Genomic DNA, 72089 nt, shown 5'->3' with positions numbered 1-72089 from the left:
GCAGGGCACAGTTGATGGCTGACTGAAGTGGGTAATGACTTAACCCTTGTATAACTGGATAATGAGCTACCCTCTTTATTTTTTGTTCACAATCTCAAAATTAATTACACACACACACACACACACACAGAGTAAAGCTGTAAAGTAATTAAATCCGTTCCTCAAATGAACAAGACAAAAAAGAATATGAATGATAACTAAGTATCAGTTACTTTCTTTTCTTATTTGATGGATACATTACTTTTATTAACGCTCCATTTTCCTCTCTATTCACAGTTTTGTAACAAAACTGAATTTTTACACAGCTTTGTCTACAATTACTTTGTGAAAATCCACAATATAGAGAACTACCTTGTTTTAAGAATAAAAGAACTTGCTCTTTTCAGAAGGATCTGCAGCAATTTTTCTCTCTAAACAAAACCTCTGCTTTATGGTTCATGTTCAGATATAGGCTTCATTCAAATCTGCTTCCTTTCTTCTGAGTTGCTAATGAAAGCATATGGTAACATTTCTGCCTGGGCTAAGTTAAATCATCTCCCTTAAAGTGAGGCTGAGTAAATACCTTAGCAAGTATTCTCTTTTATACAAAGAGAACTATTTTGACACAGTGCATAATTGTATATATACAATTGTATAAATACACTTTTAAAATAATGGATTTTCTTCTTATACACAATGAATTAAGTTCATTATAAGGTGAAAATGACTTGATATGTGATCCTTTTCTGACAGCAGCATTAGCCGTAAAAAGTGGGTACAGATAAACAGACCCCTGGGTTGTATGTTGGGAAAGGGAAAAGCACTATTGGGGCAGAATTTGCCTGCATCTTATTTTGACTATAGTTTTGCCTCAGGAGATGGGCCATATAGGGAAATGTGTATTCCACTCCTCTTGTAGAATATGAGTTGTTTTATCTATGAGTAGGGATAGATGTACAGCACATATTAACATAGAACCCCTTTGCAACATTTTAAATGTCAAAAAAGGCATGTCTATATCCAATTAGCTTTTTGTTAAGATTTAAATCTATTCGTACTGAAATAAATTAGGCTATTCAAGCAATTCAGGGACGTCCATCTAGTCTCATGCTTTTGAAATGTAGAGCATTCAGTCCTGTTGCTTATAAAATCATATAGTGCTTTCATTCCAATTTATGTTGATTTAGTTCAAATAATGGAAATTTTAAATCACCTCATGGCTATTTTGACAGGTGTACAGCCCTTGGTAAAATGGTTTTGGACATGTATTCAGAATTCTGTAAGCAGGGGGAAAAATAAGAAATATACAGGGTTCCTAATTCTCAATGTTTGCTATTTGATATAAATTCATTTGTAAGCAACTGTTTTGTAAGATTTTTTATAGTATAAACTAAAATAAACATAATATTATAAATATGTTGAGCCTTCTATTTAGTTTTATATCAGAACTGTCATAAAAAGATGCTGCATTTTATTTATATAGAAAATAAAAGGCAATGAAATTGTCAAGTTAGGAGACTGTGAGTTCTAATCCACAAAAATTCAGTTTTGAGTTCCTAGAGCTGTATATTCCAAAAGATTATAGATATTTGAATTGAAAGTAATTCCCTTGATCCAGACAAGCTTTGGGTGTCTTAACCACACTGAGAGTTTTCTACACAGTTCTCAAATTGATTGACAGGTTTGTAGATAAAAGTTGTTTTTCTTTTAACCTTACATTATTTCTTGTCCAAGGTTTTTTCAACCCCAGAGGCTCACTGACACTTGGGGAATGGAAGTTATAATTATTTAATTTTGAACAGTTTAGCTTTCTGACTGTTACCACTTGATAACAGCTCAAGGTAGGGTTGGCTTTATACTGCAGTATAATAGGCAGTTGGGATATGAAGATTAGAATCTCCTAATCTCTGTATGTACTCTGTACTTCTTTCATTGAGACTCGTTATTGTGCAATTCTCACCAGTAAGGATTTCCCCTTTACGAGCAGTCTCTTTCAAAACTTCTCTTAGAGGGGAGTTGAGGAAGATGGTGGAAGAGTAAGACACGGAGATCACCTTCCTCCCCACAGATGCCCTCAGGCGACCTACATGCAGGGGAGGGGCCAAATCAAAAGCTGAACCCTGGGAACTGTGTGAACAAAGAAGAGAAAGGGAACTTTCTTCCCCCAGCCTCGGGAGCAGCAGATTAAATCTCCACAAGCAACTTGATGTACCCTGCATCTGCAGAATACCTGAATAGACAATGAATCATCCCAAATTGAGGAGGTGGACCTTGGGAGCAAGATATATTATTTTTCCCCTTTTCCTCTTTTTGTGAGTGTGTATGTGTATGCTTCTGTGTGAGATTTTGTCTGTATAGCTTTGCTTCCACCATTTGACCTAGGGTTCTGTCCATCCGCTTTTTTTTTTTAACTTAAAAATTTTTTTTCTTAATAATTATTTTAATGACTTTGTTTTATTTTATCTTACTTTATTTTATGCTCTTTCTTTCTTTTTATTTATTTCTTTCTTTCCTTTCTTTCTTTTCTTTCTCTCTCTCTTTCTTTCTTTCTTTTCTTTCTTTCTTTCTCTCTCTCTCTCTCTTTCTCTCTTTCTTTCTGCTTTTTCTCCCTTTTATTCTGAGCCATGTGGATGAAAGGCTCTTGGTGCTCCAGCCAGGAATCAGTGCTGTGCCTCTGAGGTGGGAGAGCCAACTTCAGGACACTGGTTGACAACAGACCACCCAGCTCCAAGTAATATCAAATGGTGAAAATCTCCCAGAGATCTCCATCTCAACACCAACACCCAGCTTCACTCAATGACTAGCAAGCTACAGTGCTGGACACCCGATGACAAACAACTAGCAAGACAGGAACACAACCCCACCCATTAGCAGAGAGGCTGCCTAAAAACATAATAAGGTCACAGACACCCCAAAACACACCACCAGACGTGGAACTGCCCACCAGAAAGAAAAGATCCAGCCTCATCCACCAGAACACAGGCACTAGTCCCCTCCACGAGGAAGCCTATACAACCCACTGAACCAAATTTAGCCACTGGGGACAGACACCGAAAACAACAGGAACTACAAACCTGCAGCCTCCAAAAAGGAGACCCTAAACACAGTAAGATAAGCAAAATGAGAAGACAGAAAAACACACAGCAGATGAAGGAGCAAGGTAAAAACCCACCAGACCTAACAAATGAAGATGAAATAGGCAGTCTACATGAAAAAGAATTCAGAATAATGATAGTAAAGATGATTCAAAATCGTGGAAATAGAATAGAGAAAATGCAAGAAACATTTAACAAGGACCTAGAAGAACTAAAGAGGAAACAAGCAATGATGAACAACACAATAAATGAAATTAAAAATACTCCAGAAAGGATCAATAGCAGAATAACTGAGGCAGAAGATGGATAAGTGACCTGGAAGATAAAATAGTGGAAATAACTACTGCAGAGCAGAATTTTAAAAAAATGACACAAACTGAGGACAGTCTCAGAGACCTCTGGGACAACATCAAATGCACCAACAGTTGAATTATAGGGGTCCCAGAAGAAGAAGAGAAAAAGAAAGGGACAGAGAAAATGTTTGAAGAGATTATAGTTGAAAACTTCCCTAATATGGGAAAGGAAATAGTTAATCAAGTCCAGGAAGCACAGAGAGTCCCATACAGGATAAATCCAAGGATAAACACAACAAGATACATATTTATCAAACTATCAAAAATTAAATACAAAGAAAACATATTGAAAGCAGCAAGGGAAAAACAACAAATAACATACAAGGGAATCCCCATAAGGTTAACAGCTTCACTTTCAGCAGAAAATCTGTAAGCCAGAAGGGAGTGGCAGGACATATTTAAAGTGATGAAGGAGAAAAACCTACAACCAACATTACTTTACCCAGTAAGGATCTCATTCAGATTTGATGGAGAAATTAAAACCTTTACAGACAAGCAAAAGCTGAGAGAGGGGCTTCCCTGGTGGCACAGTGGTTTAGAGTCTGCCAGCCAATGCAGGGGACACGGGTTCATGCCCCAGTCCAGGAAGATCCCACATGCTGTGGAGCGGCTAGGCCCATGAGCCATGGCTGCTGAGCCTGTGCGTCCAGAGCCTGTGCTCCACAACAGGAGTGGTCACAGCAGTGAGAGGCCCGCGTACCGCAAAAAAAAAAAAAAAAAAAATGCTGAGAGAGTTCAGCACCACCAAACCAGCTTTACAACAAATGCTAAAGGAACTTCTCTAGGCAAGAAACACAAGAGAAGAAAAAGACCTACAATAACAAACCCAAAACAATTAAGAAAATGGGAATAGGAACATACATATCGATAATTACCTTAAATGTAAATGGATTAAATGCTCCCACCAAAAGACACAGACTGGCTGAATGGATACAAGAACAAGACCCATATATATGCTGTCTACAAGAGACCCACTTCAGACCTAGGGAGACACACAGATTGAAAGTGAGGGGATGGAAAAAGATATTCTATGCAAATGGAAGAAATCAAAAGAAAGCTGGAGTAGCAATTCTCATATCAGACAAAATACACTTTAAAATAAAGAGTATTACAAGAGACAAAGAAGGACACTACATAATGATCAAGAGATCGATCCAAGAAGAAGATATAACAATTGTAAATATTTATGCACCCAACATAGGAGAACCTCAATACATAAGGCAAATACTAACCACCATAAAAAGGGAAATCGACAGTAACACAATCATAGTAGGGGACTTGAACACCCCACTTTCACCAATGGAGAGATCATCCAAAATGAAAATAAATAAGAAAACACAAGCTTTAAATGATACATTAAATAAGATGGACTTAATTGATATTTATAGGAAACTGCATCCAAAACCAACAAAATACACATTCTTCTCAAATGCTCATGGAACATTCTCCAGGATAGATCATATCTTGGGTCACAAATCAAGCCTTGGTAAATTTAAGAAAATAGAAATTGTATCAAGTATCTTTTCCGAACACAATGCTATGAGACTAGATATCATTTATAGGAAAAGATCTGTAAAAAATACAAACACATGGAGGCTAAACAATACACTACTTAATAACCAAGTGATCACTGAAGAAATCAAAGAGGAAATCAAAACATACCTAGAAACAAATGACAAAGGAGACACGATGACCCAAAACCTATGGGATGTAGCAAAAGCAGTTCTACATGGGAAGTTTATAGCAATACAATCCTACCTTAAGAAACAGGAAACATCTCAAATAAAAAACCTAAACTTGCACCTAAAGCAATTAGAGAAATAAGAACAAAAAAAGCCCAAAGTTAGCAGATGGAAAGAAATCATAAATATCAGATCAGAAATAAATGAAAAAGAAATGAAGGAAATGATAACAAAGATCAACAAAACTAAAACCAGACTCATCAAGAAAAAAAGGGAGAAGACTCAAATCAATAGAATTAAAAATGAAAAAGGAAAAGTAACAACTGACACTGCAGAAATACAAAAGATCAGGAGAGATTGCTACAAGCAACTCTATGCCAATAAAATGGACAACCTGGAAGAAATGGACAAATTCTTAGAAATGCACAACCTGCCGAGACTGAACCAGGAAGAAAGAGAAAATATGAACAGACCAATCACATGCACTGAAATTGAAACTGTGATTAAAAATCTTCCAAGAAACAAAAGCCCAGGACCAGATGGCTTCACAGGTGAATTCTATCACACATTTAGAGAAGAGTTAACACCTATCCTTCTCAAACTCTTCCAAAGTATAGCAGAGGGAGGAACACTCCCAAACTCATCCTATGAGGCCACGATCACCCTGATACCAAAACCAGACAAAGAGGTCACAAAGAAAGAAAACTACAGGCCAATATCACTGATGAACATAGATGCAAAATTCCTCAACAAAACACTAGCAAACAGAATCCAACAGTACATTAAAAGGAACATACACCATGATCAGGTGGAGTTTATTCCAGGAATGCAAGGATTCTTCAATATATGCAAATCAATCAACATGACACACCATATTAAAAAATTGAAGGAGAAAAACCATATGATCATCTCAAAAGATGTAGAGAAAGCTTTCTACAAAATTCAACATCCATTTATGATAAAAAAACCCTGCAGAAAGTAGGCATAGAGGGAACTTTCCTCAACATAATAAAGGCCATATATGACAAACCCACAGCCAACATCGTTCTCAATGGTGAAAAACTGAAACCATTTCCACTAAGATCAGGAACAAGACAAGGTTGCCCACTCTCACCACTCTTATTCAACATAGTTTTGGAAGTTTTAGCCACAGCAATCAGAGAAGAAAAATAAATACAAGGAATCCAAATCGGAAAAGAAGAAGTAAAGCTGTCACTGTTTGCAGATGACATGATACTCTACATAGAGAATCCTAAAGATGCTACCAGAAAACTACTAGAGCTAATCAATGAATTTGTTATAGTAGCAGGATACAAAATTAATGCACAGAAATCTCTGGCATCCCTATACACTAATGATGAAAAATCTGTAAGTGAAATTAAGAAAACACTCCCATTGACCATTGCAACAATAAGAATAATATATCTAGGTATAAACCTACCTTAGGAGACAAAAGACCTGTATGCAGAAAATTATAAGACACTGATGAAAGAAATTAAAGATCATACAAATAGTTGGAGAGATATACCATGTTCTTGGATTGGAAGAATCAACACTGTGAAAATGACTCTACTACCCAAAGCAATCTACAGATTCAATGCAATCCTTATCAAACTATCACTGGCATTTTTCACAGAACTAAAACAAAAAAATTCACAATTTGTGTGGTACCTCAAAAGACCCTGAAGAGCCAAAGCAATCTTGAGAACAAAAAATGGAGCTGGAGAAATCAGGCTCCCTGAATTCAGACTATACTACAAAGCTACAGTAATGAAGACAGTATGGTACTGGCACAAAAACAGAAATATAGATCAATGGAACAGGATAGAAAGTCCAGAGATAAACTCATACACATACGGTCACCTTATCTTTTATAAAGGAGGCTAGAATACACAATGGAGAAAAGACAGCCTCTTCAATAAGTGATGCTGTGAAAACTGGACAGGTACATGTAAAAGTATGAGATTAGAACACTCCCTAACACCATACACAAAAATAAGCTCAAAATGGATTAAAGACCTAAATGTAAGGCCAGACACTATCACACTCTTAGAGGAACACATAGGCAGAACACTCTATGACATAAATCACAGCAAGATCCTTTTTGACCCACCTCCTAGAGAAATGGAAATAAAAAGAAAAATAAACAAATGGGACCCAATGAAACTTAAAAGCTTCTGCACAGCAAAGGAAACCATAAAGAAGACCAAAAGACAACCCTCAGAATGGGAGAAAATATTTGCAAATGAAGCAACTGACAAAGGATTAATCTCCAAAATTTATAAGCAGCTCATGCAACTCAATAACAAAAAAACAAACAACCCAATCCAAAAATGGGCAGAAGACCTAAATAGACATTTCTCCAAAGAAGATAGACAGATTGCCAACAAACACATGAAAGAATGCTCAACATCATTAATCATTTGAGAAATGCAAATCAAAACTACAATGAGATGTCATCTCACTCCAGTCAGAATGGCCATCATCAAAAAATCTACAAAGAATAAATGCTGGAGAGGGTGTGGAGAAAAGGGAATACTCTTGCACTGTTGGTGGGAATGTAAATTGATACAGCCACTATGGAGAACAGTATGGAGGTTCCTTTAAAAAGTACAAATAGAAGTACCCTACGATCCAGCAATCCCACTACTGGGCATATACCCTGAGCAAACGATAATTCAAAAAGAGTCATGTACCAATATGTTCATTGCAGCTCTATTTACAATAGCCAGGATATGGAAGCAACCTAAGTGCCCACTGACAGATGAATGGCTAAAGAAGATGTGGCACATATATACAATGGAATATTACTCAGCCATAAAAGGAAACGAAATTGAGTTATTTGTAATGAGGTGGATGGACCTAGAGCCTGTCATACAGAGTGAAGTAAGTCAGAAAGAGAAAAACAAATGCCGTATGCTAACATATATATGGAATCTAAGGGGAAAAAAAAAAGGTCATGAAGAACCTAGGGGTAAGACAGGAATAAAAACACAGACCTACTAGAGAATGGACTTGAGGATATGGGGAGGGGGAAGGGTAAGCTGTGACAATGAGAGAGTGGCATGGACATATATACACTACCAGACGTAAAATAGATAGCTAGTGGGAAGCAGCCGTATAGCACAGGGAGATCAGCTAGGTGGTTTGTGACCACCTAGAGGGGTGGGATTGGGAGGGTGGGAGGGAGGGAGACGCAAGAAGGAAGAGATATGGGAACATATGTATATGTATAACTGATTCACTTTGTTATAAAGCAGAAACTAACACACCATTGTAAAGCAATTATACTCCAATAAGATGTTAAAAAAATGACAATAACAAAGAAAAAATTTATCTTAGAGAGGTAATGGATTAGGTATCTGACACTCTATTGACAATTAATTTACAGGATCTCTTTCCTTTATGCCTGGGAAGATCCACGCCATCAGGAAGGCACTGGACACCTGGAGTTGAGGCATTCATTACAACAGGGGCCAAAGAGAACTCAAAAGGGTGTCAGAACAACTCTAAGGATCAACATTCCCTCTTCACAGTTTGGCTAAGGGCTGACCCCGGAACAAAAAAATAATGTAATGAGCAGCTGTGTCCTTAGGGTACACTTCTGAAAGACATTTGTTTTTGGCTGGAATATATGAAACTAAATAGCTTATTTTCCCCCTCTTGTTCCATTTACGTTATAAAATCTTAAATCCAAATTACAGGACAAAGGTCCTTAAGAGGAAATTCCTCTGACATTGAGTAGGGAAGATTAGAGGTAGCTATTATCCCTTTTTATAATCATGTAGCTACTTAAAACAAAATGAAAGAAGACCCCCTGCCTTGCTTACATTGTAAACACATGGAAAAGAATGGAATCACATGTCCAAGCAGACTTGCATGTGCCTGAAGGACATTTCAAGGTCCTGCCACCCCACTACTTAACTGGCTTGGCATTCATACCATTTAAGTCATTGTGGATCTGTTTTAACAAATGGCAGAAAAGAATTTGGGGAACCAGAAGTCCCCAGAGTCATCCCCTCCCCAGTTCAAAGGTAGTTCTGTGACATCATTAGATTCTTTACTACAAGGAATAACAAAAATATAACATTTATTGAATACTCATTGTATTCCAGGCACTTTATGTTTATTGGAGTTAACTGTGGCGACAATTCTGTTAGGTATGCTTATTATCTTTATTTTGCAGCTACAGAAATGGGCAAGGAAAGATTATTTAATTCCCTTAAGGTGACACAGCTAGCATGCAGCTGAAAAAGGATTTGGACCCTAGCAGTATACCCACATTGTCCACACTTTTTACCATTATACTAAGTTGTCACCAGAGGAACAGGACCCAGTGAAGTGGAGGTGGCTAATGATGTAACTGAGCAGTTTGCTCAGGAGTCAAGCTTCTAATTGGACATGACATTTGCATTACCAGTGCCAAAACATTGTAAAGGCACAAGAAATTGTCATCAATAGTTCAGCACTTTGCAAGCAGTTGTACATTTGGCATCATAGAGACAAAATATCCAGATGGAAGACTGAATATTTTATTTTGCACATAGGTGTCCTGGCATTATACGAAGAAAGAAAAGTGAATTCTATTCAGTTATTTACCATTTGTGGTGATATCAGCACTCTATAAACAGGAGAGAAAACAAATGCTAGTGTTCATACTATATCTGTGTTGTGCTGAAATGGCCTGAAACTTCAATCCCTACCTTTAAGGTATTTCAGTGGGATGTCACCAGGGGCAGCCTCAGAAAAACTGCGAAAGTTAGACTCATCTTGGGTGCCCTTTTGTATCTTCGGGGATGCACCCTCCCTTTGTCCTCACCAAATGAAGTATGACTTGATGGTTTATAAATCCCCCATTCACAGAATGCTCTTAAAAACAAGTCATTCATAGCAAGAGCAATTTGAAAAGGGTCAAAGTTTTAAGTAACTGTGGTGCAAACTGATGGTAGAATTTCAAGCACCTGTATGGGTGGCCAATTTGTGAAAATAGTGGACTTCTGAGGCCCTTACAAACCCTCTAAAAAGCCACTGAATTATATGATTCCCAGTCTTACAAGTCTTGAAACTCCTGTACAGGAGAAACAGTGATAAAGTCAATGACTGATTAGTTGCTAATTATGTAACTTAAAAGAATGGGGGACACAAAGACTACACATGCTACTGGTTTAGACTAGAAGCATTTCTTTGAAAATATTAGCAAGCAAAATACTTTCACTATGCTACTGCCTTCCAACAGCAGTCACTGAAGACCCGCTGTAAAGGCTACACAGGTGGCAGTTACTATAAAACATTATCTATTGATCTCTGTGCGTGTATGTCAATCTCTCTGTGTCAGCTCTTCTCTCTCTCTCTCTCTCTCTCTCTCTAAATTGTCTCAGAAATACAGCTACTCCACTTTGCTGTTCTAGCATGGAAGCATCTGCAGACAATATACTATCACATGAGTGGACTTCTTTTCCCTTAAAACTTTATTTACAAAAATAGGTCATAGATTGCTGACTCCTTTACGAGAGGTATAATTTTAGGTTTTACATTTAGGTTTATGATCTATTTTTGAGTTAATTTTTGTATACGATGCAAGATACTGATCAAATTCATTTTCTTGAATATAAATATCTAATTGGCTAATAACACTTGTTGAAAAGACTATCTTCTTTCCATTGGCTTTCCTTTGCACCTTGGTCAAAATCAGTTTTCCATGTACTTGTGGGTCTCTTTGTCAGCTCTTTACTCTGTTCCATTGATTTATTTGTCTATCTTGAAGACTAAAATCACACTGCTTTATATGTTTTATAACTATATAATGCATCTTGGAATCAGATAGTGTTAGCCCTTAAAGTTTGTTCATTATTCTCTGGGTGTTTTTAAGATTAACTCTTCACTGCTGCTTTTAAGCAATTTGATACTGACATGCCTTGTACTTTTTCTTGAGTTCTTGTGTTTGGGGTTCCTTGAACTTTTTGGATCACTGGGTTTACAGTTTGTATCAATTTTGGAAAAATTTTGGCCATTATTTCTTGAAATATCTTTTCTGTCCTCCCCTCTAAGGAGATGAATTATACATATATGTCTCCTTGAAGTTATCCCAAAGCTCAGAAATGGTCTGTTCCTGTTCCCTTTAGCTGGATTATTTTTTTTCCTTTCCTTGTTTCACTTTGGAAAGTCTCTATTGTGAAGTCTTTGAGTTCATTAATCTCTTTATCTCCAATGCCTAGTCTGCCGTTAATCCCAACCAGTGAATTTTTCATCACAAACATTATAGTTTTCATCCTAGATGTTTTATTTGAATCTGTTTAAATATCTTTCATGTCTCTGCTTACCTTTATGTACATATTATAACAACCAGTTTAATGTCCTTATCTGTTACCATCTAATATCTAGGTAAATTTCAATTGTTTAATTCTTCTCTACATAATGAGTTGTATTTTCCTAATTCTTTCCACACCTGGTAATTTTTTATTGGATGCCAGAATCTGAGTTTGCCCTTGTTGAGATCATATATATATGTGTGTGTGTGTATATATATATATATATATATTTTATTTATATATATATACTTATATATATATATTTATATATACATATATAGATTTTCTTGAGCTTTGTTCTGGTATATATAAAATTATTTGGAAATGGTTTCATCCTTTTGAGTCTTGCTTTTAAGAATTGTTAGGTAGGACCAGAGTTATGATTAGCTTAGCACTATTAACTCCCCACTAATGAGTCAAGACCCTTCTGAGTAATCTGCCCAATGCCCCATGAACAATGAGGTTTTGCAGTCTGACTTGTGGGAAAAGGCACTATTCTTGGTCCCGTGTGTATGCTAGGTACTGTTCTCTAATCTTCTCTGAGGACTTTCCCCCCCTGACTCAGGTAGTTTCCTCATACACAGAATCCAATAATCCACTCAGTAAAGTAGTGGCTTTCTGTGGTTTCAGTAACCTGCATTCAACCAAGGTCTGAAAATATTAAATGGAAAATAAACAATTCATAAGTTTTGAATTGTGCACTTTCTGTTCTGAGTAGCATGATGAAAACTCACACCATCCCACTCTATCCTGCCGGAGATCTCCAACCATCGACATCATCTGCTCCTAATATCCAACCATTGACATCATCATGGCTAGATGATCCAGGATCACCCAAAGCAGATGATCCTATTGACCTTCTGATGATTAGTCAGAAAGTCAATAGTAGCCTAGTGCTGCGTCACAATACCTACTCATCTACCTCACTTCATCTCATCATGCAGGGATTTTGTTATCTCATATCATCTCAACAAGAAGGGTGAGTACAGTATAATAAGGTATTTTGAGAGGGAAAGACCACATTCACATAACTTTTATTACAGTCTATTGTTAAAATTATTCTGTTCTAATTTATTTTTAATTATTATTAATCACTTACTTTGCCTAGTTCATAAATTAAACTTTATCATAGGCATGTATGTATAGGAAAAAGAGTATATATAGAGTTTGGTACTATGCGGGGTTTCAGGCACCCACTGGGGGTCTTGGAAAATATCCTGTGGATAAGGCGGGACTACTGTATTCTTTTCAATACTCTAAGTTCTCTTTTTATGTGAAGAAAATAAGCCAGGTCTGAGGGTTGGCTTATACAGGCTTGGCTTCTTTTGGTACTCATAAATATTTTTAGTACTCATGTGTTTCCTTGTCACTTCAAATGTCTCATGTTCCTGTCATTCATTAGAAGTTTATGAACACTCTCTCCTCTCCAATACACTGTCCTATGTATTCTAGTTAGCTTGGTTTCTCCAGACTCTAACCTCTTCAACATAGGGACTCCACAGGATTCTGCCTGGCTTCACCTACCTGCACCATAGCCTAGAAACTCTCTCAAGGCAGGAAACTGGGGAAATCATATGGCTCAGTTCATTTAACTACATTTCAGCATTCCTGTCCTTGATTGCCTAATGTCCAGTGTCTTGATACGAGAAATTCTTTCATATACTTTGTTAATTTTTGTTCATGTGTTTATTTTAGGAAGGAGATTGAATCTGGTCCCTATGACTCCTCTTTTTTTTGCTGGAAGTGGCATTCTTCCACTGGTTTAACCTTATATTTAACTGTAAGAAAATATCCTTCTTTTTGAGTTGTCTATCAGTGACTCAGAAATTCTAGCTCTATTTTGTGTGAAGTCATTTAGATGGTATCTAATACACTAATAGAATATTTTAGTCTTTACTTGGCATGCTATAGCTACTAAAATCCTCATTTTGCTCATTTCATAGCTTAAGTTACTGAAAGCCAGTACTTAATATTATCATCACTAATTTATATGAATATCCACCAGAGCATTGTTTATAATTGCATAAATAACAAAATACACTGCAAATACCTAATAATGGGAATGTTAAGATAAATACATAAGGTGGAATATTATACAGCCATTACATAAAATGCTTTTCTAAAAATATTTAATTACATTGGAAAATGTTACTATGTAATGTTAAATAAGATTGTACATATAGTTGAATGTCGATTTCATTAAAAATACATAAATATACATTTTAAAATTGGATGAAAATGCATTAGCTTCTTAATTATAATGGTGGTTATCTCAGTGTTAAATGCTGTAGTCATTAATTGTTGTTTGTTAAAATTTCAGCCTTCCCAACATGATACGATTGTATTTCCTGGCCTCCTTCTGGTTGGATAGAACCATATAACTACTTCTTGCCAGTGGGTTGTGAGCAGAAATTATAATATGTCACTTCTGGGATGCAGGATTTAGTTGGCATTGTTAGATTTTCCAAAATCCCTCTGCGGCTGACATGACTAACAGTAATTAATGTTCAGCACAGTTGCTGCTTCACCAACCTTGGTCCTTGATTAACCATTATAAATTGAGACTCTTCTTGCCAAATCACAATTGACAGAATGAGCAAGCAATTCATCTTTGTTTCTTTAGCAACTGATATTTGGGGGTTGTTATAACATGAAGTGGGCTATCCTGACTGATACCAGGGGATTATGGAAAATTTCATTTTTCTTTATTATACATGTCTGTATTTTCCAATATATATGCAATGAACTTGGGTTAATTTTGATATAAAAATTCTTTGCTATATACTTACTTCATTGAATGAAAGGTGACATCACTTGTAAGAAATACCATTATTTATTATGTACCCCTAAGAAAGAATAAATGTTGCAAGTTAAACTGTGACTTAATGCTTCAATGAGAGTTCTATATATTATTTGAATTGGTTACATCAGTGTCTTGTTGCTTTCCAATTTCTTTTATCAGCTCCAAAGTATTTGGCCATTTCTTCTGTCATCTGCCTTCAGTTGTGTCACTAGATGTGTGGTGTAATATATGTAGGCACCTTTATTTCTTAAGTTTCATAAAACGTTTGGTTTGTTCTTTGAAATAAAAATAGGAATGTGTCATTTCTCCAATGATCACTAATGTAACTAGCTTCCCATTGCAGCTGTAACAGATTACTACCAAATCAGTGGTTAAAAGCAACACAAAATTTTTATCTCACAATTATGGAAATCAGAAGTCTTAAATGGGTCTCAATGGGCTAAAATCAAGCTGTCAGCAGGGCTGCATTCCGTTTACATCCAGAAGGAATGTGTCTCTTGATAATCTGTTTCTTTGCTTTTTACAGCTTCTAGAAGCTGCCCACATTCCTTGGCTCATGGTTCCATTCAAAGCTGGCAATGTTGGGCTAATTCTCACACTGACATCTCTCTGAATCCCTCTTTTGTAGTCACATCTTCTGCTGACTGATTCATCTCTTGCTTCTCTCCCATTTTTAACTATCCTTGTGATTACACTGGGTTTACCTTGATAATCCAGGACAATCTTCCTATTTTAAGGTCTTTTTTTTTTTTTTTTTTGCGTTACGCAGGCCTCTCACTGTTGTGGCCTCTCCCGTTGCGGAGCACAGGCTCCGGACACGCAGGCTCAGCGGCCATGGCTCACGGGCCCAGCCGCTCCACGGTATGTGGGATCTTCCCGGACCGGGGCACGAACCCATGTCCCCTGCATTGGCAGGCGGACTCTCAACCACTGCGCCACCAGGGAAGCCCTAAGGTCTTCTTATCAGTAACTTTAATTATCCTTGGCTATATAACATATTCATAGGTTCCTGGGATTAGGATATGGACATCTTTGTGGAGGGAGGCATTTTTCTGCTTACCACAATCACTAATATGAAATGCAGGCTCCCTGCTCTTTTTCTATCCCTTCCTGCATACACAGTAACTTTTGCCTCAGTGAGAAATCACATTTTAGTTTTTTTGGAGACATTTTAAAAACAATGCATATAGTACCAAGAAAGTACACAACACATTGCAGTGATGACCATATGTTTATTATATTTTTTTAGTGTAGATATTCTCTACAAAATCACTGATGTTCAGAAAGCTATCTCTAATTTGGGCAACACAATGTATAGGGAAATCATGGTATCCTCCTACTTTTTTTTTTTTTTTTTTTGCCACACCACACAGCATGTGGAAGTTCCCCGACCAGGGATCGAACCCATGCCCCCTGCAGTGGAAGCATGGGGTCTTAACCACTGGACCACCAGGGAAGTCCTGATGACCATATGAACAACTATGATCGAATTTCACAATGACAACTAACTTACCCCTTGTTGACGGTAAGATGCCATAGATTTTTAGAATGCATCATTATATCAAAGATGTTGAATGTAGAAAAAGAGTGTGTGTCTTAGAATCAATGACATACAGAATATGCAGAGGAATAATCAACAGATCTGCCAGTTACTCATCTGACAGGTCTCTAAAGAATGGAAGAAATACAAGATAAGCTTTGACAGGAAAAGTAGAACCAGAACATGGGCTTAGTCCATGCTGAATAGTGAAAAAGAGGCATGAGGACACTACACTCATGTGTCATGAGACACTGAAATGAGGGCTGAGATGACTAGCATAGCCATTGATTGAAATGTAAATAATCCCACACTCATTCAAAAAAAAAAAACCTTCAGTAAATATTCAAGGAAGTTTTCCATTTTTATTAACATAAACTAGGCTTGCTTCCTCCATGTGTTTATTTTGACATTTTTAATTGCACAGGAATGAATGTGCTTTGAAGAGTGATTAATTTAAAAATTTGAATCACGCACCATGAATCAGATAATGGGTATAAAATGATTTCACAATGTAAAGTAAAAAGTCAAGTGTACTTTTCTCAAAATCGTTTTTCATAGATAATTTCCTTTCCCTTTATAACCATGGTAGGGACACTGATTTATTATCTATCTTGAGGTGGTAAAAATACAAGGACAGCAAATATAAACAAAACTTTACTACTGTTTATTAAATTCCTACTTTGAAAAATAGCAAAGCTTCAAGATGCAACTACAGACAAAACTTCAGTTATTAAGGATAATTCGGAAGAAGGCAATTCTGACTTAGTGAAAAGTCTAAATCACATTAAGTTTGAAAAGAAATATAGTTGAGTTACATTGAAGCAATGTAATAAGATAAATTTATTAAAGCTAACTAATTTTTGGCAATTGATGATACTTGTTTTAGTAAAAATATGATTGTGATTAGGCTGTGGATAGCATGGAAAAGAGTGGAAATACCCAACAGACTGGAGTCAAGACATATGTACCCAGCTCCCAGATCTGCCGTTAAGAACACTCTGTTTCCTTATCCATAAAATGAAGGGATTATAATAGATAATATCTGAGACTTTTGAAGCTCTACAATGCTTTAAGTATATATTTACTTACCAGTAAACAGAAGTTGCCAAAGTGGTTTTAGAACTAAGAACTTGAATCAGTGATTTAGGCATTCCTCCTATAATCCTCTTGAAAATATTAATTTGTTTAGCAATCCCCTTTTCTAGACATAGTTAAAAAGTAAGCCAGTCTCTGGCAAGGATTTTTGTTTTTAATTTGGTATTATTTTTATTACAGTATTCTGACAGTTTACCGTAGTTTATATTCACAGATAAACGTCAGTTGAAGCAATTTAAAAATTAACACTCTAATAGGGAACACAAAAGAAGACTTCAGCATTTCAACCTTTCTTTCTGGCAAAGCATTAAAATTGTTTTGTTTTGTTTTTTTTATAACTTTATTGGAGTATAATTGCTTTACAATGGTGTGTTAGTTTCTGCTTTATAACAAAGTGAATCAGTTATACATATACATATATCCCCATACCTCCTCCCTCTTGCGTCTCCCTCCCTCCCACCCTATCCCACCCCTCTAGGTGGTCACAAAGCATCTAGCTGATTTCCCTGTGCTCTGTGGCTGCTTCCCACTAGCTATCTACCTTATGTTTGGTAGTGTATATATGTCCCTGCCTCTCTCGCGCTTTGTCACAGCTTACCCTTCCCCCTCCCCATATCCTCAAGTCCATTCTCAAGTAGGTCTGTGTCTTTATTCCTGTTTTACCCCTAGGTTCTTCATGACATTTTTTTTCTTAAATTCCATATATATGTGTTAGCATATGGTATTTGTTCTTTATATAAAAATGATGCAATGCACTCATTTTGCTGTCAGTCAAAATCTGCTCTGTGCTTTAAACTGAATGACAACAAGGATTAGAGGGACTGATCAAGTCTGAAATATGTGTGTGGAAAGGACAGGGGATGGGGGAAGGAGGAGAGGTAAACTCATAAGAATGAGGCCCAAGGTTTTTGTGTTGTTGTTTATTTGTTGTTGTTTTTTGTTGTTGTTGTTTTTGTTTTTTTGGTATGTGTGTGTTACAGCCTACTCTTCCACATTTGTGCAGTTGCAAACTTTTCCAGACTTCCTTCCTTGTCTTCCCCTCCCAAGTTCTTTTCTTTATCCTTTCCTTTTATTTCCTTCTTTTCCCCAACTGTCCCTCTGAAACCCAGAAGTTGTCTTACCCCATAACTTCATTTCCTGCATCCATCACTCTTGAAAAAAAGACAAGTCAAGATGAGATTAAATAGTTCCTGTTTTGCCTAAAACTTGTTAAAATTCCAGTGAGAAGGTGAAAATGAGATTAATCTGCCAGTAGCTGTCTCCTTCTATTTTTCAGGACCACTTTTAATAAAAGAAGCACAGAAATTTTCTTTTATGGTTTTACATTTAGCTCTTTGCTTGTAATGGAGAATTCTACTGAAACTGAGGGAAAAACTAAGTCATTTGCATGCAAATACAGCAATAAGGAGAGACTGCACAAATAATGAATATGGCATATTAGCCAATCTTCCTGCAATCAGTGACCAGAAATATATTCATTCTGAATGATTCACTGATTCATTCTAGTTATTACCATAAAAAGTGTCCTAAGATGTGTGTATCACTTAAATTAAATGGCAGTGATTAACAGTATATTTTCCACACAATATCATGAATTATAAGGACTGTATCTGCACTGGATATGCTTAACAGTCATACCATTAAATTAAAAATTGCCTAAGTGGGCCTTGATCAGAAAGTATTTGGAAAGCTAACATTGCTGTTCATGAATGGTCTGGGTCTGCTTTTCTTCATAGAGTTGTCCTTCCTAAAACCTAAATAATACTTAACAGCTATGACAAAAAATATTGTATTTTTTTGACTTTGAGAACAATGAAATACATATGGATGCTTTTAGCTAAAGATGAATGAGCTACTAACAGCAAGATGGCAAGTTTGTTACCACCCACAATAGTCTCTTTTTTGGATCAGACTTTTATCAATAGAAAGTGCTTTCATATCTAGTGTTTCGTTTGATTCCCAGTACATCCTGGCAAGGGGATAAAACCTGTGTATTTATTCCTGTTTTAAAGCAGGTGACTGAGGTTCTCAGAGACTAGATTACTTGTCTAAGGACACCCAGCACATATTGTCATATTGTTTTCAAATGTTGTAAGAATAGACGAAAAGTGTGTTTTGGAGATAAGGCTGCCCTTTGTTGCATTAACTTTAATCTGTTTTCAATCTTTATATTTAGTTTACCTTGAAATTGTAAATAATGTTAAGGATCATTTAAAAGTTTTAAATTAATTTATTAATTTTATTAATTTAATTTAAAATTTAAATACTGCACCAGAGGGACATGGTTTGTAAAAGGTAGGGAAATAATATGCTACATATTCTAAGTTCTGATATTAAAAATGTTCAGGGGGAAATTACTGTTATATGAAATTGGCAAGGAAATCCTAGTTTTACTTTTTGTCCCATTCATTTGTAAACTCATGTGGACGAAGACTTTTTTTAAATGGGTTACTCTGTTTGGAATATAAACAGCTTCTCATTACTGACAACTATCAACTGGATGATATAATAAAAATGATAACAATAGCGATCATTTATTCAGTACTTTCCTTGTAACAAGCATTATTCTAAAGGCTTTACAAATGTAACTGATTTTAATGCACTAATTCTTCTTAACAAGCCTGTGAAGTAGGCACTATTATTATTCCATTTTAGAGGTATGAAACCTGAGGTACAGAGAATTAACGTACTTCTTCATGGTTACATAACTAGTAATTGAAACAATTGAAATTAAGGAATTCAAACCCAGGCAGTCTGGCTCCAGAGCCACAACTCAACCATTAATGGATGCTGCCTAAAAAAAAGAGAAGTTTCTAGAGTCTGACTATCTGGGCTCCAATCTTGGATCTACGCCATACTAGTCATAGAAGAGTTGTTTAATATCTTTAGGTCTCAGCTTTCACATCTGTAATATTATGATAGTAATATCAACCTCATAGGGTTAATACAAAGAGGAAATAAAGTAACAAATTTAATAAAACATAGCAAGATGACTGAAAACTAGTTGTTAATGTTAATTTTCCCTCTGAATGACAATGAAAGTACTGCCTTGTGATAATCCTATTTCTAAATTTGGAGGTTATCATAGGCTTGTATTTGTAACACTGTCTCATCTGTCGCCTATCTCCTGAAGAATTGCATTCATACCATCTCAAAGTATCTGGGTGACATGGCAAAAATAAAATCAGTCAACCAAATGATTAATTGATCTACTTGAATGAGCTATTAATTAACCAACTTCTTTTCATCTTGACTAATTTGATTTTAGACTAAAATTTCTTAAGAGGCTGCTAGATTTGGTCTTGTGTATAGGCTAAACTATCACTGTTAAAAGGCACTATATTATTAGTGTCCACCTCTGAGAAATGAATGTGTACATCAATTAAGGTTTGTTTAGGAGATTAAAAACAAATGCTTAGAATGGCTAAATAATTAAATTCTAAACCTCTATTAACATTGACCGCTTTGGCTGAACATGTTTTCTTGGCATTCTACTAGAGACCAACAAACATTACCTTTTCAAGAGTTAAAAATAAAGTTAAATGGAGATAAATATGCAGCTGCTATTAAAAGTGAGAAATTGCAGGAGTTCCCAAAAGATTTCAAGAGTTTTTACAACTGTTGAGTCAGTTTTCCGAAATTTGTCTGTGGTGCAATCTAGTAAGCCTAATTGGAAGAGTGACTGGGGAGGATGTTTCTTATTGATAACAGAAATCTTATCCAAGATCCAGTACTGAGTTACCCAAAATTCAGACAAAGTTCATGTTCAGAGCACCAGCAAAGTTCAGCTTTGATTAATCTATCTAGGTTTTGTAATAAAAATGTCTAGAAAGAAGAAAAATATCTAGAAAAAAAAATTAAAATATTTAATTTTAGTTTGTATTCAAGTTTTGTGTCACTTTGAAAAGCAAAAATTTATTTTTAATTACATATCAATGTCTGGGTCACCATAATCTTTCAAGTTTTAGGATCATAATTCAATTCCACCAAAAATTCTTTTATTGCTGACACCACTGTGACCTGTGTGGCTAACAACTGAATGGAGTGTGTTCTGGAAGAGGGTTTTGGAGCAAAGTTAGCATAAATGGGAACGGGCCATTTCTAAGTAATGTTACCAAAGCTGAACTTTGAGTTAGAATAAAAACTATCCAATTTCTAACTTCCAAATTTTTGCTCACGTTTTAACTATTAGAGCTTGACACAGAACAGCAGCTTGGGAAAGGCTAGTTGGTCGATTGCTGATTGATAGCTTCAGAGGGCTGTTTTGTGGGGCCTTTAGAAGTTGCCTGCCTCCTAACCCTGTGCTGTTACTGCAACACAAGCACCTGACAGATTTCCTTGCCAAGGCTGACTGGCCATCATTCAGGGAACGAAACCCCTTCAAGCATCCTTGAAAGGCCTTTTCTATTTGGAGAGAGCACCTTGTAAACCCTCACAATTTTGTTTCCTTGGATGCTAATTGGTTTTTAAGCCTGATGGGTTTACAAAAGTTAGCTAAAATTTCAAGTTGCCTTTGACATATTCAAGTACGCAAATGGAAAGACATCTCAAGCTGATTCTCTCTTTCGGGTGACTTAGCCTTTGTCTATATAATCCCAGTTTCATATTGTAGAGTTGAGATTGAATATAGCCATTTTTGAAATGGGCATTAATTACATGTTATCAGGTTTCAGTCACTGGGGAGGCAGGGTGGGAAGGCTGTTGTGTTTAACAGTTTCTCTTTAGCAGGCAGAAAATAGTACAAGCTTACAAAAGACAAAAACAGGGTTTTTACTCCATCATTACATTGATTAGTACTCCTGTGTACCCATATGGGCATAGGGATCTCTGGGATTATGTAAACAAGCAATTGCTCAAAAATAGTGTTCCTGCCTAAGATGATCCCAGGCTTAACTGGAATTAGAGCTCAGAAACTGGAAATATTTCCTAGAAATTTTCCACTACACAACAGAGTCATATGTATACAGAAGCTCACAACACCCTGCCCCCCCCCACAAACTGTGAAAACTTTATTACTTCAAAATATAGCCTTGATATTTACTTAAATTTTGGTTGACCCAACTTATTTTATTTTTTTGTTACTCTCTACTCCTGAATAGCTTCCCTTCAAGCTTGCTCATTCTTTCCCAAGATGCTGATGGCTCAGTGATTTAGGCTGGCATGCTTGGACACGGGCAGGGTTGGCTAGGTGTATGAATGTACAGGAAGAAAAGTTAACAGAATCATCTATATTCTCCTTCTTTTATCTCAATCTAGAAAAAATAAAGTTTTTTGGGGAGGTACGATTCCTAGAATTGTTCAGGAGTGTGGAGAAATGTTTAAAATTTCTTTAATTTTCTAAGCACTAGTTAAAGCACCATCCATGGGTTTTCACAGATGACAACATTATTAAAATGCTCAAGTCATTACATGCTCTTCCAAAAAATTAGATTCCAAAAACATTAACATTAATGTCTTTCCCCTTTTTAGCTCATTCTATAAAAATAATGAAAATTAAAAAGTAAAAATAAAAACCTAAATTTTAAAAAAGGAAATAAAAGAAAAATAAGCTTAAAACCAAAGAAAAGCTTCTCTTGAGGTAAGCAGTTTTCTAATAATGCGAATATCTACTTAAGTTCAGAGAAATATTTTCTATTAGTAGTGCTATATATGTGGTTTTATTTAATAGTTATGTTCATTCATTTGAGCAAATTCATTCATAACTAAAGTAAACATCACAGAAACCTTATAAACCTTTGAAGCCGTGAATCTTCTTTACTAAATCTTCTTTATGTATAGCATAAAACACATCAAAATGGTCACGTGAATTTATCAAATGGAAATGTTGTGAAGATTAACATAATAGCCCATCCTCTGTTCATGTTACACTTGATGGGAAAAGCTTTGAATGACAAGAACAATGGCAATATATTGATCCCTTGTCAGGAAATCACAATTCAAATCCTTACGAATATATTCACAATGTAGCTTAGAAAAAAAATCTAGCTTTAATATTGAAGAACTGTCACAGAGCTTTGGTCATATTGTTGAACTAGGGAATATTTTGATTTTGGCCCTTTATAATGGTTCAATTATGTATTTTTAAAAACACTGTGTATGCACAATAGGGACTTTGAGTGAATAGTGGGGTTGGAAGGAGGGTTCACTACATAATTAATATAATTAATGAATTAGCCTAGCTAATGACTAGAGAAGAACTGACAAAAAAGTAGGAAGATGGGAGTTATTCATTAGTTAATGAAATCAAGTTGTTAGAGCTTTAAGATTAGCCTTAATAGGATATCTACATTTGGAGCCTTATTGAGAAACTCTCTTAAAATCCATGTTTGCTAACATCAGTAATTTATGAAATATCTGTTTATTATAAACCACAAAAAATGTCTATTATAAAAATGTGATTTTCAAATTACTTTTCATGAATGAGAATTCTTTACTTGTTTTTACATAGTAAGCTATGTATGCCTGAACATCTGCAAATAAAGCATCTGACTCTTATTTCAGAAGTAGATTGTGATATTTTTAATCACATTTTAGGAGGGAGATTCCAAGATCAGCAGTTAAGTTTCTCCTAAGTACTTTGACTGCAATTAAAAGTAAGCTGTCACCAGGTGGAAAGTGGTATTTTCATGACAGCTAGGATGACCATATGTCCCAGGTTGCTTAGGAGAGGTCTAACTTATGACTTTTGTCACATATTAAATATTAATAGCACATCCTTTTCACTCTCAAAGGTTTCAAAATTTGGACAATTAATTTTATGGTCACCCTATGATAATTTCATGGCCAAAGAGCACTGCCAACTCTCAATTTAGGTGAATGGCTTCAGGGTCTGAGAGAAAGAACATAGCACTCCTGATAACATTTCCTTTCCCATACAGCATATTCTCCCTTAGATTTAATAATTGTCTACATTTTTTATTTGTTAAACTTTCTTTGAATTACATCTAAGTTTTTCCTATGGCCTCACACGTGCTTAAACCAGTCTAGTAATCTGTTAGGTCCCATGTTTTTCTGGACCTTTCCATTCTTCTAGTCTAGTCTGGACTTGTTGCACTTTAGCTCTGCTGAATAACGGCTATCCTGGGACTTCCACTGGCCATCATTAGTGGAATTCTCTTCATTTCTCTGTCGCTCTCTCATGCATGAAATCACTTGCTTATTGGATCCCAATTTTTAGGCTTATTTTCTCTTTTTGGTAGAATACTTCCTCCACTACTTTTAAATTTTTGAATTTTCATGTGTAAATAAAAAATATGTGATAATATGCCCTGACTGATAGTTTGACAGCACACAGAATTTTAGATTAAAATCATTTTATCTGAGGATCTTGAACATTGCCTTCTAGCTTCTGATATTAATATTAAGAAGTTTGAAGCTATTCTGCTTCTTGACCCCTTGAATGTAACCTATTTATTTTTCTCTTTGGAAGCTAATCTTTGTCCCCAGAATCCCAAATTTTATGATTGTTTGCCTTAATGTGGGTTATTTATTATATATTTATTTTTGTTCTAGACAATTAATAGGTCCTGTCAATTAAGGGGCTGCCAGCCTTCCATTCCAGGAAATATTTTTCAACTGTTCCTCTTTGATGATTTCCTAATCTCTATTTCACCTGTTCTCTTTGTTAATTGAATTGAGCCTTTACAGTGGAAAAACACACCTCCCAAACACAAATATCTTTCAAGGGCCCATTCCAAGAGCTTAGCACAGTGCCTGGCACAAATTTCAAAAGTAAATAAAAGTATGTTGAATAAATGACCACTATGATCACCTAATGGAAAGTATCAAAGTGCAATCTTTGCTTATGTCTAGTCTTTCTTCATAATGATTTTTTCCTCTTTGCTTGGAACCATCGGTCTCAAAGGAGATGTGACAGGCATATTTTGATAATGTGATTTGATCTTTCCCTCACAATGTGCCATTTCACCCTATGGTTACTGGAAAATTTTTTCTAATATTTAGATCTTCAAGTGCCACTTTTCACTCCTTTGGCTTTTAGGTACTACTATATTCAACAATGATCCCTAGTGGGCCACAGTATTTTTAAAGGCATCCAGTTGGTTCCTCTGAAAACAATTCTAAAGGCTGAGTTTGAATAGCACTATCTTGAATACCCTGTCAGCCAGAGTTAGTGGCCCAAAGGAGGTGATCCATACCTAAGGAGGGCATGAAGGTGAGACCAAATACAATCTCCAAAAGTTTAGCTTAGTTTCCAAGTTTCTTCTGCTTTAACATTAAAAAAGCTTAGTATCACCAAGTAACATTTAAGAAATTCAGAAATTGGGTGAACTGTAACAATGCTTGAATACAAGTTTCTGAGAGGATTTAAAAGCTATTTACTGCTCAAATCCAGCTATATGGTGAGATCTTAACCTAAGTAGAATAGGCAGCCTCCTATCAAGAATTTTATGAGTTGTGGAACCACTCCCCTTCACAAACAAGCAAACAAGTAACAAATTTCCCTACCATATGCCCATCTTCTACAGCATACCAGTTCTTATCATTAGGGTGTTTTTGGCATCAACATGGGAATCCCCAACTGATTAATTCTGGGGTGTCATGAACTGCCTATGCTCTTCCCTGTGGTAAGTTATTTATTGAGAAATGTGCCTTTGTGAGAAGCCATACCACATAACCTGTTTGGCCTTCAGAGGACCACTTCTCTCCCACCATTAGCAACTCTCTCCACTGCACCACAACCCAACCTCACACTCAATACACACACAACCAGATTATTAGGTGCTCTCTAAGTATATGAAAAATAAAGAATATCTCTTCCATGGTGGTGTACTTTCCAGAAGTGATAAAAAAATACCAATCTACTGATTCATGAATTCAATGAAATCTAAGTGGTATATATAAAATATATTTATAAATAAATCCACACTAAGACACATCACAGTGAAACTGTAGATCAAAGGTAAAGAGAAGATTTTTAAAAAACAGTTGCAGTTAGAATAAGAGTTGACATCTCAAGAGCTATAATGGAAATCAGAAGACAGTGGGATAATATTTTAAAACTGCTGCAAAAACAACTGCAGACCTAGAATTCCATACCCACTGAAATATACTCATCTGCCAATGATTAGTGTGAAATAATAACATTTTCAGACAAATAGACCTTAACTAAAGGAAATTCTAAAGAATGAATTTAGGCAGCATAAAAGTGATCCAGGTGTAAAAATAATCATAAGAAATCTTAAATGCAATAGCAAAGGAATAGCAAAGAAAAGAGAATAACAAAGAACACTTCTCTGTGAAAATATGGCAATCTCTGAGTTAAAAATTCTCTATAAAATCTCTTCTAAATGTAAACATGCTATGAAAAAAGAGTGACATATGTCATTTACATTTTCTAGTACAGTGTGTGTTCTAATACAGAAAGTGTGTTCTCTGGAAGATTAGTGCCCTGAGAGATATTAATAAGTGTTACTTAAAAATAAGGTCACATGTTCAAATATGTGTGGGAAACATGGTGTTAAATAAAGTGAAACCAGATTTTTGACCTTCAAGTATACTAATGTACATTTTAAATTACCAAGAGTGTGATATAGTATATAGCATTTCCCAATTTTATTTAACCACAGATCTTTTTTTCAGAGTAACTCAGTGAATTGGCTCTCCATATATCATACTCAAGGAAGCTCTGTCCCTAGCACATTCCCTCTGATTCTTTTTTTTTTTTTTTTTTTGAGGTACGCGGGCCTCTCACTGCTGTGGCCTCTCCTGCCGTGGAGCACAGGCTCCGGACACACAGGCTCAGCGGCCATGGCCCACGGGCCCAGCCGCTCTGCGGCACGTGGGATCCTCCCAGACCGGGGCATGAACCCGCGTCCCCTGCATCGGCAGGCGGACTCTCAACCACTGCACCACCAGGGAAACCCTTCCCTGTGATTCTTTATGAAATTCGATATATGTTAAGTTGTAAAGCAGCAAACGTTCCTGACACAGTAGGGCAAGAGATGGGTAAATTCTTACAGAGAGAAGAGAAAAGGGTACGATTTAGAGTATGAAGTGGCTCCTGGGATGGGAGATCCATATAGGGGAGCTACCTTTGTGAGAAGGAGAATTGCAAAATCACTAAGGGCCAAATGGCAAAGAATAACATCATGGGCTTAAAACTTGTTTTGGGGCCTCTGTTGTTCAACTACGTGGGTCATCCATGAGTATTCACAATCTTTTGGCAATATAAAAGAAAATGGTTGAGACGTGAAATAAGCAAAACTTGCAGTTGGTTCTCCTGATGCATCTGATTAGGAAGCAGTGTCCACTGGCCATTTATGCAAACCCATGTAGAATCCACAGTGATAATTTTTGCCTCATTACAAGATACAAAATAACAAGATCAAGTGGTTTTCCATTATATGAGATTAATATGATTTTGTATGCAATGACTAAATATTTTTTATATAAACCAATTCTCACCAGAGACCCATAAGACTATCAATAGGCTTCTCATTCACCAGCAAAATTCATGTCTATCCTAATCCTAAAAGTAATAATATACTCCCTAATATTAATAAGTATTTATCCTGATAAGTTTAGAATTTAAATTTTTTTAATTATTAAATTTAGTATTCATATTAAATTACTATTAAATTAGTATTTCATTGATTATACAATTATGTTAAAGACATTTTATTAATATTTTTTATAAAAGGGAAGGAACATTTTAGCAATTTGTGTAGTAATTTTCTACATCTCTGCAAGGGTAACAACTCTGAGAAACAGGCAGAGCATAGTATTTTCCCTGATTGGGAGATTATGTGACTTGCCTAAAATCATGCAGCTACAAAATCCATCCCAGGTGGACCAAATGAGAGTTACTGTTTGATAAGTGATGGCAGGAGCTCAGAGAAAATTCAGGTTGCATTCACAGTAGAAGCATGTGGAAACAGAAAAATAATTCAAATTTTGGGGAAGGACTCATTAGAAACAGGCTGAATTCACAAGGTCAAACAGAGGTATTGTTCTAGGTTGTAATTGGATTATTCTAAATTTACCAGGAGATATTAATTGACATACATTATAATTCTCTCCAGATCACATAAATTTAAGGACAGGTAAATGTTTAGGTTTTGGCTCTTAACCCCATCCAGTTTTGTCACTGGCACTCTAAGTTTCCATATTCTTCCTTTTTCATGGCGTCCTTGTGATTTTTAAGTCTTCTCAAATGGTCATGAGATTTTAGATTGTAGTCCAGTTTGTAAATTATAGAATTTGCTCTCCTATGATTACTCTTTCTCACCTTTGAAATAATTGGGTCATTGCCTTTCTCTTCTTTCCTGCTTACAATGCTAGAGCAGGGTCTTCAAGTAATTATACCTATTTCAATTAACTTTGAATTGTCTAGTCTTTATGTGGCTACAGCTAAGTAATTCATTCTAAAAGTAGCCTCTTTGAGCTTATATATTCCTTTTGTCTCTACCAGGAATGACACATTCATGACATGCGTAGTCACCTCTCTCCTAGAACCACAGCAAAAACATTGCTAATTAATTACATGATTTCTGCCACTGGACTCAGACAATGATGAAAATGTAGCACTTACTGTGTGCAAGGTACTATTATAAGCACTTTAAAAGTATTAACAAATTTCATCTCCAGATCAACCTTATGAGACAGCTATTTTTATTATCTCTGTTTTATAGATGGAGCAACTGAGGCACGACAAGTTTAAGTAACTTGACCAAGATTGCACAGACATTACATGTAGAGCTAGAATTTGAATCGAGGCAGTCTAGCTCCAGATTTTATGTACTTTACCATTAATGCTGTATTACCTCATATTCCCCATTGGAAAAAGGTTACATGTTCAACCACAAATGACCACAGGCCTAATTCTTATTAATTCTTATAGATTTCACATTTCTCCCACTGATACAGAAGAGGGAAAAGATGACCAGCACAATAGGCATACACAGTCCTAGTTCACACTGGATTTGTCTCCTGCTTGGAGGTATTGAGTGAGGAGTTAATTGTACAGAATCACACAATAGGCAAACTCAACTATGATATACAAACTTGATTCCTTAAACCTTGGACCTAGAATGAGAGTTTGATATTGCTTTGTTAGCTTCCTGATATAAAAGCCACTGTAAACTGATTTCTCAGAATTTGGTAGCTACACCTCATATTGGAGGATCTGAAGCCTTATCAGGCAGGAAATTAATAAAGTTAGAGACAATACTTACACTGAGCAGCAGAAAACAGGGAAACATAGATTAAGAGAGTCTCCTAACAATTACCACTGACACAGAATTAGTTTGAAATCATGAATTGGGAAAATAGAGATCTGGGTTCTTAGGACAAGTTAAGTTTTGATATCTGAGGTTTTAGGGAGGGAGAAGGGAAAGGAAAAACAAAAGATCGAGTCAAGATGCATGTCTGGAGATGTTAAAATGCTCAAAGATTCTAGGGGGACATAAGCAATCAGATAATATCAGAGAACACTGTGTAGCTGGAAGCCAGAGGTATGTCAAAGGCAAAATCAGTCAAGAAAGTTGAAGTGGTAAAACACCAGAGACTAGGGTAGTAGTTGAGATCTGGATATTATTCCTGGCTCTTCTGCAAGCATCGTTACTCTGCGTACTTTATCATAAAATATCTCACTTCAGAATTCTTATTTATTAAATGACAAGTACTGGATTAAACAACCTCTAAAGACTCTTCCAGCTCTATCCTTCCATGATTATGTAATTCATAAACTTACATAACCTTGAAATTCTAACTTCTCTGAAAGTCTTAAAGTAGCCAATATAAAAGCATTGTTTTTGGCAGGCTGCTTAGTTGAAAGAATTGAATTATTACCAGACAGACCATGTTACTGGGATTCTTTTCTTAACATATTATTACAGGAACTCAAGTACTCATAGGACTCTTGCTTTTGATTTTTCCCAAGGGGTTTCCAAATCTGCCATTCAGTCAACCAACATTTACTGAATTCTAACAATATGTTTGGACACTGGGTTAAGCCTTAGGAAGAGAAAGATGAATAAAGAAGAGTCATGGTTTTAAAGGCAATTGCAGTATACTGGGGGAAGTAGAAATGTATGCTATGAGGACAATATCATGATAGAGATATGTGTAGGATATTACAGGCACAGAGGAAAGAAGTACATAACTCAGTTTAAGAGAGGTGATAATGGAAAGTTTCTAAGTAGAGATCTTACCTTATGCCATTCTTTAAACTGAGGTGTTTATGTGTGGGAGAATGTTGGGCAGAGCATGGCAACCAAAGAAAACAATATGAACACACGAGCAAAGGTGAGAAATAACATTTATGAAAAAAGCTGGCTTCTATTGTTTTTGTCGGTTCTGTACTCCTTTCCCCTTTCTTGTTTTAGCCGTGTTTCTCACTCCAACTCTACTATGAGACTGTAAAGTATATTACACTGCCCCCATTGCTACAAGGGTAGGCATATGACCCAGACACAGGGTCATATGCCATTTGCCATGTCACAGAGTCATGATATACCATTCCCCTCGGTAAAGCAGTTCATACCAGGGATGGCATATTACTAAGCCAGATCAGACACTTTCCCTAGGGTTTTAACATACCAAAGTATCAAATGAAAAACAGTGTGTCACAAAAACTAGGACCATATACTTTAGTATGAGGCTGCCTGGGTTGAAATATAAGTTTCACCACTTATTAGCTTTGTGAACTTAGATAAACTGCTCAATCTGTATCTTAGTTTCCTCCTTTGTAAAATGGGGACCACAATAGTACCCACACCATAGTGCTGGTAGGATTAATATGTTAATACATGTAAAGCACTTAGAATATTTCTTGGCACACAGTAAGTACTCATTAAATATTGTTGATATTATTGTTGTTGTATATGCTATCGCTATATTTGTTTTTTGGGTATATATATATACACACGTGTGTGTGTGTGTATTTTTTCTGTGTCCCCACTGAAATATAAGTGCTATGAGAACAGGAACTTTGTCTGCCATGTTCACTATTATATATTCAGGGTCTAGAACAGTGATTGGCACATAGGAGATATTACATAAACATCTGTGGATGAATCAGTGAAGAAACTACAAGCATTTGCATGTCACTAGAGATAAAAGTATATGAAAGTGGGCATGTTGTATTATAAGAGCAGTTAAATAGTGTTAGAAGTGCCCTAATTAAAATAATAACTGTAGGGGTTGTCAAATAACACATGAAATACAACCTTCAGGACAAGTTACTGATCATCTTTAACAAGAGCTGCATGATAGGGTCTACTCGTCATCTTCAGGGGTATAAAAATACATTTCAGTTGATGAAATTAATAGTGTTTAAGATAGGTTATTGTTAGAAGTGATATATCAGACCTGCTTAATCTTGCATGAGGAGGTTTTAAAAGGCAACAAAGATCTGGAGGTCCAGAGCTCCTTTGGTCTCATGTACCTACATTTCTCAGTCTTCTGCTCCCTAATCCACTGCCAAGCTCTCTAGTCCTACCATTGGTACTTCACTGCATCTTCCTCAGAATGTGATTTTCATGCAAAGTGCCAGTCTTCAGCCTTAGATCAGAGAGTGGGGTCTCCCAGAGCTATAGAACCGGTTATACAGGTTTTTTGTTTGTTTGTTTGTTTCCTAATGAATGTTTGTACATTGGATGGAATTTAACTTGAGACTTTCTTTCATTGTAGCATACCATCTAATAGCCAGGATGTGGGAGAGAGAACATATAGCCCCCAGCTACCTCTCACCACCAGAGGCTGCCAATATTTACAGAACAACACAAAAAAAACCCTTGGCATTGGTTGCACTGTCCAAATTGGTTTCACAGTTTGCAACACATAGACATGGACTTAAAAAGAAAGGTAGGATAGGTTTACCCTGAGTTGGAGAGAGGCCACTAAAGAGTTTAAAAGAGGTAAGTGAACTGATAAGGTTTGAAATTTTGATGACAATCTTATAACTGTGGACAAAGAACCTAAGAGGAAGAATATGAATGCAGGGAGATTAATTTGAAAGGTTTTGATCCAGGTGAGAAATAAAACAGAAAGTGATTTCAGGAGAGAAGAGGAGAGGTCAGATTACAAAAATATATGTAGTAATCAGAATAGGCATGTTATTAAGTAGGATAAGGGAGGTAAAAAAGAAGGGAGAACCATAAATGTGTCCTAAGTTTCCAGCTTGTATAACTGGAGGAATGAGGGTGGATGGCACCAAACAAAATAGAGAAAACAAGAGGAGGTGCAGGCACTTGTTTTTTGTTTCTTGAGTTTTAATCTTTTGTTTTCTCTTTCCTGCTTCCTTCTTCTGTCAGCTTTCTTTGATTGCCAAATTCCATTTTAACATCTTGACCCCTCTACTGGCTTCCCTGTAGCTAAGACAAACATTTATTTTTTAAGCCCTCTTTGAGCTATGTGTGCTCATAAATCATCTTGACAATGAACAAAATAAAACAATAGTTGAATCCAGCCAAAAATGGCTATTAAAAAGAACAACATTGAAACAAAACAGCATTAAACTGCAACTACCTGTTGGTGATTTGTTAGCATCATCAATACAAGAGTCAACAAATATTTGAGTGTCAACTCAGTGCTAAGCACGGTCCTGGGTCCTAGGGATACAAAGACCTGGAGAAGCAGCCTAGTAGAATGGATAAAGTGTGATTTTTGAGTTAGAGCCAGAGTGTATCTCTTGTTCCACCGCCTACTAGGTTTGTGACCTTGGGCTAATTGTTAACCTTCAGAGCCTCATTATTTTCCATATGTAAGATGGGGATAATTGCATAGCACATACATCATTCAGTTGTCAAGTTATGTGAGATAGCAAATCTAACCTAGAAGAGCAGCTGATATAAGTACTTGATAAATGGTAGCTGCTATGAACATAAAAATCATAATTATTCTCTCAAGAAGCTTACAGTCTATTACAGATTTTTTGTCTATATGAGCCTCCCATATATTTTTAGTATAAATTCAAAGAAAAGAATAGGGCTTCCCTGGTGGCGCAGTGGTTGGGAGTCCGCCTGCCAATGCAGGGGCCACGGGTTTGTGCCCTGGTCCGGGAAGATCCCACGTGCCGCGGAGCGGCTGGGCCCGTGAGCCATGGCCACTGAGCCTATGCGTCCGGAGCCTGTGCTCTGCAATGGGAGAGGCCACAACGGTGAGAGGCCCGCGTACCGCAAAAAAAAAAAAAAAAAAAAAAAGAAAAGAATAGCATTGAATCATATTTTTATCACAGGGAAGGTATAATGATTCAGAATGGTAGTATTTCATAGTCCTAGAATAGCATTTCTCCAAGACTCTGAGTATAACCAAGTATAACATCCAAAGCCTTTGGAGACTTACTTCAATGATCTGATGAAGAAAATGAAGAAAAAGCAAACTCTCTTAGAATAGTAATTTAAAAAAGATGTATTGCAAATAGGCAGTTAAAGTGTGTTAATTGGCTGTACTGTAGCACCAAGCGTTCAATGAAGTTTGGAGGAGGGGGAAAAAACTGAATCATATGAAGTAATACAAACTCAGTGCAATGAAAGTTTCTGCCAGATTGGGTTATAATGAACTCACTGTGTTTTAATGAAGCTAATAACCGAGTATCTTATTAAATTCCACTAGAATACACTGAGGGCTGTTTTACTGTAGCCTTTTAAGAACTTTCATGAATCCAGATTTGTGCCAGATGTTATGAAAAAGAAAACGTTAACTGCAATTCTTTACTCCCATCATCATATAACTTGCTTAAGATGTTTGTCAGTAGTGAATAAACTATATTCTTCCTCATCTCAATAATTTTATATTACAATAAATGCAGAAAATATTTAAAAATGAAAATACACATCTAAAATATTCATCGCTGTCACAAAATCAGAGGGACTAAATTTTTGATGAAGTTTATGTATTAATAAAGTTTTAAGTTAAAGCAGTAAAAAGCCTTTTGGCCTAGATTTTCAAAACTCAATGGGTGGGGAGACCTTCAAGATTGTGGATGAATAAGACTTGGAGATCACCTTCCTCCCCACAAATACATCAGAAATACACCTACATGTGGAACAACTCCTACAGAACACCTACTGAACGCTGGCAGAAGACCTCAGACCTTCCAAAAGGCAAGAAAATCCCCACGTACCTGGTTAGGGCAAAAGAAAAAAGAAAAAACAGAGACAAAAGCATAGGGACGGGACCTGCACCTCTGGGAGGGAGTTGTGAAGGAGGAAAAGTTTCCACACACTAGGAAGCCCCTTCACTGGTGGAGACGTGAGGTGGGTGGGTGGGGGGAAGCTTCGGAGCCATGGAGGAGAGCACAGCAACAGGGGTGTGGAGGGCAAAGCGGAGGGATTCCCGCACAGAGGATCAGTGCCAACCAGCACTCACCAGCCCAAGGGGCTTGTCTGCTCACCCGCCGGGGCAGGTGGGGGCTGGGAGCTGAGACTCCAGCTTCAGAAGTCAGATCGCAGGGAGAGGACTGGGGTTGGCGGCATGAACACAGACTGAATGGGCCTAGTGCGCCACAGCTAGCCGGGAGGGAGTCCGGGATAAAGTCCGGACCTGCCGAAGAGGCAAGAGACCATTGTTTCGGGGTGCGCGAGGAGAGGGAATTCAGAGCACCACCTAAACGAGCTCCAGAGAAGGGCGCGAGCCACGGCTATCAGTGCGGACACTAGAGACGGGCATGAAACGCTAAGGCTTCTGCTACAGCCACCAAGAAGCCTATGCGCAAACACAGGTCACTTCCCACACCTCCCCTCCCGGGAGCCTGTGCAGCCCGTCACAGCCAGGGTCCCGTGATCCAGAGACAACTTCCCTGGGAGAACATAAGGCGTGCCTCAGGCCTTTGCAACGTCACGCTGGCCTCTGCTGCCACAGGCTCACCCCACATTCCCTACCACTCCTTCTCCCCGGCCTGAGTGAGCCAGAATCCCCTAATCAGCTGCTACTTTAACCCCATCCTGCCTGGGCAGGGAACAGATGCTCTCAGGTGACCTATACGCAGAGGTGGGGCCAAATCCAAAGCTGAACCCCAGGAGTTGTGCAAACAAAGAAGAGAAAGGGAAATTTCTCCTAGCAGCTTCAGGAGCAGCAGATTAAATCTCCACAATCAACTTGATGTACCCTGCATCTGTGGAATACCTGAATAGAAAATGAATCATCCCAAAATTGAGGTGGTGGACTCTGGGAGCAACTGTAGACTTGGGGTTCGCTTTCTGAATCTAATTTGTCTCTGGTTTTATGTTTACTTTAGTTTAGTATTTAGAGTTTATTATCATTCATAGATTTGTTTATTGATTTGGTTGCTCTCTTCCTCCTTTTTTTTTCTTTTTTGGCTGCATCAGGACTTTGTTGCTGCACGCGGGCTTTCTCTAGTTGCAGTGAGCAGTGGCTACTCTTCGTTGTGCTACACAGGCTTCTCATTGTGGTGGCTTCTCTTGTTGTGGAGCAAGGGCTCTAGGAGCGCAGGCTTCAATAGTTGTGGCGCACGGGCTTAGATGCTCCACGGCATGTGGGATCTTCCCGAAGCAGAGCTCGAACCCGTGTCCCCTGCATTAGCAGGCGGATTCTTAACCACTGTGCCAATGAGGAAGCCCCTCTTTTATATATATATATATATATATATATATATATATTTTTTTTTTTCCTTTTTCTCTTTTATGATTGTGTATGTGTATGCTTCATTGTGTGATTTTCTCTGTATAGCTTTGCTTTTACCATTAGTCCTAGGGTTCTGTCTGTCCGATTTTTTTTTTGTATAGTTTTTAGTACTTGTTATCATTGGTCAATTTGTTTTTTGGTTTGGTTGCTCTCTTCTTTCTCTGTTTTTTTTTTCAAAATTACTTTTTAATTTTTCTTATTTTTAATAATTATTTTTTATTTTAATAACTTTATTTTACTTTTTATTTTCTTTTTTCTTACTTTTTTTCTCGCTTTTCTTCTGAGTCATATGGCTGACAGGGTCTTGGTGCTCTGGCTGGGTGTCAGGTCTGTGCCTAGGTGGTGTGAGAGCCGAGTTCAGAACATTGGTCCACCAGAGACCTCCCGGCTCCACGTAATATCAAATGGCGAAAGCTCTCCCAGAGATCTCCATCTCTACACTAAGACTCAGCTCCACTCAACGACCAGCAACCTACAGTGTTAGGCACCCTATGCCCAACAACTAGCAAGACAGGAACACAACTGCACCCCTTAAGAGTGCCTGCCTAAAATCATAATAAGTTCACAGACACCCCAAAACACACTGCATGATGCGGTCCTGCCCACTAGAAAGACAAGACACAGCCTCATCAGGCAGAACACAGGCACTAGTCTCCTCCACCAGGAAGCCTACACAACCCACTGAACCAACCTTAGCCACTGGGGGCAGATGCCAAAAACAACGGGAACTACATACCAGCAGCCTGCGAAAAGGAGACCCCAAACACAGTAAGTTAAGCAAAATGAGAAGACAGAGAAACACACAGCAAATTAAGGAGCAAGGTAAACACCCATCAGACTAAACAAACGAAGAGGAAATAGGCAGTCTACCTGAAAAAGAATTCAGAGTAATGATAGTAAAGATGATACAAAATGTTGCAAATAGAATAGAGAAAATACAAGAAAAGTTTAACAAGGACCTAGAAGAACTAAAGATCCAATGAACAATGATAAACAACACAATAAATGAAATTAAAATTCTCTAGAAGGAACCAATAGCAGAATAAATGAGGCAGAAAAACGGGTAAGTGACCTGGAATATAAAATAGTGGAAATAACTACCACAGAGCCGAATAAAGAAGAAAGAAAGAAAAGAATTGAGGACAGTCAGAGAGTTCTAGGACAACAATAAATGCACCAAAATTTGAATTATAGGGGTTCCAGAAGAAGAAGAGAAAAAAAAGGGACTGAGAAAATATTTGAAGAGATTATAGTTGAAAACTTCCCTAAAAAGGGAATGGAAATAGTTAATCAAGTTCAGGAAGCGCAGAGAGTCCCACACAGGATAAATCTAAGGAGAAACACGCCAAGACACATATTAATCAAATTACCAAAAATTAAATACAAAGAAAAGATATTAAAAGCAGCAAGGGAAAAATAACAAATAAAACACAAGGGAATCCCCATAAGGTTAACAGCTGATCTTTCAGCAGAAACTCTGCAACCCAGAAGGGAGTGGCAGGATATATTTAAAGTGATGAAAGGGAAAAACCTACAATCAAGATTACTCTACCCAGCAAGGATCTCATTCTGATTCGATGGAGAAATTAAAGCCTTTACAGACAAGCAAAAGCTAAGAGAATTCAGCACCACCAAACCAGCTTTACAACAAATGCTAAAGGAACTTCTCTAGGCAGGAAACACAAGAGAAGGAAAAGACCAATGATAACAAACCCCAAACAATTAAGAAAATGGTAATAGGAACATACATATCAATAATTACCTTAAATGTAAATGGATTAAATCCTCCAACCAAAAGACATAGACTGGCTAAATGGATACAAAAACAAGATCCACATATACGCTGCATAAAAGAGACCTACTTCAGACCTAGGGAAACATACAGATTGGAAGTGAGGGGATGGAAATGTATTCTGTGCAAATGGAAATCAAAAGAAAGCTGGAGTAGCAATTCTCATATCAACAAAATAGACTCTAAAATAAAGACTATTACAAGAGACAAAAAAGGACACTATATAATGATCAAGGGATCAGTCCAGGAGGATATAACAATGGTAAATATTTATGCACCCAACATAGGAGCACCTCAATACATAAGGCAAATGCTAACAGCAATAAAAGTGGAAATTGACAGTAACACAATCATAGTAGGGAACTTTAACACCTCACTTTCACCAATGGACAGATCATCCAAAATAAAAATAAATAAGGAATCACAGATGGACTTAACTGATATTTAAATGACATTCTATCCAAAAACAACAGAATACACTTTCTTCCCAACGGCTCATGGAACATCCTTAAGGATAGATGATATCTTAGGTCACAAATCAAGCCTTGGTAAATTTATCCCAGGAATGCAAAGATTCTTCAGTATACACAAATCAATCAATGTGATAAACCATAGTAACAAATTGAAGGAGAAAAATGATATGATCATCTCAATAGACGCAGAAAAAGCTTTTTTCAAAGTTCAACACCCATTTATGATAAAAACCCTCCAGAAAGTAGACATAGAGGAACTAACCTCAACATAATAAAGGCCATATATGACAAACCCACACCCAACATCATTCTCAGTGGTGAAAAACTGAAACCATTTCCACTAAGATCAGGAAAAAAACAAGGATGTCCACTCTCACCACTCTTATTCAACATAGTTTTGGAAGTTTTAGCCACAGCAATCAGAGAAGAAAAATAAATACAAGGAATCCAAATTGGAAAAGAAGAAGTAAAGTTGTCACTGTTTGCAGATGACATCATACTATACATAGAGAAACCTAAAGATGCTACCAGAAAACTACTAGAGCTAATCAATGAATTTGGTAAAGTAGCAGGACACAAAAGTAATGCACATAAATCTCTTGCATTCCTATACACTAATGATGAAAAATCTGAAAGAGAAATTAAGGAAATACTGCCATTTACCACTGCAAGAAAACGAATAATATACCTAGGAATAATCCTAACTAAGGAGACAAAAGACCTGTATGCAGAAAAACTATAAGACACTGATGAAATAAATTAAAAATGATATGAACAGATGGAGAGATATATCATGTTCTTGGGTTGGAAGAATCAACATTCTGAAAATGACTATACTACCCAAAACAATCTACAGATTCAATGCAATCCTTATCAAATGCCAATGACATTTTTCACAGAACTAGAACAAGAAATCTCACAATTGGTATGGAAACACAAAAGACCCCGAATAGCCAAAGCAATATTGAGAAAGACAAACGGAGCTGCCAGGATCAGGCTCCCTGACTTCAGACAATACTACAAAGCTACAGTAATCAAGACAGTATGGTACTGGCCCAAAAACAGATATATGGATCAATGGAACAGGATAGAAAGCCCAGAGATAAACCCACACACATATGGTCACCTTATCTTTGATAAAGGAGGCTAGAATACACAATGGAGAAAAGACAGCCTCTCCAATAAGTGGTGCTGGGAAAACTGGACAGCTACATGGAAAAGAATGAAATTAGAAAACTCCATTACACCATACACAAAAATAAACTCAAAATGGATTGAAGATCATTATGTAAGGCCAGACACTATAAAACTCTTAGGGGAAAACATAGGCAGAACACTCTAAGACATAAATCACAGCAAGATCCTTTTTGACCCACCTCCTAGAGAAATGGAAAAAAAAATAAACAAATGGGACCTAATGAAACTTAAAAGCTTTTGCACAGCAAAGGAAACCATAAACAAGATGAAAAGACAACCCTCAGAATGGGAGCAAATATTTGCAAATGAAGCAACTGACAAAGGATTAATCTCCAAAATTTACAAGCAGCTCATGCAGCTCAATATCAAAAAAAAAAAAAATCCAAAAATGAGCAGAAGACTTAAATAGACATTTCTTCAAAGCAGATATACAGATTGTCAAGAAACACATGAAAGGATGGTCAACATCTCTAATCATTAGAGAAATGCAGATCAAAAATACAATGAGCTATCATCTCACACCAGTCAGAATGGCCATCATCAAAGTATTTACAAACAATAAGTGCTGGAGAGGATGTGAGGAAAAGGGAGCCCTCTTTTACTGTTGGTGGGAATGTAAAATGGTACAGTCATTATGGAGAACAGTATGGAGGTTCCTTAAAATGTAAAAATAGATCTACCTTATGACCCAGGAATCCCACTACTGGGCATATACTCTGAGAAACCATAATTCAAAAAGTATCATGTACCATAATGTTCATTGCAGCTCTATTTACAATAGCCAGGACATGGAAGCAACTTAAGTGCCCACTGACAGATGAATGGATAAAGAAGATGTGGCACATATATACGATGGAATTTTACTCAGCCGTAAAATGAAAGGAAATTGAGTTATTTGTAGTGAGATGGATGGACCTAGAGACTGTCATACAGTGTGAAGTAAGTCAGAAAGAGAAAAACAAATAGCATATGCTAACACATATATATGGAATCTCTAAAAAAAAAAAAAGTTCTGAAAAACCTAGGAGCAGGACAGGAATAAAGATGAAGATGTAGAAAATGGACTTGAGGACAAAGGTAGGGGGAAGGGTAAGCTGGGACGAATTGAGAGAGTAGCATATACTTATATATACTACCATATGTAAAATAGATAGCTAGTGGGAAGCAGCGCATAGCAGAGGGAGATAAGCTCCGTGCTTTGTGACCACCTAGAGGGGTGGGATAAGGAGTGTGGGAGGGAGATGCAAGAGGGAGGAGATATGGGGATATATGTATATGTATAGCTGATTCACTTTGTTTTAAAGCAGAAATTAACACACCATTGTAAAGCAATTTTACTCCAATAAAGATGTTAAAAAACAAAACAAAACAAAGAAACAAAAAATCTCAATGAGTAGAAATTTATTAAGTCCAAACTTATACATTCTGTGCAAACCTGGGTAAAATCTGTGCAATAATAAATGCCAGTAAAACAGATGGCAATGACCCCATATGTGGATTTGTCCAAGAGGCGCTTTTCAACATTCAGCCATAGTTTCTTTGACCAGCCACATTAAAGGCCAGTACTTGGCAGTGCTATCCAATTGGCAAATTCATTCTTTGTTGTCTCTATTCCTGGTTTTCTACCCTTTTTCAGACTTTCAGCTCTCTCTCCACTTACTGACATTCAGCAGTACTGGTTATGCTACTGTCCTCAAATCTTCTCATGTGAGAATATCTCACATAGCACAACATTTCATTTTCCAAAGGATATTTTTAATTCATAGGTTAATGACTCAAGAGCCTCTTACTGAACACAGGACATAAATGTACACTTGGTTTGAGTTTGGGGCTATTTTAATGGAACACTGGGCATCTGTATATCTCCTAATCTGATATTTTATACTCAGTAGGCAATTCAACATTTTAACCTTGTCCAGAATTAATGCTTTCCTCCTCACATTCCTTTCAAATCACCATCCAAGGCAGAGCTACAGTCACTTCTCTTTCAAGAATGCTTTCTCCAGTAGCCCTTAACTTGGACATTCCTTGCTTGGGGTAGAAATGGAAGGGAAAGAGGGCTAGTATTTGTAAGATAGTTGAGCCAAGTAAACCCCAAACAGACAATTCCATGTTTTATAGAGCCATGCCCAAATTTGTAAGCCAAGATGAAGAAGAAAACTTATCAATATTATTGATACTGCCAAATAGTAAAGCTAGTGGAGCTAAGAATTAAGAGCTTGGAAATAAACTCTTGTATATATGGTCAGATGATTTTGAAAATGGGTGCCAAGACCATTTAATGGAGAAAGGACATCCTTATGAACAAATGATGCTGAGAAAATTAGATATCTACAAGTAAAAGAATGAATTTGTACCCTTAATTTTCATCATATACAAAAATTAACTCAAAATGGATCAAAGACCTAAATGTAAGAGCTAAAACTATAAAACTCTTAGAAGAAAACATATGGGCACACAAGAAACAAAAGCCTGTCAATAAGTGGGAAGGCCTCAAACTAAAAAGCTTCTGGACAGCAAAAGAAACAAAATGAAAAAGCAACCTACAGAATGGGAGAAAATACTTGCAAACCATTTGTTGGATAAGGGGTTAATACAAAAATATATACAGAACTTATATAACAATCTCATTTAAAAAATGGGCAAGGGGAACTGAATAGACATTTTCCAAATAAGACATCCAAATGACCAACAGGTACATGAAGAGATGCCCACCATCACTGATCATCAAGGCAACTCAAATGAAAACCATGATGAGATATCACCTTACAGTTGTTAGAATGGTTGTCATCAAAAAGACAAGAGATAACAAGTGTTGGTGAGGATGTGGAGAAAATTAAACCCTTGTGCACTGTTGGTGGGAATATAAATTGGTGCAGCCACTATGGAAAACAGTATGGATGTTCCTCAAAAAATTAAACCTAGGACTACTGTACCATCCAGCAATTCCACTTCTCGATATATATCCAAAAGGAAATGAAAACGGGACACTGAAAAGATATCTGTACTCCCATGTGTATTGCAGTATTATTCAAAATAGCCAAGGTATGGGAATGACTTGTGTCCAATAATGGGTGAATGGATAAAGAAGATGTGAGATATATATATATATATATATATATATATATATATATATATATATTCAGCCATGAGAAAGAAGGAAATCCTGCTACTTGGAGTAACATGGATGGGCCCTGAGGGCATTATATTACATGAGATAAGCCACACAGAGAAAGACAAATACTGTATGATTTCATTTACATATGAAATCTAAAAAAGCCAAACTGGAAACAGTAGAATGGTGGTTACCAGGGGCTGTAGGGTGGCAGAATTGGAGAGATTTTGGTCAAATGGTACAAACTTCCAGTTAGAAGATGAATAAGTTCTGAAGCTCTAATGCACAGCACTATGACTACAGTCATTAATACCATATTATATACTTCAAAGTTGCTAGGAAACCAGATCTTAAATGTTCCCGCCATAAAAAATTATAATTATATGATGTGATAGAGGTGTTAGCTAACTGTATTATGGTAATCATATTGCAATGTATAAATGTATCAAATCATCACCTTGTACACCTTAAAATTCCACAACGTTGTATGTCAATTACACCTCCAGTTTAAAAAAAGAAAGAAAGAAAATATATGGCATTGGATTTGGCAATGATTTCTTGTACATGACACCAAAAGCACAGGAAAAAAAATAGATACATTAAATTTCAACCAAATTAAAAACTGTGCATCAAAGGACATTATCAACACAGTGAAAGGGTAACCTATGGAATGGTAGAAAATATTTACAAACCATATAACTGATAAGGGATTAATATCCAGAATATAAAAAGAACTCCTACAACCCAACAACAATTGCAAAAACCACCCAATAAAAAAATGGGCCAAGAACTTGAATAGACATTTCTCCAAAGAAGATATACAGATGGCTAATAAGCACATGCGACAGTGTTCAACATCACTAATTGTTAGGGAAATGCAAATCAAAACCACAATAAGATATGACTTCACACCCATTGGGATTGCTACTACATTTATTAAAAAAAAAGAAAAAAAGAAAGAAAAAAGAAAAGCAGAAAATAACAAGTGTTGGCAAGCATATGGAGAAATTGGCACTTTTGTGATGGAGGGAAAGAGTGAGAGGGATATTGATTTCCTAAGTTTCTTTTATTCACAATTAACAACAAGAGGCAAAGGCACTTGGTCTAGATTTTTACACAGAGGAAGTAGTCATGTTCACATGAAAAGGGAAATTCTGATCCTACCAGCCCCAGTGAATTATGGGGATTAGAAAGGAGAAGTTGAGAAAATAGGCAGGAAGATGTATACCTATCTGTTTCACTTCTTCTTTGGGATTCTGGAAGTTTCTGAAAGGAGAAGTCCTCAGAGGTTACTCCTTCACCAGAGTCTCCCTGAGAGCTTCCCTGTGTTGTGAAAGATAACAGAAGTTGCTGTTTCCTGTGAAGAGTTGTAGGATATAGCTGAGAGCTCTGGATGGGGAGCTTATCCATGAAAATTGCGGCAGGGATATAGTAGCCCTGGATCGCATGGCCACATGATACTATTCTTGAGCCCTTATTGTGCCAGACATTACCCTTAGCACTTACACATTCATATCCACTCAGGCATTACAACATTCCTCTGAGTTAGTACCATTATTAATATTTAAAAGCCCCAGATCTTATACAACTCAGTCTTAAACATCATGTCTACACAAAAGATTCAAAATACATCAGCAGGAGAACATATTTTGGAAAGTATGATGTTGGCACATTACAGAGGTCATGGATATAAAGCTTTACTGCATTCATCTTATACTTCAGGTCACTAATGTAGTTCAGTAACTTTGATTTCATTTCCCACTTCACTGGATAATTGCAGGAACCTTGGCTCTTATATCCCAGTTTCAAGTGGTAATCATATCCTTCAAGTAGGCTTAAATCCTTCAGTTGGCTGACGGTTATTATCTTCTTTCAGACTAATTTCCTGCTGAGGGAATGTCCATTATTTTTGCAGACTCATCTATGTATTGTCAGGTGCCGGTGCACTCAATCTTTTGTAATGCTGTAATTGTGTCTCTTCTATCTTTGTCAGAAAGTGCACTAGCAAATGGCCCTACTTCTTAGTGTAAACAAAAAAAGGGTTTCAGGAGAACAAATCCCTTTCTTCAACTGTCAGAGTATTGTAGACATTCCTTAAATAACATTCCCCACAACAGATTTTGCTTAATATCAATTACTTGAATATCTGGAGGCTGGCCAGAGATATTACTCATCTCCATGTTCATTATCAAAGACTGAAACCATGAAGTGTAAAATCTCTCCCTATGTCAAAGAAGACTCTGCTTCCCCACACCCAAATGGTTCTGAATAATTACTCTTTGACTGTGCACTCATATTTGTTCTCTCACTGATTGCTTGTTACAAAGATATTACCTTTGTTCCTCAATTTCAGTGCTATAATTGGGTTCCAGTCCATTCTTTGCCCTTGTTTTCAGAAAAGCAATAAAGTTTACTCAATTGGACATCTCTCAGACTAAGATCCAAAATCACTCCAGACAACAAATCATGTCCCTTTTCCAAATCCGACCTGCACATATACACCTTCTTGATCTTCATTTCTTCTATAAACTAAATCAATTTAAACATATTGATGCTTTTATATTTTATATAACTTCTGTTTTGACTTAGCTTGTGTGAAATTATTGTCCTTAATTAAATTATTACTTGTTAGTTAATCCCAATTCCTTGAAATTAGATTTGTATTTTTCCCAGTGCCATTGTGGAAACAAACAAATTGCTTTTATCTCATCCTTTTATGCTCCTAGACATCTTTATCTACACCTCTGTTTTAGCACTAACCACAGTCTGCTTTTGCATTATTTTCATCTATAACTGTCTAGCTAAGTGAATGTCCATATCTCTGTGATTTGCTAGAGGGTAGGGGCCACATCCTAGTCATTTCTCAGTATATAGCACAGTGTTGTGAATACAGAAAGTATTTAATAAAGTGGTAGGTGATTTACATTGAGTGATGCGATTTGGCTGATGCTGAGACATAGCAGTACCTCTTTCTTGAAATAGCTATTATTTCGCTCTCCTTCATCATTGCTTTCTGTTAACATATTTGGTCAAATACCAGTACTTGCTCTATCTCATGTTTGCTTTGTTGGCAAGGCTCAGCACAAGAGGCTAAGCTCTTTATTGGTCAGACTGGAGGAAGTTTGTGGTCTACTGTGAGATAATCCTGTGTGTTTTATTATGACTGTGGTTAATAATCATTGTAATAACTAATCCTTTTTAGCCCTTTACAGTCCTGCTCATTGAATGCCAATTATGTGCTAGGAACTTTATACATTATAGCAGTAATCTTCATAGCAGATATAAGGAAGCTATTATTATGCCAATAACAATAAAAATAACAATATATATTGATATACCAGGCATTGTAATAAGTGTTTTACTTGTATTTTTTTTTTACTGACCTTTCAGAACAACACTATGAAGTTAGTATTACCATTACATCCATTTTATAGATAAGTAAACTGAAGTTCAGATGGGTTAAGTAACTTGCCCAATATCACATAGCTGGTAAAAATAGACCAGAACAAATGGAAAATAATAATTGACAAAGCACAATAGAATTAAAGATTAATAAGTTGAATGGAGAACTAGACAAATTGAAAGGATTTATCAGAGAATCAAAAAATGAAGAAAATAGATTAAAATCTAAACTAATCATTTTGAAAGTTTTAAATTTTAGGAAAAAAGGAGGCATTCTAAATGAATCCAACACCCCTGCTCCCAAACAGATTACCTTAAAGGAAAAAAAGTCAGGCAGGCCTCAGAGTTAGTCATTAAATGCCAGAAGACAATGAAACCACCTAATACTTATCAGTGCTTTATGTACTAGGCACTGTATTACATACTTAATATTGCCTGTCTCATTTAATCTTCACAACAATCTTGTGAAATTGGTATTATTTTTTTTGTTCATTTGAGGCTGAAGAAACTTAAGGCACAACGTTAAGTAATTTTCCAAGTTCTCATAGCCAGTAAGTTGCAGAATCAGAACTTATACCTATCAGTTTGAATCCAAGAACCTATCCTCCTACCACTTCAATGCTCTACCTAACATGCTTTAACATCTCTGTTCTCAAGAGCTTAAAGTTCTGTCTTATACTAGTTCTTGCTTGGTTTAACCCAACACATGGAATATGCCCTCATATCAGAATTTGTACGATTGCTTTAACACATATTCTTCTACCATATTCCACACCCCACAACCAAAATGACCTTAGATTTAGACTTTAAACCTATTCTTGATGTTTCTATTTCATAAGTGGAATGGTCTGAATGTCTGTGTTGCCCCAAAGTTCATATGTTGAAAATCTAATGCCTAAGGTGATGGTATAAGTAGGTGGGACATTTGAGAGGTGATTAGGTCATGAGGGTGGAGCCCTCACAAACGGAATTAGTGCCATTATAAGAGAGGCTCCAAAAACATCTCTCTCCCCCTTCTACCATGTGAGGACACAGTTAGAAGTCGGCAATCTGGGAGAAGACCTTCACCAGAACACAGCCATGCTGTTGCCATGATCTTGGACTTCCCAGTCTCTAGACTTGTGAGAAATAAATTTCTGTTGTTTATAAGGTACTCAGTCTTTGATATTTTGTTATAGCAGCCTGAATGGACTAAGAAAATAAGACAGTGTTTCTAAGATCTGCCCCTGACAGTGATTTGAAATTCATAATTTATTATAGCTCATTTATGTCTTCTGTTTTTCTCACATCAACCTTTACTCCCTCCACACTGTTCTTCAGCACATGGCTCACGAGGCTCTACTTTCTGCTTAAAGCACTCTCTGTAACATCGGGTTTATGGGCAGGTAGATCTGGTGACCAAAGAGTGTCTGAATGTTAAAATCAGCTAGGTTGCTCTGTGTATTAGTTTATTAAATGAATGTTTTCTTCCCCAAATATTTAAGTCATATGAAAAGTCTCTCTTTCTGACATAAAAGCAATATTTAAAAAACAGGACTCTAAGAATGGAACTGTATGTTCTTCTAACACATTTTTCCTCAGGCTCTTAGGAAACAGAGTGGGCTTATAAAGAAAACACAGCTGTGAACAGAAATGATTTGTATCTATACATGCTATCTATATATGTATACATGTCAATTTATAAAACAAATGCTTCAAATTCATTTCTACAAAATTTAGTAATTGCCTACTCCAGTCAAACTATATCTGTGCCCTTTGAGATGTGCCAACAAGTTACTTCCTAAAGAGACCTTAGTTGCTCCTCACAAAGCAGCACAGTTCTGGAAGAAGACAGAATAGGCTCTGAAAGAAGTCAGACTTAGTTGGAAACGTGAGTTTCATTCTTAACACCAAAGTGACCTCAGGCAAAAAGACATTAAAGCCTACGAGTTTCAGCTTCCAATCAAACAAGACCAGGGGATCTTACTATTTAACTCACAGTGTGATTGTGCAGGTTAAATGAGATGGTATATACTAAAACATTCAAGAAAGTTCCTGGTATATGCTAGGCACACATACAATGTTACTTACACAGTCTGCCTTCTTACTTGGTATTTTGAACCTATAGGACAACAATGGTGGCAGGCTGGTATCATGAAACAACTAGTGAGAACTTCAGAAAGTGGTTGATTCAGTACCCAAAATAATATATAATAATATACATAACAAGAGGATTTAGCATACACATAATACTTTTATACAACTCAAAATGCCTTTTCTTAGATTGCCTTTTCTATATATTACAAAAATTCTGAGGCAAATTGATTAATTATGAGGAAATTTAGGCATAGATAGGTTAAGTGACTCACCGAAATCATGGGGGCTAATCAGCTAAAACTAAGTTGGTTGTTGCAATTCAAAGAGAGAGCTGGTGGTCCAGTGGTAAAGAATCTGCCTTCCCAAAACCAGAAATATAGATCAATGGAACAGGATAGAAAGCCCAGAGATAAGCCCACGCACATATGGTCACCTTATCTTTGATAAAGGAGGCAGGAATGTACAGTGGAGAAAGGACAGCCTCTTCAATAAGTGGTGCTGGGAAAACTGGACAGGGACATGTAAAAGTATGAGATTATATCACTCCCTAACACCATACACAAAAATAAGCTCAAAATGGATCAAAGATCTAGATGTACAGCCAGACACTATCAAACTCTTAGAGGAAAACATAGGCAGAACACTCTATGGCATAAATCACAGCAAGATCCTTTTTGACCCACCTCCTACGGAAATGGAAATAAAAACAAAAATAAACAAATGGGACCTGATCAAACTTATAAGCTTTTGCACAGCAAAGGAAACCATAAACAAGATGAAAAGACAACCTACGGACTGGGAGAAAATATTTGCAAATGATACGACCAACAAGGGATTAATTTCCAAACAGCTCATACAGCTCAATAACAAAAATCCAAACAATCCAATCAAAAATGGTTAGAAGACCTAAACAGACATTTCTCCAAAGAAGGTATACAGATGGCCAACAGGCACATGAAAAGATGCTCAGCATCGCTAATTATTAGAGAAATGTAAATCAAAACTACAATGAGGTACCACCTCTCACCAGTCAGAATGGCCATCATTAAAAAGTCTACAAATAACAAATGCTGTTGAGCGTGTGGAAAAAAGTGAACCCTCCTACACTGTTGGTAGGAATGTAAATTGGTGCACCCACTGTGGAGAACAGTGTGGAAGTTCCTTAAAAAGCTAAAAATAGAGTTACCATATGATCCAGCAATCCCACTTCTGGGGATAAATCTGGAGAAAACTCGAAAAGATACATGCACCCCAATGTTCATTGCAGCACTATTTACAATATAATAGCCAAGACATGGAAGCAACCTAAGTGTCCATCAACAGATGAATGGATAAAGATGTGGTGTGTATAAATATATATACATATATACAATGGAATATTACTCAGACATAAAAAAGAATGAAATAATGCCATTTGCAACAACATGGATGGACTTAGAGATTAGCATACTAAGTGAAGTAAGTCAGACCAAGACAAATATTATATAACATCACTAATATGTGGAATCTAAAAAAATAGTACAAACAAACTTATTTATAAAACAGAAACAGATTCACAGACATAGAAAACAAACTTATGGTTACCAAAGAGGAAGGAGGTGCGGAGGGATGAATTGGGAGTATGGGATTAACACATACACGCTACCATATATAAAATAGATAAGTAACAAGGATTTACTGTGTAGCACAGGGAAGTTTATTCAATAGCTTGTAATAAACTATAATGGAAAATAATCAAAAAAAATAAAGATATATACATACATATATATGCAGCTGAATCACTTTGCTGTACACCTGAAACTAACACAACATTGTAAATCAACTATACTTCAATTAAAAAAAGTAGATACCTAAGGAGGACAGTGTTTCCCAAGCTCTAACAGTGCTGGACATTGAATAGGCTGGATCCTTGTGAGAACTCAAATATAAAGGTGGGGTGCTCTGTTTACCTGTGCTTGACCCTGCTGTTTTCTTCTCCTTGTTTCATTTATCTCTGTTCCTTTATGATCCTCTGCATCTAAACTGCTTCCTTCAGAAGATGTCCTTACTATTATCTCCTCTATAACCCATCTCCTGATTGTCATTCTCCATTTAGGAGGGATAGTCCAAAGTGTCTTCATAGGCCTTAGGTATCCAAGACTCCATACTGTGGTTTTTCACTCTGATTATCCTGATCTGGACATTAATCTGATGGTTAGGTCCTTTCTCTCCATTCTTCACCCATCAAAATTTAACCATCCTGTGTCTCATCCAAACGAAAACAAAATATGGCATGTCACACTAAAAGAATCTCATTGACTAATATATTAAATTCTAAATTAATTTTTTGCACTAATAGTTATTGAGGACTTATCTTGCATATGGCATATTCCAGGCAATGTGGTTATAACAATGAACAAAATAGATAAGTTCCATGCTTTCAAGGATCATACATGTTAATAGGGGAGGCAGAAGATAAACAAACATGCAATATAATGTCAAGTAGTAAAATCCTTATGAAGAAAAATAAAACAGGATAAAGGAATAGAAAATAATTGCCACTTAGAGGAGGAGCTCAGGGAGGCATCTCTCTGAGTTGATATTTGAGCAGAGACCTAAATGGTGTGGGAGGGAAGTCACGCGAGGGAAAAGAGTTCCAGGTAGAAGGAACAAACAGATTGAATATTAGTAAATGATTGCATTAGATCTTTGGCATCCTCTAAGGACCATAACAAGACCGTTGTAAACTTCAGTTTTTATGAATATCCCTTGTAACCTTAAAACCCTGCAGGCCCCACAAGATGGTGGTTTGTAAAGATCACAGTAGGAGCAACATTTAATTTCTTTTGAAAGCTTTCCTCCTCCTTGCACCTGCTGGATCTAATCCCTACTGTTCTTCAGACAGCTAGACTCTCCAGTGAAACATGTTTTTTCTCCCCAAAGGGCCTGAGGGATTTTAAATTGACTGGTCAAAGCTATTTTTTTTTATGCTCCATTGTATAAAGACACGTTGTCTTGACTGCCAGTGACAGTCACTTTTAATCCATAAAGATTATGAAGAGTGACAGAGTGAGTCTTGCCACATCTGATCTCCTTTCATACTAATTGCTTAAGCTCTTAGTACTTGAGCTCAAAAGTTTATCTTCTGCTAAAAAAAGTAAATCTATGCACACGTTACCCTTCTTTTCAACTTCTTTTCCCTGAACTTCTTTTCCAATGTTTCTTTTCTTCCTCCTCTCCATTGATCCTGATGCCAGGACCACCACCTCTATTTTGTGTGAAACACACCATTCTTTCTGTTGCTAAAATATCTCATTTGGTCATTCTGTGTCAAAACACCTCCTGTTGATTATGAATTCTCCATGGCTCTGCCCCTGGTTACTTGCAATTATGGCTGAACAGAATCCTGGGCAATTACTCCCAGATTCAATTATCACATAGCACATGCACATAGCACACTTGGTCCAGTCAGGTGTAATACCCAAAGCATTTGCATTGAAGATTTAGGGTTCTATAAGGGAACTGTAGTTGTAGTTATTAATTTGAATGATCTCTTTAAGTTGCCATAAAATTTTATTTTTTAAAGAACTGACAACTACAAAAATACATATGGATTTTAAATTCTGAAGTCGATCTAATCTTTAGAAGTAAAGAACCAAGGATTTATAATGCTTTTATTATACATTGCTATTTAATCAAATAGCAGTTTATAAAGACAGATTCTTCCTAAATGAGTTCAAACAGTAATTTCAGAATGGGTATTACACATTTTATTCCATCTGTTATTCCTGACCCAGTGGAAGTGTGGTTCTCTCATAGAATATAATTGTGTATATAGGTGAGAAATTAAAAGTTAAATTAAGCTGCATTGTTTTGAACTCAATTTAAGTTAATTCATGTCTTTTATTTTGTATAGGGCAAATTTCTACTCTTTCCAATAGTTGTAAAATCTGAATACACCTGAGATATTAAAACTAACATTATTATGAGTCAGTCTTCATGTTGGTTTGACATAATTTTATTTTGTTAGAGTGTAGGGACTGAGGTCCTCAAAGTATTTGTGATACTAAGCAATTCAGTTACACTTAACATTTGAATTTTTAGAGCACAGTCTTTTTTTTTTTTTTTTTTTTTTTGCGATACGGGGGCCTCTCACTGTTGTGGCCTCTCCCATTGTGGAGCACAGGCTCCGGATGCGCAGGCCCAGCGGCCATGACTCACAGGCCCAGCCGCTCCACGGCACGTGGGATCTTCCCGGACCGGGGCATGAACCCACGTCCCCTGCATCGGCAGGAGTACTCTCAACCACTGCGCCACCAGGGAAGCCCTAGAGCACAGTCTTAACATGACTGATGAAATGACTTTCACGTAATGGCAGTAATAAAAACAAAGGATTTCTATGCTCTGTATAGCTCCCCAAGAATACTCTAATTCTACTTCAACTTTGTTGATGCCTGGTTCCTAGAATTATCTCTACTTTGACACAAGTTCCTTTTTGCTCCTGCCTCTGAGTTTCTATAGCATTTTTTCATCTCTAGTAAAGTTCTTAAGATATCTCATCATTTTTATATATTGTAGGTTCTTCTTATCCATTAAACATGAGATCAGGCTCTGTGTTCTATTCAGCTGTATATCTCCATACCCATTTCAGTGCTTGGTACCAAGTAGGAACTCAGCACATGTTGACAGAACGAATAAATGAACAAATGGATACATAAAGACAGAATATATGTCACTGCAACTCTTCCTGTCATTGTAAACCACTTTCAAGGGGTAATATTTCTGGCAATTAGAATACTGAGTACCGTGGAAAACCTGAGGAATTCTTAGTCTCTGCACATGAAAGACATCTAGATAAACAAATCATAAAATCTATACTAATTTTCTGTCATAAATTATTTAAACTGACTTTGAGAACATGCCTACTGATATGATTAGAATTGCTATTTCATGCTAGTTTTTTATTGACCCACATAATTATGAACACCAACAAAAAAGAAGAATATGATATCAAGTTGTAATGTGATACCTCTGAAAATGTAATAGATTGTAAAACATTCTTTCTTTTGAGGTTCTGAAACTAGAAATTACATTCCTCTGAGAGACTGTTGATTTATACAAAATAGCTAACTCATTTTGGTAACTTGGATTGATATAATCATAATTGGAAAAGTGCCATGGTGCCTTCTGTTTAGAGAATTCAGCTGAAATTAGAAATTATATTTAAACTACCAACAGGAGAAATACTGGCTGTCTAACTATTTAGAACAGTGCAAATACCCTGTTTCTTGCCAAAGCAAAGAAAAAACTACCTCAAGGTGGTATAGCAGAGTTGACAAAATCCTTTAAGATGAGTATGTATATCACTGTTCCAGTCTGGTGCTTTAAGACAACATTCAAACTATTTACATTATTCACACTGTGCAATGCTCAAACATTATTTAACTATTGTGAATAAATTATAATGACTCAATTAACTTGGAAATCAAGTTACCCATAATAGTCATGGCATATTTAAGAAAAATATCAGAGAGTTAAAATTGACTAATAATTTGGTTTAGGAATTCTGGATTAGCACAAATATGATTCATGAGTTCTGAATTAGAACTTTCGAACTAGAACTACCTCTTGCTTTGTTAATATTGGTAATATACAGTAGATAGATGAAAGAGGTCTAGACCAGAATTTTGATAATAGAATGAGTTACAGTAAGCTTACTTTTAAATGTAAATATTCCTTAAAAAGTTGAGAAACAGAATTACTCCATAAAAATATTGTCTTATAAACAACAGACAGTCCATGCCTTTCCCCAGCAATCCTCTAAGAAGGATGCAGGTGTAAGTTAAGATTTTCCCTAGGTATGATGCCAGGTAAGAAAGAAACCACATCTGTTTGTTTTACCTCCTTTTTTTCCCAATGGAGTAGATTGGCATTTCCAACCTGTTTTATTGGAATACATATCCTGTAAATGTTAATAAAAACGTGTGTGTGTGTGTGTGTGTGTGAGAGAGAGAGAGAGAGAGAGAGAGAGAGAGAGAGAGAGAGAGATGAAGGAAGGAAAATATCTGTTGTCAAGTAAGTTTGGGTTTCTCTAGGTTAAAGAAAGTTAAACAAGCTCCTCCCCATCCAATAAATCTAAAACCTTTCAATACTTTAAAATATATTAATTATAATGGGAATATTCATGATTTCAAAGATCTAATGTCTCAATGGATATTAAAATTTCAAGAAACACATTTTAGGTAATGCTAGAGTAGACAGTCAGCTTCTTTGAAGGTAAGAAGGATTTCTAATTCACTCCTGCATCTTTATTTCCTAGCACAATGCATGAATTCATTCTGGTTCATATATTCTTAAGTATATAACATAACTTTTAAGTTCAGAGGGACAGATCTGTACCTTTCTGTATACACAATGGCTACAAGCAGAATTGAAAGGGAGAAAGAGGCACTCTCACAAAAGCAGCCCAACAAGAAAATTTTAAACATAGGCCCGTAAAAGAACACTGGCATATTCAAACAGAATAGTAAGAAATTCGGAATGTTTTTCTTCAAAACACCTATTCGCATTGCTATTTTGTAAACAAGCTTGATCTTTCAGCTAAATGGCTAAAATTCATTTTGATATCAGGAGTGCTAATGTTTACTGTTGTTGATGTTAAAATGGGAAACCCTGTTATTTTTTGAAATGGACACTGATCAGATTTAAAAAATGGATGCAAACTAAGAAGCATGTTACTGACAACCTAGGCACCTTTCTGAGCTAAATATCATCAAGAGAGCAGAATGTGTCACTCAAAACTACATTAAGAAAACAAAATGGAGCAACTGTAAAATGAGCTTTAGTTAATTGTAACATGTCACAAGTCATGTTTGCAAAATAGAAGGAGGTGTGAACATGGAGCTCAAGTAAAGATGTGTCAAAGAAAAGTATACACTCGTATGTCAGCAACAGAGTTCTTAAGCAAAGCTGGAGACCAAACCCCTGGAATTATCAGAACCACAATAAAGTACAGACACTCTATATAGTATTTAAGAACATAAACCTTGGAGTGAGGCAAATCCTTTAGGTAGGTTCTGACACACATAGACTGTATGACATTGGAACATTTCATTAACTTTATAAGCCTCAGTTTCCTCAATTTATAAATGAGGTTAAAAGTACTAACTGCATAGAATTATGTGATAAATAAATATAAAAATACATGTAAATGCTTTGTGCAGGGCCTGGTTTATAGTATGCTTCACTTAGATGGTAATAGCATCATTACTTTTACTATGACTATAACTACTAGACTGCCTAGCTTTCTCCCAACTTTTAACTACAACACAAGCCATCACTCCACTTTGTTTACATGGTAACCTAAGTTGCATTCGTTTCTGTGACCCTAAACATCCTTACCATTCTGGTCAAGCTAAAGATATCTCTGGGTACAAGTTGTCTTCTCACCTCCAAGTTTTTTTCTGCAGTGCTTTATTCCTGGAATACCCTTGGCCCCAGCCCACTAAATGAACTTCCTGGGGTGAGAGATTTTGATGTCTCTGCTTCGTGTCCTTAAAAATCCTGTTAAGTTTTGTTTAAATGGGCTTTTAAGTATGCTGTTTCATTTTCATGTCATTTATTTATTATTTATATGCCACTCTCTTCCAGAAAAGGTTAAAAGTGGCTAAGTAGTTTTCCAGTAAGCTTGATTTTAGAAATCTCATCTCTGTATTAAAAGTAATTTATTATCTCAACAACAAAAGGAGTTTTCTGGGTGGTGGTGGGGGAGTGATGTTTATAGGGAGGCAATTCAAAGTAAATGAGGAACCATACAGTTTCTGCTTTTAAAGTACAAAGGTATAAAGGCTGAGCTTGGCAAATGCTGGAATCATATTAGAGACCAGGGCAGGACTTCAGGCAACAGCTTTCAAGAACCTCGTTTTCACAATGAGGAAACTAAAGCCCCCAAAGTTAAGTGATCACACTTCACTAGTTAGTGACATTATCGTTCTGCTTTAAATAGTAATGGTTAAGCAAAAATAAATTGATTACATTTTCTCAGTTACCCATGATTATAGAAAGGTTAGCTACCTCCTTCTTGTAATGTTATCTGTCATCTGTTATCAGCATACCTTATTTGAGGCAAAGTACCTAGAAAGAAAATATTTCTTGAATACTAGACTCATACACCTAAAGTTATGGATAATTCTGAGGCTCCAATACCACCACTATAAAGAGGGGTGGTGGCACAAAAAATCAATGACCAATGTCATACTCTCATCTTTTCACAGTTCTTAGGACTCTACTTCTTCAGGAAGAACTCATATGTTAATCAAATTGTCAGAAAAGAGCTTTTGGCTCCCTCCTTTATTTTTAGAATTTGTCCCTAGTATGAATTTATTCTTGCCCCATTCTTAGAATTTATTTACTCCCGACCAGCAGATGAAATATATGCTTATATTGTATTTTGACATAAAATCATAGAGTTGTAAAAAGAGAGGTATTGATATTATTATTCTACTATCTATGCCCTATTCTACACCTTTGTCTTCATATTAATGATGAATGATATCTTAGACTGTAAACTACTGGATGAGGAAAACCTTTTCTTTCACTCATTTACTCAACCAATATTTATTTAGCAACTACTGTGTATCAGATCTTGAACATCTAGAAATCAGGTCAAGGTGAGCTCCCAAAGACAAAACTAACAACCAAACAAACAACAATTAAAAAAATATATATTTATATAAAAATTTATGTATGTGTGTGTATGTGTGTGTATATATATATATATATATATATATATGATATACACAGTATGCTTGGCACATAGCAGAGGCTTATATATTTGATGAACAAGTGAATGATATGATGGGTATGATCTTAAAAAGGTCTGTAAAAAATCTGGATTACCAAACCCTGCTTCCCAATTTGACATATGGATAACACATCGCAGTCCTGCAGTTTGATGTACTAAATAATTGGTTAACCTTGATGACACTGATGTTGGTGATGGCGATGGTAAATTTCATTGTCTATGATTGAAAAACAAAAGAACTGCCTTTTTCTACACATATTGAACCCTTCCACCAAATTAATTTAAGGAGAGGTACCCTTCTTGAGTTTAAAAAAACATAAAGTTGACTCAAAAATTTCCTTCAAAATAGGCCTTTTTAATGTTAGTTTTAATCAGTTGGATAAAGCTTTAGAATTAACAAGACTGGCCTTATTGCAATATGCATTTTCTGAATTTGCTAATGTTTCTCTCAACTGTTGGGGGTGGAGTGATCGGGGTGGGAAGCTTTCAAAATTTAAATACTTTATTATTATTTTTAATAAATAAGTTCTAATCTGGGAGGCTAACTGCAATATTATTTTGTCATGTATTAAACCTGATTCTATAGTGCAAGGCTACATTCTTCTCTCAAATATATATGCTTAATTTCCCCTGAAAATAAGAGTTTTGCTTGAGTGATCACAGAATATGGAACAGTGATTACTTCTTACCTGAATATACAGTTCTTGCTGTGGTTCACAAGATTTTGACTATAATCATATCTTGTGGTTTGTACTTCTTTCTGTAAGCTTACTGGTTTACAGAGACTATTAGTTAAACTTCTAGCTAATTTACAGTATCTACTTTAACCTCGGAGTCCCTTGAACTTCACCATTTACCTTGATGTGAAGCTCAGTATTAGTCAACAGGAGAAGCAAAATTCTCTATGACTCCAAGTATCTCCAGATTGCTACTTTTGTCACACAGGCCTTACCAGTGCTCTTTGGAGCTTTTGTAAATTAAAGGAAGAGATGTGACAAACAAGGACAATTTTTCACCCGTGACTTTCTTAACCCTAAGATTTCACTTTAATTTCTTTGCTAGTTCTGCAACCTCTTCTTTGGTAATTTAGCTGGACTGTACAATATTTCAAGGGGCCCTTTCAGTGCCCTGGCTAATCTGCCCTTGACAACTCTTTTTTTTTTCTTTTTTTTTTTGCTTAAGTCAGCAGAGAGAGGTCCAGAGATACAGATTGATTTATTTGGCACTGCTTAGCAAGAACAGAGACTGCTAATTTTTTTTTTGCTAGTCTGATTAAATTACCATGAAACACATTTTCCTATAATGAATCCTAGCACCTTCACCTAGGTTAACATCTGGCAGCTGCATGGCCTTGATAGAGAGGATTGAGTTAAATAAGCTGCTTATGTGCCTGTACTCAAGCATTTATTCAACAAAGCTAAACCACAATCCTTAATATCCTTTGCCTTTTTTTTTTTTTACTCTGTTCTAGGCATATCAAGTTTGTTTCCACTCCAAGGCATTTACACTAGCTGTTCCTTTTCTCTGAAAGGATCTTTCACCAGATCTTCCCATGACTTGCTTTCTTATTTTGTTCAGGTCTCTGAGGAGATCACCTCCTCAGAAAGGCCTCAGAAACCCCTATCTAAAATGACCTACAACCCCATAATATTCTATTTACATACGCTGCTCCCTCTTTTTTTTTCATAGAACTTATCTGCTATTTAAAAATATGCTACTTACTAATTATTTATTACTATTTATACACCTACTAAAATGTAAGTTTAATGTGGGCAGGGATACTGCCTACCTTGTTTTCAACTGTTCCTCCATCACTTTACCTCAGTGCCTGGCACATGGTAGGTGCTAAACAAATACTTCAAAATGAATGGATGAGATAGTAATTGAAAGCACGGTATGTGTTTGGCACTATTCCGAGTTCTAAGGGTTCAGCAGTGAGCAGTACTTATAAAATCCTTGCTTTTGTGAAACCTATGCTCATGGAGGATTGTTGCAAATATCCAGGTAAGAGATCATGAGAAATTTTGCTAGATTTGCAGTGGTGGGGATAAGTAAGGGCTAGATTGGAAAGATGTTTAATTGGTAGACTAAATAGCCTTTGCTAATTTTCAACAATATTAGGGTGATAGTTCATGGTCATCAGAGTCTGGACAAAGTTTAAATTGAATTGAAGACAATCTAACCGTTTTTATGCTTATCTTATTTCCTGAACCCTCACTCCTTTTTTGCCAAGCACTCAGAGCTGTCTTTCTTTTCTTTAGCTAACCAAGTCTCCTCGCTAGTGCATCCAGATCTGTTCTCCTTATAAGTGTCTAATACCCCAAATTTCCACCCCCTTGCCTTGTTTGAAATCTCTAATTCCTGGGACTCTTAGGATTCAGGTAGTCATATTAACATGAAACTTCTCTACATTTGGGATGCTCATATTTTATGCAACAAATAGGTTTTTGCACTGCTATGTGCTAAGTACTAAAGATAATAATAATACATAATATATAATACTAAAGATAATAATACTAAAGATAATAATACATAATAATACATAATTAAATAAGACAGAAAATGTCTGCACCTTCAAGAAGCTCTCCATCACAGTCAAGTCATCTCCCCAATGAGTTCTGTGTTTTCCTTTTTATAAAGTCCACACCTTTAAACAAACTACTTCCTACAGTTTTCTTTCTTATGTAAAGAATGTAACTATTTTTCAGGTGATGGATATACCCAGAGCACATTAATGTTCAGGCCTCTCCCAACTCAGGTTACCAACTTCATTTACATCCCAGACACCTTCATTCTACCCTGTGTATGCTTCCATCACCACCACACTCACATCAAACTAGGGGGAGGAAACAGCAACAGAAAAAATAATTTAAACAACACTAATAAAGCACCTAACCATCAGAAGAGTTGGTTTTCCCCCTCCAACAGTTCAGCTTTACAGCCCTTCTCCCATTTATTATTGAAGGGTTACAATGTTAAGCTAGACATTGATATTCCAGTGTAACTCTCTCATTTATTTCTAGGTCAAGCTTCAATGAATGTATAGATTGTTTTTTCCCCCCTACTGTTGACTGATATGTTCAGTTTTTAAAGCTTAGGATGCAGTGACTCATGTTGCTGTCTTAATTCTCAAAAAAATTAATCAATGCCCACATCTATAGTTATAGTTATTCTAACTATAATGGACATATGTAATTTTACCGTAGAAAAGGTGAAGTTATGGTTCGTACATTATATATGATATGTATTTGAATATTTTATGACTAGGTGAGTATAAACATAGGAATAACTGAGAACCATTTGATGAAGACCTGGTCAATTTTAACCAATCTGTAAAATACAGACAGCTGCACTACTCAGATGTCAGAGCTGTAGTCATTAGTTAGGTAATTGTGTGAATCCTAAGATTATAGTTTTAATATAATTTTTTAAACTTACCATTAAAATCACTAGTAAAAACTAAAATGAGGCTTTAAAAACTTGAACTTCAAAAATTACTTTTCAAGTTTTTTCTTGAGGTCATATACATTTCTGGTAGCATATGATATTCATGTAAAGCACACAAAATTTTTTCCAAAATGTCAGAAAATCTAGCACATATAAGAGGCTTAAAAATTGATAGAGTTAAAGAAAAATGTAGCTTAAAAAAAAGTAAATGTCAAGTATAAGAATATCCAGGATGAAGAACTTTATAGAACCATAAGTAAACTTCTGTTTCCCCAAAGCAATGAATTTGTAATAACAAATTAGCTAGGTATTATTATATTTTTGGTAATTAAAAAAGCTGTATTTTTCCTGAGTCTATGAATTTGATATTTTAAAGCTTCCAGATAAATTATATCAAAATACCATTAGTTTTAAATACCATGTGTTAGCAGTGAAATATGGGAAGTAATATATTTTCTCCTTCTTGGTAGTATTTATAAAATCTTTCCAGTTTAAAGACCGTGGTTAGTACATGGATAACAGCACAGAAGTTATGCTTATCAAATTTTTATATTGTACAAAGTGAAGTAAGATACATAATTCTATTACTACAATAATAGCTAAACTTTATTGAACACTTCTTATGTCTTAGACAATGCTTTAAGCTCTCTACATCCATTATTTAATTCCATCTTTATAATCTTATGAAGAATGTATTAGTAGTCCATTTTTCAGGTGAAGAAAGTGACCAAGAAATTAAAAACCTTACTCAAGTTTACACTGTAAACCAAAAAGACAAGACTTCAATCCACAGAATCTGACTCTAGAACCTGTGCTCCTTACCATGTGTGAGAAAACAGAGCTCAGATTCCAAAGGCTCTTGTTTTCCAGTTTTAAGACACTGAATTGAGTTCACATATGTAAAAGTAATGTGTCACAAGTTTCAATAAAATACATTGTGCTTAATTAAATGTTTTTTAGTGTTTGGCATTCTACTGGACACTAGAGGTAAAATGGTGAATAAAAATTTATGTTACCTGCCAGTGAAAAGACTAATATGATTCCTTGAAAAGTATGGTAACAATGAGGATGGAGGAAAATGAATGGAATTGAGAAACATTTGGGAGGTAGAATAGTCAGGACTTGATGAAGAACTGGATGACTGTGTTAAAGGAGAAGGAAAAGTTAAACTCAGAACAAAGAATAAATTCATTGATGGAGTTGGTGAGAAATCAATAGATCTGGGTTTGAAGTGGATGTGGGGCATCAAAATGGATAACTAGTAGAGGACTGGAAATTCAAGTCTAGATCTTAGGAGAAAGTCCTGGACAAAAGATATTAGAAAGAGGAGGCATAAGCATAAAAATGGTAAATGAAGCCATAGGAGTTTATGAGGCCATTTAAGGACAGGGAGATGAGAAGAGATTGAGGAATAAACAAATATTTAAGAGGCAGGCAGAGGAAATGTTCCAGATCCTTATATGTAATTGTCCTCAAGATATTTCCTTTTTAGATATTTTACAGACATCTCAAATAAAATGTGTAGTTTCCACTCACGGTATAGTATACTACTTTGTTTTGCACCAAACCTCCTGCTGAGAACATGAGGAAAAGCTAGGCAAACCTACTTGAAGACATTGGCAAGCTACAGACACAGGATGGACTTGTGGGACTAATATCCCAGAGAAAAGGTAACAAGAGAAGGCCTGAAATTTGGTACAACTTTTCCCTGAGAGATCCACATGGAGAACTTTCAGCATTCTCATGTGGCTGAGGAAATTGATTGAAGTTCAAGGCCCCAAAAGGAGGATAGGCCCTGATAAACACTCCAAGCTTTCATTTAGTACCTGAAACGAATACACCTTAAGGAGCACTAGTGAAATAAAAATAGATTAGCCCTACAAGGACTAAAGCATAACTCTGAATAAGTACATTCTTTGCTTGGATTACAAAAATCTGCCCCTAACCTAAATAACTTGTAAAAATGAACACTAAATCTTCTCTGGAGGAAGATAATGTTGTTCAGATTATAAATCTCTAATTTTTTTCATTTGCAATGTCTGACGGTCAATCAAATCTAGTCAGTTAAGAATTAAGCAGATATCATATGCCATATGACAACCTATGAAAAAGCCTTACCTTGAAAAACAAAAAAAAGGAACATGAATCAATGCAAGTTTGGATCAGCTATTAATTAAGAGCAGGGATCTGGAAAAACAATTTTATAAAGATTCAAAGAGTTAAATATTTTAAGTTTTGTTGTCTAGATGGGTCTCTGTTGCATATTCTTGTTTTTTTTTTTTAATTTCAGCCATTTAAAATGACAAAACATTTTTAGTTTGCACAGTATACAAAAGCAAGTCAGTCAAATTTGGCTCAAGGACTGTAGTTTGCCAACCTATGATTCACACAAAATATAGAGGACAGGGGAAAATATTAATCTATACCACACAGAAGCAACCTGCAAAAGCTAGTCTATGGAAAATTATCCAGAACAAACAACCAAGTTTCTTTTGTCTTTAAAATAAATAAGTTGTGTGAAAAAATAGTGAAACTATACACTAAAACCATTTAAAATACATATCCATCAGTGGCATTAACTTTAATTTTTTTAATGGTAAAATTATATACTTATCATGAAAAGATTTTGAATACTGACTGGATATTTTATGATATAATTATAGTTAATATTTAGGTATAATAATCATACTGTGATTGTTTTCTAAAGTATCCTTATATTTTAGAGATATATTCTGAAATATGTATTAAAAATAACATAATATCTGTAATTTCTAAAAAATAATATAAGGGAAGTGGGTGTGCCAGATGTACTACGTCATAACGATTGTTGGGGATTGTTGATGAGTGTATTAGGATTAATTATATTTTTCTGTCTGCTTTGCATATGTTTAAAATTCTTCATAATCTGAAAATATAAAATCATTAAAAAATAATAGAATGAATCTAAAAAAAAAAAGACAGTAGAAAGAGACCAACAAAGAGATAAAGATTTTGGAATAATTAAATGGAGACTTTACCGTGACTCTCATGAAAATATTCAAAAAATGATTTAAAAATATAAAATATTATCAGAGAATTACTATTTATAAAAATTAGTTAAATAATAATTTTAGACTTGAAAAACACAACTAAAATTAGAAGTCAGAAGATTAGATTTCTGCTTCTGTCCAAGACTGAATTTCAGAAATCAGATTTACCCTCTGCCTAAAAAATTAAAAAGCAGACAGAATACATGGAATAATGTGTTTTAGACATTGGATACCTGGTAGCACAGGACAGTGTTCTCAGGGAAATGGGAAACAAACAAGTGAGCCCTGTGACTGTGCCAGTTTACTTGAAGGAGAGAGTTTTCAGGCTATAGAACAATATATGGAGAGGAAAACTCAGAATGAGGAGAAATTGATACATACAGTAATATGGATGAATCTCAAAATAATAATGCTGAGTTAAAGAATATAAAAAACAAAAAATACATAATTGATTATTCCCTTTATATACAATTCTAGGAAATGTAAGTATGATGCAAATCATATCAGTGATTGTCTGGAAATAGTTACGGACAGGGTTTAAAGGAGGAATTACAAAGGAGTACAAGAAAACTTGGGGAAGTTAGAGATGTCCATTATCGTGTTTGTGGTGATAATTTCTTGAGTGTATGCTTATTATGAAGTCAGATATTATAAACTGTATAGTTTAAATACATGCAGTTCATTTATGTTAATGATAACTCATTATAGCTGTTAAAAAATGTGTAGATTCAGCTAGGGCATATTAGACATAGTGGAGGAGGGAATATATGAACTAGAAGGTAGATCAGAATAAAATATCCAAACTGAAGTATAGAGAAAAAGAGTTTAGATAATATAAAAGAATATGCAAGTCATATGGTACATAGGTCTAATATATGTTTAATATGGTGGACCAGAAGCAGAAGAATGACATAGAAGAAATATTTGAAGTATAATAATCAAGAATTTGTCCAAAACCCTCAAAAGTCATAATTTTAAGAAACTCTATATCCCCTAATGAGGATAAATTTCTAGTTCATATATTCCCTCTTCCACTATCTAATATGCCCTAGCTCAATGAGAGTCACATCTAGGTATATCATAGTAATAATGCTAAAAGATAAAAATAGAGAGAAAATCTTTAATACAACCATATAAAAAATTAAGCATATTATCATAAAAGGAGCAACACAAGCTAACAGCTGATTCTTCAACAGAAATAGTGGAAGCTATATAAACATGGAATTCCATTTTTAAGTGATGATAGATAATAATTCCCAATTTAGAATTTTGCACCAAGTTAAAAATATCTTAAAAAATTATCATAAGCCCAGCTGAACTAGAGAGAGCTGTCAGGTGCTGGAGTAGCCAATTAAATCAATAAGTCCAAAATGAAAGTTACACTTGTCTTTAATCATTTAGCAAGAAGCTAAACCAGAAAAAAATGCTGACTTCCCCGTTCCATTTCCCCCCATGGAATGGCATGTTTGTACTTATAAACATAGGTACAAAAATCATAAACTGAAACAAACAATGTATAATAAATATAATACATGATAAAGTCATGTTTTCTTAGGAATACAAGATGTGTAACATTTGAAAAACAATCATTGAAGTTCACTACGTTAACAGAATAAAGGAGAAAAATCATATGATGATCTCAACAGATACAATAAAAAGTATTTCATAAAATTCAAGAACCTTTAATGATAAAGGACAAAAAAATTCTTAGAAAGTTAGGAATAGAAGAAAATTTCCTTAATTTCAGAGAGAGTAATCCACTGAAACCCTAGAACAATTACCACATTTAATAGCAAAATGTTGAAAGCCTTTCCTTTGAGGAATGAGATAATTTCTATACAATGTTGACTTTGAAGTCCTAGCCAATGTTTTAATAAAAGAGAAACATGTTTTAAAGATATAAAAAATGTAAAGAAAGAAATAAAGCTCATTCACTTCAGGAGATATGGTTGTATAGAAAATAAAAAAAAAAAACCCTACAAATAAACTATTAGAATGAGTGAACCTTAGCAAGTTTCTTTATAGAATTAAAAGAGGGCAAAACCAAGCCATGATAACACCAGTCATCTATTATTCAACTTTGGGTCAATGGGTCAGGGTAGTGACTGATTAGAGGGCATGTGGAGACTTTGGAATGCTGGTAATGTTCTATTTCTTAACTGTAGGTAATTGTTATATGTTGTTTATTTTGTGGCGATTCACCAAACTCTATACTTATGTTATCATTATTCAATTAATATTTTAAAAATTAAATTTATCAAAGATGAAATTACCTTCCTTCTCTTAAGCTTGCTTCTTCTCCACTGCCTGCCAACTCAAGGTAAGCAGCCATTTTTTTTTTTTTTTTTTTTTTTTTTTCTGTACGCGGGCCTCTCACTGTTGTGGCCTCTCCCGTTGCGGAGCATAGGCTCCGGACGCGCAGGCTCAGCAGCCATGGCTCACGGGCCCAGCCGCTCTGCGGCATGTGGGATCCTCCCGGACCGGGGCATGAACCCGTGTCCCCTGCATCGGCAGGCGGACTCTCAACCACTGCACCACCAGGGAAGCCCAAGCAGCCATTTTTGATTGTTCAATCTTTCTAATCAGCCACTTTATGTTTTTTCCATATACTAAATATCTCTAGAATCCATCTACTTTTCTTTACCCCAGTTCCATTACTTGATCTTAAGCCATCATTATCTCTTGTCCGGATTACTGCAATGCCTTCCCCCCAAATCATCCCCTTGCCTTAATTTTTTGTCCTTTCCAAAACCCTTTTCTAGGGTGCAGTCAAAATTGATTTTCTAAAGCACAAATCACAAAACTGGTCATATAACTTCCCTGTTAAAAAAACATTTATTTCCCACTTTTTCTCATAATAAAGTCTATTGCCTATAATGTAACTCATAAAATGTTTAGTGATCAGGCTCCTGCTTACCTTTCCTGCCTCATCTCTTGCCTTCACTGTTTATCCTCTCTTCCCACCCAGTGCTTGCAAAGTGTGCTCCATCTATACCGAATAATTTGCACTACTAAAATATGCTGTGCTCTTTCTTTCCATTACAAAAATATGCTTTTGGCTAGTCAAGATTCCAGAGTTCTGTGCTGAAAGGCTTCAGGGCAGCAGTGTTGTTGGAAGATGATGCTAACAATGTTGTCTTAAAGCTGCATTTCCATAACAAATGAACCATTTTGCCTGTATGCTCTGTAGCTTGATGGTGGTGCTAATAGAGATTATGAGGAGCTAATGATTGCCTCCCCTTGCCACCAATTTGCACTTGACCTTTGCACTTGTAATTTATGCTTTCTAGACCATTTCTCTCTCTTCCCACCTAATCATCAGATCATTCTTCTAGTTCAGATATTACTTCCTTATAAAGTCTTCCCTAATTGTTCAAAGCCAGATTAGGTATCCCTCTTCAGTGTAAATTTAGCACTGTTGACTTGGTTCTATCACAGCACGATAACGTATTGGAGTCAAATGTTTGTCAGATTCTAACAGTCATTATTTCTCTCTTCTCCCATTGGCATTGTGATGATTGTAGGTTAATTGCAGGATTCATAAACCTAGTCGCTGAGAACACAGAGAAAGGCTTAGAGCCTTAGATTTGTGTATACCCAGAAATAATAAGTGAACATAGAAAGAGAAAAATGTAGGAAGAATGTGGGTAAGTACAGAGAGAAAGAAGGTGAAAATTTCAACATGAGGCTGGAGAAGTAGACAGTCCAAGATCATGTAGAGCCTTACTGGCTTTGTATGTAGTTTGGTCTTTACTTTTAGTGCAGTGAGATGTTGCTGAAGGATTTTTTTTTAATCATAAGAAAATCTCTAAGATATATTACATAAAAAAATCAAAGTGCAGAACACAGTGTACAGAGGCTAGCATTTATTTTAAAATGAGATACATATATTTATAAATAGAAAATTTCGGAAAAACATATAATAAACTGACAGTGTTTATTTCCTCTGGCAATAGGGACTTAAGCCTAGGATCGTAGTTATATCCTTTTATATTATTTGTGTTTTTGTTCAGGTACATGATTACTTTTAATTAATCATGAATTTTGTTATCAGACAAAGATAGGTTAGAAATCTTGGCCTGCTTACTCACTGTGTGACATTGGACAAGTGACTTCATCTCTCTCAAACTCAGTTTCCTCTATGTAAATGAGGATGACAATCATGCATGCATATGGTTGTAAGGATTAAATACACTAATGAGACGGGCTTAAGACAGAGCCTGACACATAGTAAGCATTCACTATATTTTCCATATTCCCATTACTTTTGCCTTCATATCAAGTCAGTTTAAACCACACAGATCAGCAGAGCACAGTAGTTAAGAACTTGAGCTGTATAGTCAGAACTGAGTTCAAAATCTGTTTCTGCTACATTGTATGACTTTTATCAGGTCACTTCCCCTTTCTAAGCCTCTTTTTCCTTACTGTAAATGTGGATACCTAGAGTGCTTATAGCTGGGGTGGTTTTGAGATACTGTGCTATACAATAATAATGACAGCTTCCACTTTGTGGGCACTTTCTATCCGCCAAGTTATATTAAGTGCTTACAGATACTGGTTAATATTATAACTATTACTATTGTTATTATTACTGATGGATATGTGAGGAGGGAGAGGACATTAGCAGCAATAATTGCCAGACCAGGTATTAGATGATTACCATTTTCTTCCACAAGAAATCACAGAGATACAAAAGTTTATTTTTTTTTTATTTTTTATTTTTTCTTTTTTTAATCTTTTTTTATTACACTTCTTTTTTTTTGCTTTATAACAAATTTAATCAGTTATACATATACATATGTTCCCATATCCCCTCCCTCAAAAGTTTATTTTTAAAATTTCAGTATCTTCTAACTCCACTGGCTTAGTCTCCCTAATACCAAGCTGTAGCCATTGCAACATCAGCCAGGCTACACAGACCAGTGTGCCAGCCACAAATGTCAAGGTGTTTGTGGTCCAGATTAAAGGACAGAAAGTAGGGTCACTGTACATTGTGTCTGGCACCAAGTCAGAAAAGTGTTTCTTCATAATGCTTATCCACATGGTATTCATCAGCTGCACCTGATAGTGGACATGAATGATGAAATGCTATAAGACTGCCATCTTGTCACTGCACAAAGCAACATATAGGAAAGGGCTGCCTGTGATATTGCAGATGGGACAGATATACTCTAGGTTAATGAGGCCAATATTCTTCTGAAATTGCTTTTTCTTTAGCCAGAGGTTACTTGTGGGGACCAGGGATAAGCCAAAATACATAGTCCTCGTGGGGAAAGACATGTATCCACCCCAGTGAGGTATCAGGGCTTGTCCTTGAACATGCTTGACACTACTATCTTCTAGAAGTGGTCCTTGATCTTGTCTCTGCTCAGGCCTCTAATGATGAAGTCTAACACATCTTTCCTGATCATCCCTTCCAGACAGGTAGTCTAGAGAAACCTATTTGTTTTCCCCTAGATGATATCACAGATTATCTTTGCCCGGCTGACAGATGGCTGCATAGTAACAGCTAGCCAATAGTTCTACCTGTATATGGCCTCCTAAAATGCAAGGTCTCAACAGCACGCTGCTCGCCATGTCATTCTATATAAAGATAGATTAGCTCAGTGCATTATGAATTTCCACTGACTTCTCTGAACCTAAGAGGGATTTGTTACCAACATAGTTGCTAGAAGCTACTACTCACTCTCAGCAGGTTATGTGTCCAATTCATGAAGCCATGGAAACTGTGGGTTTTCTGAATCAGCTCTGGGCTCAGTCTGAAGCCCAGATGGTATCATCTAAGCAAATAAAGGAACCCCGTATGTCCAGGTGCTCTGCTATGATACCATTCATGATCACCTGCAAGCTCAGTGTCATAAAGAAAAATGTGGCCACAGGGCCAAAGTGGCAGCTGAACCTCATCTAGGCTCTGGAGTGGCTATACTCAGCTATCAACCTCAGGATGCTACTCTAGCTACTGCTACAGCTCTAGTCATCTTGACTTCCAGAAAGTATGTAGTCAGGGAAAACTTTGGTTACTACCATGTTTGTCACATGATTAGTAACGCTCAAGGATTTTAAAATGGTTGCTACATGATTCAACTTGGTTTTTTAAAAAAGAATCACTGTGTGCATTGTGAATGAAAGGGAGGAGAATGAAGGCAGCAAAACCAATTAAAGGAGGATATTATAGTAATCTAGGCAGTAGGTAGTCATGACTTGAATAACTAAAGAAGTGAAAGAAAGTAGTCATTACATATGTATGTAAAAATTTAGTTTCATGAAGATTTGAAAAAGCATCACATTTGATGCTCCAAGTGACAAATGCATTCCATTGTGGTTGGAGTGGTCAGGCATGGATTCATGTGAAATATTTGCTCTGGTCTTAAAATGAAATAGTCTTTGACAGATAGAGAGGATGAATGTGATAAGGGAAAAAGAATGAAAAAGTGCATGGGAATATGAAATTTTAAAACAGTGCCTAGGGAGCAGTAAATGGAACAACTTAACGAGAGTAGACAGGTTTTTTTTAAGGGTAGGGTTAATACTGATATAATAGACTAGTGCCAAATTGTGAAAGTCTCTGCACATGCGGATAGGTAGTTTTAATTTTATCCTCTGGGCAATGGGAAGCTAACAATCCTTTCTAACAGGAAATTAAATCAAAGTGGTAGTTTAGGAAGATTAATCTAGCAGTGGTGAAGATAAATTATGAGAAAAGAGTCTGAAGGGAGGGAGGTGAATCAGCAAGTTACCACAATACTCCTAGCACACGTGCCCAATCCGAAAATCCATCCATCCATCCGTCTATCCATCCATTCCTCAATAAAAAATTGGATTATGAATGAGATATTTTTTTGAATTAGCTACATGATAGTGGAAAGAGGAAAATTCTGCTATGATAGTCTTAAAGGACTTGGGAAAGTTATATAACACTTTTGAGCTTCAATTAACTCTCTTATGAAATGGCAATGTATTTTGTCATTCTTAAGAAGAATACGACAGAGGGCAGACAGCAGAAGCAAGAAGAACTACAATCCTGCAGCCTGTGGAACAAAAACCACATTCACAGAAGATAGACAAGACGAAAAGGCAGAGGGCTATGTACCAGATGAAGGAACAAGATAAAACCCCAGAAAAACAACTAAATGAAGTGGAGATAGGCAACCTTCCAGAAAAAGAATTCAGAATAATGGTATGGTAGTGAAGATGATCCAGGACCTTGGAAAAAGAATGGAGGCAAAGATTGAGAAGATGCAAGACATGTTTAACAAAGACCTACAAGAATTAAAGAACAAACAAACAGAGATGAACAATACAATAACTGAAATGAAAACTACACTAGAAGGAATCAATAGCAGAATAACTGAGGCAGAAGAACAGATAAGTGACCTGGAAGACACAATGGTGGAATTCACTGCTGCAGAACAGAATAAAGAGAAAAGAAATGAAGACAGCCTAACAGACCTCTGGGACAACATTAAATGCAACACCATTAGCATTATAGGGGACTCAGAAGGAGAAGAGAGAGAGAAAGAACCAGAGAAAATATTTGAAGACATTATAGTCAAAAACTTCCCTAACATGGGAAAGGAAATAGCCACCCAAGTCCAGGAAGCACAGCGAGTCCCATACAGGATAAACCCAAGGAGAAACATGCCAAGGCACATAGTAATCAAATTGGCAAAAATTAAAGACAAAGAAAAATTATTGAAAGCAGCGAGGGAAAAACGACAAATAACATACAAGGGAACTCCCATAAGGTTAACAACTGATTTATCAGCAGAAACTCTACAAGCCAGAAGGGAGTGCCATGATATATTTAAAGTGATGAAAGGGAAGAACTTACATCCAAGATTACTCTACCTGGCAAGGATCTCATTCAGATTCGATGGAGAAAACAAAAGCTTTAGAGACAAGCAAAAGCTAAGAGAATTCAGCACCACCAAACCAGCTCTACAACAAAGGCTAAAGGAACTTCTCTAAGTGGGAAACACAAGAGAAGAAAAGGACCTACAAAAACAAACTCAAAACAATTAAGAAAATGGTCATAGGAACATACATATTGATAATTACCTTAAGTGTGAATGGATTAAATGCTCCAACCAAAAGACACAGGCTTGCTGAATGGATACAAAAACAAGACCCATATACATGCTGTCCACAAGAGACCCATTTCAGACCTAGGGACACATACAGACTGAAACTGAGGGGAGGGAAAAACATATTTCATGCAAATGGAAATCAAAAGAAAGCTGGGGGCTTCCCTGGTGGCGCAGTGGTTGAGAGTCCGCCTGCCAATGCAGGGGACACGGGTTCGTGTCCCAGTCCAGGAATATCCCACATGCCGTGGAGCAGCTAGGCCTGTGAGTCATGGCCGCTGAGACTGCACGTCCGGAGCCTGTGCTCCGCAACAGGAGAGACCATAACAGTAAGAGGCCCACGTACCGCAAAAAAAAAAAAAAAAGAAAAAGAAAAAGAAAGCTGGCGTAGCAATACTCATATCAGATAAAATAGACTTTAAAATAAAGAATGTTACAAGAGACAAGGAAGGACACTACATAATGATCAAGGGATCAATCCAAGAAGAATATCTAACAATTATAATTATATATGCACCCAACATAGGAGCACCTCAATACATAAGGCAACTGCTAAGAGCTATAAAAGTGGAAATCAACAGTAACACAATAATAGTGGGGGACTTTAACACCTCACTTACACCAATGGAGAGATCATCTAAAATGAAAATAAATAAGGAAACAGAAGCTTTAAATGACACAATAGACCAGATAGGTTTAATTGATATTTATAGGACATTCCATCCAAAAACAGCAGATTACACTTTCTTCTCAAGTGCACACGGAACATTCTCCAGGATAGATCACATCTTGCGTCACAAATCAAGACTCGGTAAATTTAAGAAAACTGAAATCATATCAAGCACCTTTCCTGACCACAATACTATGAGATTAGAAATGAAGTACAGGGAAAAAAATGGAAAAAACACAAACATATGGAGGCTAAACAATACATTACTAAATAACCAAGAGATCACTGAAGAAATCAAAGAGGAAATCAAAAAATACCTAGAGACAAATGATAATGAAATCACGACGGTCCAAAACCTATGGGATGCAGCAAAAGCAGTTCTAACAGGGAAGTTTATAGGTATTCAAGCCTACCTCAAAAAACAAGACAAATCTCAAATAAACAAGCTAACCTTACACCTAAAGGAACTAGAGAAAGAAGAACAAACAAAACCCAAAGTTAGCAGATGGAAAGAAATCATAAAGATCAGAGCAGAAATAAATGAAATAGAAACAAAGAAAA

This window comes from Hyperoodon ampullatus, assembly GCF_949752795.1.
Source record: "Hyperoodon ampullatus genome assembly, chromosome: X".
Taxonomy (NCBI): domain Eukaryota; kingdom Metazoa; phylum Chordata; class Mammalia; order Artiodactyla; family Ziphiidae; genus Hyperoodon; species Hyperoodon ampullatus.
The sequence above is the reverse complement of the archived record's forward strand: the minus strand, read 5'-3'. Positions refer to the sequence as shown.